The 72,089-nt window shown below is 36.6% G+C and overlaps 1 long non-coding RNA gene across 1 annotated transcript; it reads right to left on the reverse strand.

Moving 5' to 3' along the window:
* Nucleotides 1-9,965: 9,965 nt before the first annotated feature.
* On the reverse strand, nt 9,966-27,584 carry LOC129033937 (uncharacterized). The gene is made up of 5 exons (XR_008501707.1): nt 27,524-27,584; nt 27,111-27,222; nt 22,786-22,929; nt 18,751-18,837; nt 9,966-10,040 (listed from the first exon to the last, which is right to left on the reverse strand). It is a non-coding gene; the product is annotated as an uncharacterized LOC129033937 (long non-coding RNA).
* Nucleotides 27,585-72,089: the final 44,505 nt, after the last annotated feature.

Consider the following 72,089-nt stretch of genomic DNA (forward strand, 5'->3'; position numbering starts at 1 on the left):
TTTTGGGGTTTATCTAAACAATTTCTTGATCCACATTATACTGTAACAGATTTGGCTTTTGTGGCTTTTGGTTTTGTCTTGAAAATTTTTCTTTCATAGGCTCAAATGCTTTGTTTACAATTGTTTAAAATTCAGCTTTATTGTGACAGTTGTGGAAGAGAAGCAGGAAAGAAACATGCAGTTCTAAGGAGTAAGAACATTCTCCTCTCCTAATCTATTCAGTTATTATGATCTGATCACACAGGCTAAGGCCTCAGTGTCTCATATAGGGTTTCCTTTGTTTTAAAAGAAAATGGTATGATTGAAAAATACTTCCTACTTTTCATTCTAACCTCATTCACTTTATCAGTCAGAAAGGTGTTGGGATCTTTTTTGTATATATATTTAAAAAAAAAAAACTACAGTCTAAACACGGACTAATACTCTCTTCCTCTCTTCCTCCAAAGCAGAGAATTGAAAATGAAATACAGTTATATTATTTGGCTTTTCCCTTTTTTTCCCTCACTCTCTTTTTAACCCTGTAGCTGAAGGACTGGAATAAAAATAAAGTTGCATGATATCTAATCGCCAGAAGGGTTCCTGGCTTTATCTTTCACACTGAAAATGGGTCTAATGTTTTAGAAGCAAAAAGAATGTGTTATAGTTTCATCTCAATATTCTTGTCCCACTCATTAAACAATAGCATCAGAAATTTGGCTCGAGGTATCAAAAATTTTACTCTTATTGCAGCCTAAAACAAGTAAAGTACAAGACATAAAAGTAAAGCAGCAGAATGTTTTATAATTCTCTGAGTAATCAGGTCTGGAAGAGCCATGGCTATTTGTATTATTTTTTCATATAGATGATGGTAACGTACAAAAACAATTCTGATTGGATTCCATTGCAGCCAATTTGTTGGATAATCACATTTACTAGAATGCATCTGGCTTCCCTTCAAATATAAACACTGCTAGAGTGGGCTATTAGAGATTGAAGAAACTGAACTCTGATGAATCCCGTTCAAAGAGTATCCTAGTTTTTCCATTCATCTCCATTGACTTCACAATCACCTGAATTTCTACCTTGCCCTTGTAATCCCCTAGTCCCTTCATTATTCATCACCCTTTGCCTTACTGTATCTTCAAAGGAAAAAATCAAAGTAATTCTGAACCAACCTGGACATATTTCAGAAATGGCTTCTGCTACATTAAATATCATTCCACAAACGAATAAGTCAACAATAACTATCTAATTTGGAGATTGAATTCTGAGTGGGTATGTACTTGTTTCCACGTCTTCATATTGGACTTTCACTTTATTGAATTTGTCCTTGCTAAATCAAGTCAAGCAGTGTTCAGCTGGACCTTTGCCTCACCATGCAATCCTGATCCACTAAGGGCAGCTTATAACAGATAACAATACTCAAAACAACAACAGTATCTTGCATTTATACCCTTTTTCAAAATATTCAAAACATTTTCTTAAACATAGTGTTTCTCCATTTCCCGACAGGATTTTGAATGCTTATGAGTGTACAGTCACTCTTGCAAACAGTGTAATATTGTGGGGTTTGTTGTTGTTGTTGTTGTTGTTTTGAGACAGAGTCTCGTTCTGTCGCCCAGGCTGGAGTGCAGTGGCGCGATCTCGGCTCACTGCAACCTCTGCCTCCTGGGTTCACTCCATTCTCCTGCCTCAGCCTCCCGAGTAGCTGGGACTGCAGGCGTCCGCCACCACGCCGGGCTAATTTTTTTGTATTTTCAGTAGAGACGGAGTTTCACCACGTTAGCCAGGACGGTCTAGATCTCCTGACCTCGTGATCCGCCCGCCTCAGCCTCCCAAAGGGCTGGGATTACAGGCGTGAGCCACCGCGACCGGCCGCAAGCAGTGTAATATTGTTTAGTGCATTCTTGCTGAAGTAGCACACCTCACTGCACGTGTTTTCCCACACTGAGGAGCAGAGAATCTGATCATGCTTGTTCAACAGGGTAACCTTATGTTAAATTTAGTTAGCATAGCATTTTCCACATGGGAATACTCTTTCTCTGAGTAGTTGGCTGATTTGCCTCGGGTAACATAGCTATTGCAAGACAAAGCTCACCCTTCATCTAAGCTTTCTAAGTGATCTTCCTTTTAGGTCACTAGAATTCCCAGCATGCATTTGAGGAGTGGTTTTTCAAATGGGGCAAATGTTTCCATTTGTTTTGATCTATCTATTCTAGATAGATACAACCATCCTGATTTTTAAAGTAGACTTCAAGAGATAATAAACTGCATTAAGATGGCCAAAGCCTATAAACTGACCTTATCTAGTGACATGTAAATATAAAATTCTTTTTAGTGTGATTTGTCTTTTAATTATCATTTTGTGCTCCAAAAGGGAATTAGGGTCCCATGATGTGTTCCATTCATGAACTGTGCATCTCTAAGTTGGATATATAATCACTCTCAATGCAAATCACTTTATATTACAGTTTATCTAAAGCTGTGAATATGACAATCATCTTCCTGTTTTGGGTGGACTTGGAGAAAAGCCCACCCAATATAGCTCTGAATGCTTAACCTTCTTATTCAGAATCATAAAAATTGAGACATCATGCCCAAATTATAATATGTAGAGGGTTTGGGTATTGTTTTGTTTTTGTTTTTTTCTTGGTCTCTGAGAATGCTGGTTTTTTATTCCCCTTCTAGATGGAGATGGAAATCTCAACATTTTAAAAATATTAAACACTTTTGTTCTAATAAACAAAATAACAACAAAATATGTACATGTAATAGCTATTCTCTTAATTTACACTGAATATCTTTTCATTTAATCTCCTCAATTAGTAAATGAGGGCCTTATTCAATGTTATTTAATAGCACCTGGATGATATTGGATACAATCTCTTCACTTTACAGCTAAGAGATAACATCTTCCATAGGAAAAAATTAACATGTTAAATTAAATTAACTCATAAAAATACATTCCTTAAAATTCATTTTTTTTTTTTTTTAAGATGGAGTTTTGCTCTTGTTGCCCAGGCTGGAGTGCAATGGCGTGATCCCGGCTCACCACAACCTCCACCTCCCAGGGGTTCAAGCAATTCTGCTGCCTCAGCATCCGGAGTAGCTGGGATTAAAGGCATGCACCACCACACCCGGCTAATTTTGTATTTTTAGTAGAGACAGAGTTTCTCCATGTTGGTCAGGCTGGTCTCGAACCAGGCGATCAGCCCACCTTGGCCTCCCAAAGTACTGGGATTACAGGTATGAGCCACTGCACCTGGCACCCTTAAAACTGTTTCTAATTAGATACCCCTAACCACCTCTCTTATCCGTCATCTCTCTCTCTCTTTCCCTGCTTTCAATCTCTTACTCTCTCATTTTCTGTTACACACACACACACACACACACACACATTAGTTTAATATCTTCTTTCTAGAAAAATCATCTTTCATAATAATCTTTCAAAATCTTCCAAAAATAATCTATGGTTTTAAAAGTAGTGATTGTTTTATGACTAGATTTTATAGGCAAGAATTTGGCCAAATCAAGTATTATGACATAAAATGACCTATTTCCCTCTGCAACCCAATGTCAATAAGAAGTTTTCTTTGTAAAATAGTTGCAAGAGAAACTCATCTGTAGCTAATTACCAGTTTTATTTCAGGCTTTGCCATGTAAAAGGAGAAAAACTAAGCTGAATTTTACACCTTCAACACTGCATATTCTCACTCATAGGTGGGAATTGAACAATGAGAACACATGGACATAGGAAGGGGAACATCACACTCTGGGGACTGTTGTGGGGTGAGGAGAGGGGGGAGGGATAGCTTTAGGAGATATACCTAATGCTAAATGACGAGTTAATGGGTGCAGCACACCAGCATGGCACATGTATACATATGTAACTAACCTGCACATTGTGCACATGTACCCTAAAACTTAAAGTATAATAAAAATAATAATAATAATAAAAGAAAAAGCTAAAAAAAAATAACTTGATATCAGATTTCTGAGAAATAAATGGTATTAAAAATCCTTCAAACCTAAAATCTTGAAAGTTGAACTTCTGACAACAATCCACTATGAAGTTCAAAAATTAAGGTGTGCAACCTATTTTTTTTTGAAAAATTACTATTATAGAGAAATATTTAAATTGAGCTTCTTCTCTTACTCTTCCCACATTTTCTTTCCTTTTTCAAACCAGCAACCCATAAGCTAGTTTGTTTATCTGAAATATTTGTATTTTAAAAAGAAGCACTTGATGCTATGCAGATTCTTTTTTCTTCAATTATCTTCTATTACACATTTATCAAGGTTAATTTTCTTTCATAGATATTTGAACATTTTTGATAGCATTCAACATTTCAAAACATGTATCCAGAAACCTGTTTGAATCATGCAATATTAACAGATGAGAAAATGTAAAAGCAGCTATCTAAATATAACAACTTCCAGTTGTATAATGGCAATTCAATCTTAGGTCAAAAATTAATTCAGTATTTCTTTAGAACAAGTCTGATGATCTGTTGCAAACTGAATATTTGCTTTTGGAAACCTCTTTTTTTTCTTTTAAGGAATTCAAAAGTCTTATGGAAATAAATCTAGGAATACTCCAATTCACAGGATAAGAAAGAAAAAATACCATGACATGAATATGCTTACTATTTTTGAAGTAGATGAATGGCCACAATTTATCAGTCTCTGAACTTGAACCTCAAGTTTCTAATTTCAGAGAGGACACTTGCAGACTTCTGAGAATGCATCTTCATTGGAACTTTTAGTTTCTTCTTTTTTTCCTTGGACCTCAGTTTCTCAGTCTTAACACTAATGAAATTCAGAACCAGATAAGTCTTTGACGTAGGGGTTGTCCTGTGCTTTGTAGGATGTTTAGTAGCCTCACTCATTAGCTTCTAGATGCCATCAGCACCTCCCAGTCACACTTGTGACAACTAACAATATCTCCAGACTGCAAATGTTCCATGGCAAAGGAGTCAAATTTGTTGCTGGTAAAACAAAAAACAAACAAACAAAAAAAACCCTGAGCTAGAGGGTTTAAAATTAACAGCTTTTTAAAAAATTAAAAATAGTCCAGGTGCGGTGGCTCACACCTGTAATCCCAGCACTTTGGGAGGCCAAGGCAGGCAAATCATGAGATCAGGAGTTCAAGACCAGCCTGGCCAACATGGAAAAACCTCATCTCTACTAAAAATACAAAAACTTACCTGGGCATGGTGGCGGGAGCCTATAATCCCAGCTACTCGTGAAGCTGAGGCAGGAGAATTGATTGAACCTGAAAGGCAGAGGTTGCAGTGAGTCGAGATCACACTACTGCACTCCAGCCTGGACAACAGTGTGAGACTCCATCTCAAAATAAATAAATAATAAGACAAAACCTAGGCCAGGTACAGTGGCTCACACCTATAGTCCCAACACTACTATGGAGCCTGAAGTGGTAGGATCACTTGAGGCCAGGAGTTTAAGACCAATCTGGGGAACATAACGAGACCCCATCTCTACAAAAATAAAAATGAAAGTAAAAAAATAAAACCAAGTGTATGTGTCCATCTCACACTGCTATAAAGAGACTACTTGAGACTGAATAATTTGTAAAGGAAAGAGGTTTAATTGACTCACAATTCCTCATGGCTGGGGAGGCCTCAGGAAACTCACAATCATGACAGAAGGCAAGGGGAAGCAAGGCATGTTTTAGATGGTGGTAGGAGAGAGAGAGTGAAAGAGCAAGGAAGTGCCATACTTAAAACCATCAGCTCTCATGTGAATTCTCTCACTGTATTGAGAACAGCATGGGGAAAATTGCCCCCATGATCCAATCACCAGGTCCCTCCCTGCACACGTGGGATTACAATTCGTGATGAGATTTGGGTGGGGATACAGAGCCAAACCATATCACCTAGAAATTATGTTTATAAAACATGCTTTAATTTGGCTTCTCCCAGCAAGAGATAACGATTTGAATGCAGATAGTTCATTTTGGAGGTGGACCCAAGAAGCACCAGTAGAGAACAGAGAAAATGAGACAGAGAAGGAAAGAAGCCAGCAGAGGTTAGTTAATGGATGATTGCTAGGGCTTGATCTTGTCAGGAACCTTGTGGGGGCTATGAAGAATGTGCCTTACTTTTGTCTCACCTGAGAGTTGAGGGATATGAGGTAATCATTCACCAAATCCCTTCCCTCATTGCTGGCAATTTCTCTGGATGGATTTATTCCCTGGCATTTTATTTCTAGTTGATGGGGGGGTCATACATGTGACCGGAGAAAACCCTCAAGGAAAGTGAGGGATGTTTGCTATAGGAAGCTTTTGGTGTCTGCAGCAGTGGTTCTTGAAGTACGGTTCCTAGACCAGCAGCATAAGCATCACTTGAAAATTTATTAGAAATGCAATTCTCAAGCAGCACCTTTGACTTATAATGGGGACTTCAGTGCTGAAGCCCAGCAATCTGTGTTTTAACAAGACCTCCAGGTGATTCTGATACACATTTGTGTGTGGATCATTGGCCTAGCATGCTATTCTCCACCAGGGCCAATTTTGTTCTCAGGGAACATTTGGCAATATCTGGAGACCTTGCTGGTTTCTTTAAATGGAGGGTGGGTGGAGGAGGGGTACCCTGCTACTAGTATCTAGTGGGTAGAGACCACGGATGATGCTAAATATCCTGCAATATACAGGACAGTGCCCCCACAACAAATATCTATCCTGCCCAGTATATCAACAGTGCCAAGGCTGAGAAACCCAGGTCTAGTGGAACGGGGCATGATGAAGGGATGTGGACAGGGCGTCAACAGCATCACCCATATTATGACTTTTCTTTTTTCTGTTTTTGTTTAATTTTCTTCCAAGTGCTGTTGTGTTTTTAACATTACAAACATTACTAAACATCCAATTAATCAGTCTAGATTCCATGTACACACTACTCTTACCCTTGCTTCTTTTCATTCTGGATAAAGCATCCATTTTCACTTCTCTTTGACAAGTGTCCTTGGAATGTTCTTTTCTCTTGAGTGAGACTACTGTGCTCTTCCAGAAATACCCTATCTTTCTTTGCTGTATCCAGTTAAAATTGCTGTCACCAATGTCACCAATGTCTTCTGTCACATTTATTCATTCATGTGGAACCCTTTAGAAACGCAGGTTCCCTTAACTGTGAGCAGGAACCTGTCTAATCATCAAGCCCCTGTAAAGCTCAGAAGAGGTGTAAGGATTAACAGCTCTTCTCTGATTTTTGTTCCTCAGTTTCAGGTGAATAAAATTGTCATTGAAATACTCTGATATCACCCCGCTTCATGATAAAACATCTAAAATACGATCCGAGCAATACACCTTGCAATTTCCATCAGAGTATCACATTCATTTAGAATGTACAGACCCACACATCATGGCAGTATTGTCCTCTTTGCTGCTGTAAACAACTAATATTCAGCATTTACTCTGTTGCAAGCAGTGTGTGCTAATTACTTTGCAAATTAAAGTAAACAGAATCTTGGTCCATGACCTTTGCCCCTGGTGTTACCATCATGTATTTGCTAAATATAATGATGGATACTAATTAGTCGACTTTAAAATAGTGATGGCATCCTGGATTATCCAGGTGAGTCCAATATAATCACATGCACTCTAACAAGTACAAATAAAACAAGACATCAGGGACAATCTGTAAAGGGAAGTTGGAAGATTCTAAACACAAGAGGGATTCAACATCATATTACTGGCTTTGAAGATGAACAGGACCGCAAGCCAGGAAATGAAGGTGGCATTTAGGAGCTGAGAATGTCTTCTGGTTGAGAGCCAGCAAGGAAATGAAGACCACAGTCCAAACCCACAGGGAACCAAATTCAAGCGAAAACCTGAATGAGCCTGGAAACATCCTTCAGTGGAGAGAATTATGCACTGGGGAGTTGTGAGCCCCCAGGACTTTTGGTTAGGAACCTAGGTAGACCGACACCCGACATCTTCCATTTCAACAGAGTACCCAGTTGAGCCTATCTGAATTTATGGCCTACAGAACTGTGGAATAATGAAATTGTTGTTGAGTTAAGACACTAAGTTGATGGTAATTTGTTATGCAGCCATTGAAAGCTAATGGACAAACAGTATTTCATTTCCCTTTCGGCTCAAGGCAACACTATAAGGAGAGGTTTTCCTATTTCTGTAATTAAGAAAGCAGAGGCTTAGAAATATTGAATATCTTGATTAAGTTTCCAAAGTTAATAAGTCAGAAGGTTGGGGTCAGCAGAATTTAGATCTGTTTGTCACCAAAGACCACAGCCTTACCAACTATTCAATTGTGCCTTCAAAAGCAAGTGGTCAGAAGTCAAGAGCAGCTTGTTCTTATTTATTAGTTTATGTGGTGGTGTTTCATAATGGATTTGAACAATTGACTCATTCACACTAAATTTAGATAAATTTAGTTAGAAAAAAAATGGTAAATTTATATAGGCCTAAGAATAAATGACTTCTGTTAGGATTTTTGGTAGTAAATGCTACCTAAAAGTGATCTGGATGATATGGTTATAAGATAAACTTTACTATCCAGTTGGAATGAGTATAAACAGAACATTATAGTCCATTTTTTTAAAAAAAGAATTCATTTCACTTAGGACAAGATAAGAAGAGCATCGATGCTGCAGTATACTTCATGGGGATAAGTTCTTCCTTTCATTCTTCCCCTACCCCTTTCAAATCTAACACTAGATTAACTTTTTTGAAAGCAACATACCCATTCAGTACAAAGTCAACATTAAAGACTCCCCCACAAAGACACTTCAAGAAGAGGAGTATTTGCCCTAGCATTATATAATGTTGGAAGATCTTTTTTCCCATTTTCTTATTTAAATCAGCAGTGATGCATAGCAAGTTGCATGAGGCCTTTTGTATAAATACAATTGCACTTAATTCAGTGAGAGAAACTGGAAAGTAAACAGATTAAGCAGCACACATTTTTATTTCATGTATAAAGCTTTGAAAAAAGGAAAGGTTACCAAAAGAGGTTAAAAAAATGAAGACGAATAAATAAAATATGTTCACGACAGGATAACAATCTGGGACCAGCTGCTGCTGAACAAACATTTATTATTACCATCCATCTGAGATTTAATAGAAAATAGAATTTCCAGAAAGACGCCGAACAGGAAATGTATATCTGATCATCAAATATGCAAAGTTCCCGACTCCTAAGGATAATTGTTTTCCAGCAAAAGTCTTCAGCTTGTTTAAGGGACATATAAATAACTCAAAGCTTGTGTGGAGATAAAGGGAACAGAGCTCAAATCTGTACATAAGCAGACCAATGAATAAATTCTATATTATTTTGGCAGCAAAACCTGCCAGTAACTTCAGGTCTCCCTGGTTTGTCCTAAGCCTGAAGCTTTGGAGGTATTTTCCTGGTGAGCTGTATGGTTTTGGGATCTGACCCTTTCTCAGTATCTATACCAAACCCCCTTGATCTGAGTCATCTTTGTCTCCCACCTGGATTACTACAGTAGCCTGCAAGCTGCTTTCCTGCTTCCATCTTTGCCTCTCTATGATCTGGCTGCAATATACCAGCCAAGGCAATCTGCTTAAAATCTAAGTCAAATTTGGGCCATCCCTCCTCTAAAAACCCTCCATTGGATTCCCATTTCACCCAGAGTCAATGTCTAAATCTGTAAGCACCACATGATCTGTCCAATCCCACAGCCTTTGCCTCCCTGACTTTAGTCCACTCTTCTCCAGCCTCTGAGGTCTGGCTCCCCAAACAAGTCAGGCAAGCTTCCACATTAGATTTTTTCACTTGCTGTTCCCACGGCCTACGAACTTATCCTCCATACCTGCATGAGACTATTCAAAAGTTCGAATTTCTTAAAGCAACATGCCATCACTCTTACATTGAAAAATGCCTTCTACCATCCCATCATACCTGATCTCCTTCTCCTGCTCTATTTCTCTGTTTTCCCATACTATTCATCACCTTCTACCTACCACAGAGTTCACTTAGGATGCTTATTGTTGATTGTCTGCTTTCTTCCACCAGAATTTAAGGTCCATAAGCAGAGGGTCTTTGCTGGTGTCTGGAAGAGTGCTGTCCAATAGAAATACAATGAGAGGCACATAAGTGATTTAAAGTTTTCTAGAAGTTTCATTAAAACAGTAAATGGCAAAGGGTAAAACTAATGTAAAAATATATTTATTATATGTAATAAGGTACTATAAATCTCGAAAACATTATCACTTGTATATGTGGCACTGGCCACACTTCAGTGCCCAATAGCTACATGTGGCTAATTGTTCTGGTATTGGTTAGCCCAGCTCTGGAACAATCCTGACACGTAGTAACTTCTGAATATGTTGGCCCAATTTGGTGACATTTAATTTGCTGACAAATGAATAAATGAGATTCCAGGAGTGTCATTCTGAGGTAAGCTGTCTGGTGGAAATTAATCGCCTGTTCTGTCCTCCTCTTGGCCCAAATTCTCAGTCTAACACACTCAGCAGTCTCTCTGTCTCTCTGTACCTCATCACTTGTCGTATTTTGCTTAGTAAGTCACTGAAAGAGGTTTCCCTTCTAAATCCCAAGTGTGAATAAATTGTCTACATTTTTCAAAGACCTGCAATTCATTCTTTCTTGGGGCCTGGAGCGCTTCTGTGAATATGATGAAAGGAATAGACCCTACTCAAAGATAGACACGCACACACACACACACACACACATATTTTACACATAATTTCAAGGGCTTCATGGAGCACTGATTACGAATCTTCATGATAGACTGAGATAGCAGGTAAGGTTTTTGGACTGTTGCAGTTAAAATGACCCTTGAAGTTCAAATTCTTCTAACTTTCCAGGCCCTATAGCCCCAATAATTACAAACTGGTGGAACTCACAGCAACCTTTTGTAATCAATCTTTTCTATTCCTACTTTCCACCTTCCTCCCTGGGATTATGTAAGCGCATATGAATTTCCTTCATTGTTTCCTAATTCTTCCTATTCTCTCAAACTTGACTTTGATTCCATTCTTCACTTTGCACATCCCTGCTTCTGTCTTTCAGATAATGGGACAATCTTTATAAATATGCATTCAAGAGTGTTTGCTCTCTTCACAATAAATGGCTTTTCAAAATATATATAAAGTGGGACAGGTGGCTGTTCATCACAATTCGTCACTTCTTGTAACAATGAGCTCTGTATTTTCTGCATTAATCTTTCTAACAATGTATAAATTGGATTTGCATTTAACAAGAATACATATAGTGCCTGAGATCAGCTGCTGATGACTGGCAAGCAGGAAACTGTATCTTTATATATATATATCTTCAGTGTATGGAAAGCACATGTCCACAAACAGAGGGATATATTATATTTCAAAAATATTTCTGCAAGCAGATGCTATCTGTGCCCCTCCATATTCTCTGACCCTTATCAAGTTAGAGCCTACCCTTTCAACTAAGAGATCTCACATTTCTTGCCTAAGGAACACATTTTCTTGCTAGTGGAACCCATTTTGCCACAAGACTCATAGGCCAAACGTGTTGGAGAATTAAGGCCTACTGGAATCATCCCTCAACCAATAACTCATGAGATGTGGTATACAAATAGATGAGTGTTAGTATATAAATCCCTTGCCTGCCAGGTGGGATAACTTGGAGCCGTGTGTTTTATTCTGTCTCTGAGAGTTTCCACAGAAGCATTAAATTCCATTTACTCACAGTGGTAGCTGACTTGAAACACACCCTTTCTTTGCAGCCTTCCCTTCCCTTTCACACTTCTACAATCCTCTTTCTGCATTTCTTGGGATCGTCTCCCAGGACTCTACTTGCACTTAAATCCTTGTCTCAAATTCTACCCTAGATGAATCCAATCTAAGACATATCATCTGCAAAATAAGTCCCTGAAAGAGTGATACAAATAAAAATTATATCAGTGGCCTGGAAATGAACACTGAAGTCAAGGAATGAACTTCAGTAATGGTATGAAATCTATGATATCTCATAAACCAATCATGTCATCTCAATAATAATAAGTAGTGACAATGGCAAACAATAAAAAAATTATTATAAGGCATTTGTAGAGAGAGAATTTTGAACTTCATTCAGTGAATACATATAACAAACTCATTGTCAATGTTAGATAAAGGAACCAAAAATAGACAACTTGCAATTCAACAGTACCTACTGAGTGTAGATTGTGGACAAATCACAGTAATAGGTGATGAAATATAAAATAGTAAGTGCTATTCAATTTAACTGGCATTATGATCATTGTTAATAATAAGAGCACCTAACTAGTTTAGTGCCTATTATATACAAAGGACTTTATAAGTTTGATCTCATTTTATCTTCTCAATAAACATATAGGTAGAGAATTTCAGCCCCCATTATTAATTGAGGACACAGGTTTAGAAATGTTAACACACCCAGGTTAGAGAACAATAACTGGTAGAGTCAGGAAAAATATCCAGGTATATTTGACCCAGCTGTATTTTGGTCGCTTAGCACACATCCTGGTGTGTGCTCACAGGCATTTGGCCATCCAGCTCCCCTCCATGCACTATCTATTTAATAGATGTGGTACCTTAATGGGTATGTTATAATTGGCTCATAACCAATCAGAATCAGTGAGGTACCGTGGAACATTTGCTAGGACATCTGTGAAAAAAACTCACACTTTCCTGAAGGATTTAAAGCTGAGATGAAATAAATTTTGGAAGTACTAAAGTCATATGCAAACACCACAAAAAAGGGGAAATTGAGAAACTGGGACCTGTAGTGGCGTCACTTGAGACTTTTTCCTAAACTGAATGTGAGGCTATTCCTATCCCACTAGTGTACCAGTTGCATGAGAAAATTAATTCTATTATGACAATCCAGTTTTCATTCAGCTCTTTTGTTTCTAACAACTGAAGGGAAAATGACTAATACAGAGCCAAAAATTCACTTCCAATCACAGGCCTTGGCTTCCAGAACCTCATGACTTCTTTCAAAAATGAAGCAATGGTATAAATTCTGTGACCATTTTGTGAAGATGTTACTACTTTTACTTTTTCTTCTTTCTTTTAACACAACCTACATGATTTTCCCTGTGTGGAAAACTGTAGGTCTATGGTTTTTCATTTGGTACATTTCTAGATCTCTTTGACAGACAATGCAAATTCATTTGCTATTCTACCAGAGTAGTTATTACTGAAAAAGATATATACTCTTCCAATTACTGTAGCTTCCATCCTTACCCTCACTCAGACTATTCTTACCATAGCAGCCAGAGTAATTTTGTTTTGGAAAAATGGCAGCAAAATGATATACCACTTCACACCCAATAGGATGACTATAATAAAAAAAAAAAAAGACAATAATAGGTGCTGGCAAAGATGTGAAGAAACTGATAGTAGGGAAGTAAAATGATACAGCCACTATAGAAAGTGATCTGGTGATTCTTCAAAGAGTTAAGTATAGAATTAATGTATGACCCAGCAATTTCACTCTTAGGTGTGCACACAAAATAATTGAAAACTGGTACTGAAACAACTACTGGTGCACAAATAGTACACATGAATATAACAGTACTATTGTGAACCTCAGTATTACTCACAATAGCTTAAAGGTGAAAACAGCTGGTAAGTGGGTCAATGATGGCTGGATAAAAAATGTGGTAGATACATACCATGGAATGTTATTCACCATAACAGGAATGAAGCACTAATATGTAATACATGCCACAGTGTGAATGAACTTTGAAAACATTATGCCTAGTGAAAGAAGTCAGATTCAAAAGATCCCATGCAGTGTGATTCTATTTATATTAATTAACAGGAATAAATAAATCTATATAGACAAAAAGCAGATCTGTGTTTTCCAGAACCTGCGGGAGGGGAGATAGGAATGACTGCCTAATTGGTACAGAGTATTTTTGAGAGGTGATGAAAATATTTTCGAACTTGATACAAGTGATCATTGTACAGCCTTGTGAATGTACTAAAGGCCACTGAATTGTTCACTTTTTAAAATGGTTAATTTTATATTATGTGGATTGCACCTTCTTTTTTTTCAAAAAGTGGGAAAAAAAATGGCAATTTAATTTGCTCATCTTGTCCAATCCTCCAATGTCTTCCCATTTCACTGAGGGTAAAGGACAAGGTCCTTATCATGCCCCACACAATCTGTCCCTGTGTTACTTCTCTGGGGCCCTTGTGTTCTACTCTCCCCTTTTCTCTTTTCACACTGGTTTCTTAGTTGTTCCCTGGAAACTCAGGTCTGCTCTCTCCTACTCCCCCAGGGCCTGTGAACTGCTGTGTCCTCTTTCTGGAATGCTGTTCCTCCAGATGTTTGCATAACCCATTCATTCCCTTCCTTTGAGACTCTGCTCAGCTGTCACTTTTAAAGTGAGGCTTTCTCTGACCAAAATATTTAGGGTACATACCATTTTCCACGGCATTGCCTACTCATCCCTGCCTTTATTTTCCTGGACAACGTTTCACCATCCAACACCCTGTATTTTTTTTATGTATTTAATTTATTTCCCTTTCCAGAATGGAAACTCCTTGAGGACAGGGGTCTCTGTTCTGTTTCCGGTTGTCTCCCCAGTGCCTACACTGTTGTAGACACGCCAGTCATCCTACAAATGCTTACTGACCTCCTTCTACCTCTATGTTTTATTGATCAGATGCACTATAGGGAGACTCTGATTTAAAAGTGAGTTACGTGGGAAAGAAGGCAAAAGTGTTACTTGTGTGATTCCAACTCAGGCTAGGTGGTTGTGGAGATGGCAGCGGGAGCGACCACTTCTTGGTAAGGGCTCACGCTTAGGCTACCTTGGGGGCCCAATACTGAAATGAGTTTTGAGACTCATTCCTAGAAGTTCAAAATAGTTTGTTTTTGCAGCCTTCCCAATGATTCCATAAGTTGTGTAAGCCCCTTAATGAATCCCCTGGCGCTTAATTAAGACTAAATTCCATCGTCTTCAAATGAGACACTCGAATGATATATGATACAGGTAGAATAACATTATGAAGTTATTCTGCATTAAATTAATAAGTTCCCCTATTTCTCAACCAGAAAAACAACTAATACCTCATGAGTGCTTGCTTCTTAAAAAAAATTACTTGATGCAGGGAATTTCTGCTCTAAGCACCCCTATGTTTTAAATGTATTACTTTAAAAATAAAGTCTGCTAAATTACCCCAAAAGTGAGTAATTTTCTTGCTTGTGTTGGGGTATAGAAGAGTTATCCATGAGCAGTGCTATTTACTTATTCTAAATATTCTCTCTCTGTATTTCTATACCAGTCAAGTATTGTTGCCTAACCTACAACCAGGGAATTTAAGTGGTGACAATGGATGATGATTCTTCACATCTGTGGGTCTGCTGGTTGATGAGTGGCTGATCTAAGGAGAGATCCTCTGAGTGACTTTACAACATCTTGTAGGTCTGGCTGAGCTTGACTCCTTACTCAAGTCTATTCCAAGCAAAGAGGCAACTATTTTTCTGGGAAAGATCTTTGCATTTAATTGCAGAGGAACCAGTGGTCATGTGCAAACCCCCTTAAGTCCTAGATTTGGCCACGGTCACTTCACCACATTCCACTGGCCAAAGTGAGTCTCATGGTGTAGCTAAAGGTCAAGAGGTAGAAAGTACACTCTTTTTGATTTTAGAAGAATTGCAGAGTTTCATGGCAATAAACAAGGATTCCGGACAGGCTAAAAAATTAGGCCCAATAACTCAATCTACTACCCCCATCTCTAGTTTGTTTAATAGGAGATTCAAAGCAATAAAAAAAAAATCAGACCCTAATTTTATCATTAGTTTTATTATTAATTCTAAATAATTGAGAGGATGAGTTTTATAGCTTTTGTTTTTAAATAAATTAACGATTATAATACACATTTAATTTGTATAAGCCCTTTACATCCACAATATAAGGGAATGGATAGAAACTCCTGAACACCCGCCAGGAGTCCATTTCCCTTTTCCTTAATGAATGAATACCTCTCCCTGGCATGTAGGTCTAGTCAAATTGTAAGTCTTTCACTTTCAGGAAGGCACAGAAGGTGACCATAAATTTATAAAATGTGACATTTTAATCAAGCCGCAAGCTGTTGGCTAATTACATTCCACTGCGCTTAAAGGGAAAACAGGAGATATCATGTTGGTATAGAGATGAGCACAGAATTGTCCTTAGTACTTCACTGATCATTATGAATACCTTGGTATCAAATTACTCAGGAAAGAGAAAGCAGTAAATCCTTCTAAAAGTCATATTTCCAATTTTCTTTTCAATTTCATTTTAGAGTAAATTTGGACACAGGTTTATTCAAAAGCTGACATTTTCTTTCCCCACATCTCACCTGTATAAAAATATGTATAATGGATCTACTGGTAGCATTAGAGACCATTAAGCTACAGAAGCATGAAATCAACTAGAAATTATTATTTTAATTCTATGCACTTGTGCATAACAGGATGATTTCTGTGCCAAATAAACCTTCATCAGGGCTCTACCTAATATTCTACATACTAATGGGGCTTGAAGTTTAGAATACAGATGTGTGGGGATGCAGCCAGAGAAAGGCACTCAAAGTCAAAAGATTAGTTGTCTCCAGGGAATTGTCAGCTAGTGAACTAAAAACTGAAACAAAACATACGCCACTCGTCCACTGTTATTTGGCTTTTCTCCTCGGCAGTGTAACTGAGCTAACCTGACCTGGTTTTCTAAGGATATAATATGTGAAATACTCAAGAGGCACTCCTATTCTATCAAGAGATAATTTCTCTCACACAGACACACACACACAAATAACTAGTGATATATGCTATGTCCCTAAAAAAGATAACTGATTAAAGGGACTACTTCCATTATTTCAGCTTAAGGAAATGATAACTGAGTTTTTCAATCACTCTCTTCTACATTTTTTGCAGGAAGTAATCTCACTTTCCAATGAGCTATTTGCTGAAATGGGTAACAATTTACAGTGAGAGGATGGTGAAGGGTAGCAAAGTTATTACCTATTTTGTTACTTTTGCGCCTGGGGAAAGAGGAGGGTAAGTGTGGATAACAAGGAAAATGGATAGGGAAGGAAAATCCTTGTGGCACTTGCTACAAAACACCTATTAAAAGCAGGACATGTTTATCTTTGGTTTCATTTCACATTTGAAAATCAAAAACATTACAGAACTAGAAGGAGCTTCAGAAGATATCACCTCCATTCTTTTATTCTAAAGCAAAACCACAAGGAAACAAGCAGTGGAGTGATTGAAACTCGAACTGCAATTGTGCCATTTTTTCTTCTACAACATGTAAAGTATTTGTTTCAAGAAAAAGTAGCATTTTGTGTCATTTATATATGGAATGATTCAGAAAATCTGCATTTCTGACATTCCTCATTCTATATCTAAAATCTGGTAATGATGAAGATGGATTAAAAATGTAAGATTATGAGATAATTGTTATTTACTGTTTCCTTTTTCTTCTTCCTCTTCCTTTTTTTTTTTTTTTTTCGCTAAGGTAGGGACTCCACTTAACTCCTCCTTGTTAGGGCTATAAGGAAGGAAGGAAGAAAGGAATCTGTTTTCAAATATTGCAATCAATAATTGTGATCATGAAAAATTACTGTCTTTTACCAAGATGTAACTTTTAAGATAGATAATATATGTTTAAAACAAACAAACAAAAAGAAAACAAAAAAAACAAGAATATGTGCTTTTTCCGGTTCAAGGTCCTTAAAATTTATATGAATTTTTGCCAAGGTATCTACCTTGCAAATTTTTTTCTGAATGGATTTATTTAGAGAAATGAAAGACTGTGGGCCAGGCTCAGTGGCTCACGTCTATAATCCCAGCACTTTGGGAGGGTGAGGTGGGAGGATCACAAGGTCAAGAGATTAAGACCATCCTGGCCAACATGGTGAAACCCCATATCTACTAAAAACACAAAAATTAGCTGGGCGTGGTAGCGCGCACCTGTAGTCTCAGCTACTTGGGAGACTGAGACAGGAGAATCGCTTGAACCCAGAAGGCAGTGGTTGCAGTGAGCCGAGATCACTCCACTGCACTCCAGCCTGGCAACAGAGTGAGACTCAGTCTCAAAACAAAACAAAACAAAAAAAAGCAAAGAAAAAAAAAACATCGTGGTGGTATAATATTAGGTTCTCTAGAAAGAATGTTCCCTGAACTTCTGCCTCATTTTTCAGCATTTCAAGTGCCAATCCTCAGCAGAAGCACTAAGTTGAAATTAGAATCCTATAAATTTTGTCAAATAACAACAAAGGGATATATGATCACCCTGTTAATGATAACATGCTCTACTGAGTTACCATCTGAATTGAAGTGAGTCAGGTGGGATGTGTTTCACTGAATCATAATGGTGTTTCTAAAAAAAAACTTTTCCAAAGTTATAATACACAAGAACATGAAAGTAAACTTCCTGAGCTACAATTCAGGAATTAAATCACATAGTTACAGAATATCATTAGAAATCTTATAGCAAAAATAGGTTTTATTAATATCCTTGAATTCACTGATTAAACCTATTTCTTTTCTTCTGCAATTTATGTAAATTTTGTAGGTTTGTTTAAGATGAAATATATCAAGCTGGGATTTGCAAACTTCTTTCAGTTTCATATTTCTGCCCAATTGTTGTTTTTAATGTGCTTATATTTTTCCAACCACTCAAACTTATTTATAATGCCATTCATTACGTGTTAGAAGCTATCTAAATCATGCTTAGGATTTTTGTATGCCTGTCTAAAATGGAAAATGCATTCAGAGACACAAGAGAGATTTATTTATTTATTTATCTTACCAAGCTAAGAAAACCCAACAACCAATACTTTCTGATTCATCCTGGAAACTCAATGTGTCAGATATCAGGGTAGTTTTCTATTTCCATCTGCAAATAAATAATAGGAATCACAGTCACTCCTTGCTGTAATGACTGCATCATCGACTTCATCAGTTATTTAAAAAGCTAGGGAGAAAACCAGCGACAGCTGTAAAAGGGCCTGGAATTGTTTGGAGGAGAACTTACATGCTATAGTTTCAGGATAAAAGTGGAATTATAAATGAACTTGGGAAACTTTGCAAGGTACTAACTGTAAGTCCCATGCTGTGCAGTCTGCCTGTGCAAAGGAAAATCCCCTTTGAAGAGATTAGCGGAGGTGGTTTGTATGTGATCACAGCAGCTGAGATGATGTGTGACTTTTGCCTAGCTTAAAGTGGATTAGCAAGACTTAAAAGATGGAAAATTGTTTTGTGTGAAGCTCACCATGCTTTTGGAAACACAAATGAAATCACAGTCCTATAAACTTAAATATGATTTCTATTAGTTCAATATGGTGAAAATCCCCTTCTAAAAGATTAAACAGAAAAGGATTGTGACTTGCCAATATTCACATCGGCTAATGACTGTTACACATTTGAAAATAATTTCTTAGAATTTATTTTTAACTCATCCACAAAGATGTCACTTTAAGTGTCTGAGCGACAATGTGGTAAAATAGACAGAACACTGGGTAAGAAATAGAAACAATGAAATTTGTTTCCCAAGTCAGCCACTGACTATCTGGGTCACTTCAGATAAAACACTTAACCTTTCTTAGAGTTTGTATTCTCATCTATAAAATGAAAGAATATACACCACACAGCCCTTATAATTTTGCAGAGTATATCCAATTATAGTGTGTATTTAAGGGAGTTTTAAAAGCAATGAAATACTAAGTTTTAGTTATTATTATTCACATCTTTGGTTGTAAATATTGATCCTTTTTCCTAATATCACATAATAAACAAATCAATGTCTGATTTCTCTGAAAACCCTCTTTTTCCATAATAAAAAGAGAAGGAATAAAGATGAGTTATATAAGACAGATCATTGGGGTGACTGAATGTCATTTTATTCCCTGTCTTCCACCAGCAAAATTTATCATACCATCTCACCAAATAATTTAGGTTGCTTTTGTAAGCCACCGGACCTCACTTCATTTTTCACAAATATGTGAAAGTAAAAGCTGTACCACATGTTTAATAGTGATCCGTGGAGTATATATCTCCTCACAAGAAACAAACAGTATTATAAAAAGGCAAGAGAGTCCACAAAGGGATATTTGTCTTGCTTAACTTTTGTATGGGCCACCGGTGTCCAGCATTTAGTGCTTTCTTCTCTGTCAATCTTTACGAAGAGGAAGACACTTTTCAACAAACTATCAATGTCATTAAGATTATAAATACGAGTCAACCATCTGTTTTTATGTCCTCTTTTTCTCCATTGACTTTTGGCAAGTGCTTAGAGAAAGAAATATTTCGGAGCCCTGACATTTCAGTGAAAAACAAAGAGGCCTATTGACCAATTTCTGGGGCACACTGTCTTTGGTAAAAGGTTAATCTTCTCAGCTTTTAGAATTTGGAAGTCCCAATAAACAGCACCTGGTCTGTTCTGCTATCACTTTACCAGCTGCAAAGCTCTAAAATAGGAGAATCTTCAATTTAAAACAAAATTTTAAAAAATGAAATCCATTGCAAAGGAAGTTTAATGAATAAAACAGAATACAGCTAATAATAGAGAAAATGGCACATCACTCAATCACTGACATTCTTCTAAAATTATAAACTTTTTGACCTGATACAGATTTTTACTTGATACATCTATACCAGTTACAAAGTAGAAATTATTATTGATATATTTAAAATGGAGAAATGATTTTCTTGAAGTATGGCATAAAATTTAAGTAGGAAAATAATACCCCCCACATTTCTCCTTTTCATTCACTGTCTCATTTCATCATTTAATCCCAATAAATTTGTGCCCATATTTTCTGACAGAACAAATATTTAGGGAGATTAAGTAACAGGTGAAATTTGACTCCCAGAAGTCTGAATCCAAAGCCTAATCAGAATCTCATAGACTACATTGTGGTGAAACACACATATTGAGCATTTTTAGCAGTCAAGAAATAGCTTCTGATATTCATTAAAATTATAGACATATTTATGACATAGAAAATGCAAAAACATAGGGTCATAATTTTTAAAATCAGAATATTGGGATAAACAAATGGCCCATGGTATTTCTGAAATAGTATAGTACATTTCACTGTTGGTCAAGCCTTTGTTGACTGTTTCTATCTAGTTCTGGACTTAAAGTCAATCTAGAATTATTGGATAACTATTAGAAATCCAACAGCTTCAATGAGGAAAGTCATAATAATCTGAAAGATGAAGCCTTTGTAGTGGGTATTTGAACAAAGTCCAGCAGTTCAAATGATACCTATTACTAGGCAAAACATCCACTGGGCTAATGTGAATCAGACCCAAGACCTTGTCAAGCTGAGGAGAAAGCCACAAGGTCTCCTTTTTAAAAGACTTGCACTTGAGAGTATGGAAGCCTGTTGATTATGACTACATGATTCCAACAATGACTTAGCAGAGTTGAAAAATAAAAAGAAAGAAATGAGATGTGATGGTTAATACTGAGTGTCAACTTGATTGGATTGAAGGATACAAAGTATTGATCCTGGGTGTGTCTGTGAGGGTGCTGCTAAAGGAGATTAATATTTGAGTCAGTGGGCTGGGAAAGGCAGACACCACCTTAATCTTGGGGGGCATAATCTAATCAGCTACCAGCGCAGCTTGAATACAAGCAGGTAGAAAAATGTGAAAAGAGAGACTGGCCTAACTTCCCAGCCTACATCTTCCTCCTGTGCTGGATGCTTCCTGCCCTTGAACATCAGACTCCAAGTTCTTCAGTTTTGGAACCTGAACTGGCTCTCCTTGCTCCTCAGCCTGCAGATGGCCTATTGTGGGACCTTGTGATCCTTGAGTGGATACTTAATAAACTTATATATAGATATATTATATATATATATAATATATATTTTATATATAAAAATATATATATTACATATATATAATTCCATAATTCCATTAGTTCTTTCCCTCTAGAGAACCCTGACTAATACACCAGGTAACAATGATATCCTCATAGCACTTGGTTCCAGCCATGCCTGACAGACCTATTCCTAGGATTTTGTGTTAGATTAGTCAAACAAATTTACTTTCACTTCTGGGATAGCCTTCATTGTGAGAGGATTCTGAAGTTTTTAATCCATGAAGACTAACTAAATTTTAAAATTTCCTGCTAGTAAGAAATTTCAAAAATAGAATAGATAAATGTAATAAATTGCTATTGTAAATGTCATAAAATAAATAAATTTGCTCTGGTGAGCAAATCTAAGATGATTTGCTATCATGTTACATTGTGATATGGTAGGAAAAGCTTAGCACACAATATATTGTCATGAGAACAGAAGGAAAAGAATATACAAAAATACTGTTTAAAAGAAAACCAATGGGTGACAGGAAGAAATAGATTAGCAGTGATTACGCTGATATTTTCCACATTGTAAGAATAAACACCTCTTCATCTTTGTAGTTTAAGAGAATAGAACACCGAAAAATACAAGAAGTAAATAATAGCTGCCAGAATATTAAAATGTCCAATCAAAATCATTTGTGCCAACTTAACATTATGCTAAAATATTCTAATATAATCAACCTTTAGGCTAGCTCCAGATGGAGAGAACAGAATTGATAACACTGTAGGATGCTTTCTGCTGTGCTTTCAAGTATCTCACTCAGTAGCTATGAGATCTTAGAATAACATCATTGAGGACAGAGGCTGCTGGCCAGCAGATTTTAGAGTAAGATTATTGGATACAGGTTATATCCCAAGCCACTGTGGTCAGGATACATTGCAGACTAAATCTGACTCGGGTGAAAAAAGGAGTTTTTCATAAATAGTAATAATAATGTTCCTAAGTTAGAATTTCCTAAATATACTCACCCCAAATAGTACTCATCTCATATTGCTGCATTCATCCACAGCATGCATTTTGGAATTTTACATTTGTCTTCTAGGTCTTATCCTGTCATTTGATATTCTATTGATGTACCATGGCAAACCTCAAAAACCCCAAACTCTTGAGAGCTGTATGCCAGAAGAAAATAACAATTATCCTTTGTTCTTCCCACTCAGTTAAAACCATTATTTAACAACTAAAATTCAGACCGAATTTCTGAAATGACATTCAGTAAACACCAATAATTGAATTCAGTTAGTTGGAGAAAAAGAGAAATAATTAAAAACAAACAAACAAAAAAAGTCTTATCCAAATGGACATCCAAAGCCATCCTACCTTAAGAGAAAGGGTGTTTGCACTCTCAGAAATAACTTCTAATTATCAGCAATACCATATAATAATAAAAATAGCTTTTTATTGGGCTTGGATTACTACCGGGCACCATTTTTAACACTTTTGCATATCGTAACTTATTAAATCCTCACAATAACTCTTTAAGTACCAATATTACTCCCAGTTTAGAAAAGAGGAAAACAATTTAAAGACAGATTACGTAACTTGTCAATGGTCACGCAGCTATACCCAGGGTTCGATAGCTATACAACTTGACCATTACCCCAAAGTACTGAGAAATACTCATACAGTGGCTATTTTGGAAACTGCTAATTGAATCCATGTAGTTAATTCTGCTCATTCCCTGTAGTACACAGCTTAACAAAACTGACTATCCTATTTGGACTTATAACTGTTTCTAAAAAAAAAAAAAAACCTAACCAAAATAACCAAAATAAAACTTAGAAGCTAATGTGCCATACCATATATTGAATGCTGTAAAGTTAATTAAAATCAATATGTGAAACATCATTTATAAGCAAAGATTTTTGTTTATGTTTTTTTTTCTCATTAGCGCTAGCCCTATTGAGCTTCTGCATACATCTCATTGTTTTTGAGAATTGCAGCCCATATCTATTTATGCAATCATTTTATCTGTTGAAATAAAAAGATACATTCTCCAAAAGAGTTCATATTCAAAGTAGATTGAATATGATGGTTATGCATTATAAAGCCCTATGCTGTTTGAGATGACCATAATTCTCCTGGTTAAATCCTACCATAATATCTATTGATCTATCTATCTATTTATCATCTATATAATTTACATTATAGTCATGTATCCCATAACAACATTTCATTCAAGAGCAAACTGAAGACATAATGGTAGTCCCATAAGAAAAGATGGAGCTGAACAATTCCTATCCCCTGGTGACATCTTAGCCATCCTAACATCATAGTGCAGCGCATTATTCATGTGTTTTTAGTGACACAGACATATGCAAACCTACTGCATTGCCAATGATATGAAAGTATGGCACATACAATTATGTATAGTACATAATACTTGATAATGATGGTAAATGATGATGTTAGTGTTTACACATTTACTATACTGTACTTTTTATTGTTATTGAGAGTACATTCTTTCTGCTTATTAAAAAAAAAAAGTTAACTGTAAAACAGTCTCAGGCAGGTCCTTCAAGGGGTATTCCAGAAGAAGGCATTGTCATAGGAGATGACAGCCCCATGCATGCTTTTGCCCCTGAGGACCTTCCAGTGGGACAAGAAGTGGAGGTGGAAGATGATAATATTGATGATTCTGACCCTGTGCAGGCCTAGGCTAATGTATGTGTTTGTGGCTTTGTTTTTGACAAAAAAATTAAAAATTACACACAGAAAAAGGCTTATCAAATAAGGTTAAAGAAAATACTTTCATATAGCTGTACGATATTTGTGTTTTAAGCTAAGCGTTATCACAAGAGTAAAGTTAAAAATATTTAAAAGTTTATAAAGTGAAAAAGTTACAGTAACCTAAGGTTAATTTATTATTGAAGAAAGAATTTTTTAATAAATTTGGTGTAGCTTAAATATACTGTCTTTATGAAGTCTATAGTAGTCTTCAGTAATGTCTTAGCTCTTCGTGTTCACTCACCATTCACTCACTGCCTCACCCAGAGTATCTTCCAGTCCTGAAAACTCCATTCATAGTAAATGCCCTATGCAGGTGTGCTATTTTTCATATTTTATACTTTATATTTACTGTACATTTTCTATGTTCAGATACACAAATACCTACCATTGTGTTACAATTGCCTACAGTATTCAGTACAGTAACATCCTATCTAGGGTTGTATCATAGAAGTAATAGGCTATACCATATAGCCTAGGTGTGCAGTAGGCTATACCATGTAGGTTTGTGTAAGGACACACTATGATCACAAAATGACAAAATCACCTAAAGATGCATTTCTCAGAACATATCCCCATTGTTAAGCAAAATATTACTGTACATATACATCTATTTTTAATGTATGCAAAGGAAAATTGAGTTCCAAACAAAAGGTTCACTTTTTGAATGATGCATAAGAGAAAACTGATAAATGATTCATAAACATCACTTTCAGTGTATTATGATTGAAACTGGTCCTTCTCTTTTGTAGGCATTGCATCATTCCCTACTTGCATATTTAACTAGCAGGTATAATAATTTTGTCCCAGGAATTTATGCCTTTGTGTGAAAAATGTTTTCCCTCTTTCATTCAACCAGCATTCAAGCACCTCGTGAGCATCTGGTCCTCACCTAGAGGCCGGTAAATACAACTATGAACATGACATGCACAGACAATCAAAAAATAGGAGATTAATCCTCACAAACAAAGATTGTGGTAAATATTATGAAGGTATTATAGGTTGAAGAATGTCCGCCCAAAAATTTGTGTCCACCCAGAAAATTAGTTTCTTTGCATCTAATCAAGTTGCACTTAATTCAAACATCCTGAATTAGGGTGGGTCCCAAATCCAACGTGCGTCTTGGCCTTATAAGAAAGGGGACATTCCAGCACAGAGACGCTTAACACACAGTAAAGAATGTCGAGTAAAAACGGTACAGATCTGAGTGATGTGTCTACCAGCCAATGAAAGTCAGGGATTGCTGACAACCACTGACCACCAGGAGCTAGGAAGAGATAAAGAAGGCTTCTCCCCTGAAGCTCTGAGAACATAACCTTGCCAACATCTTGATTTCAGACTGCTGGGCTACAGAACTGTGAAAAAATGAATTTCTGTTGCATAAGCCACCTATGTGTGTATTATTATGGCAGCCCTGGGACACTAATACAGATGAAGTACAAGAGAAGAGAATTTAGCAGGGCAGTTAGCACAGTGTGGGCAGTCAGAGAAAGCACATCTGAGAGGTGACTTAAGGGTAGACCTCGAGTGTGAATCAGCATTGTGAGGAACACAGAGGGGAAAAGGTTCAAGGTATGGGAAATGGCAAAACAAAAGTCCAGAGTCAAAAAAGAGCTCACACTTAAAGGAGAGAACTGAGGTCTGGAGGAGAGAGAGAGAAAGAGAAAGACCAAGAGATAGAGATGCATAGGAAGAAGTAGGAGAGGCAGATAAGGGACTAAGGATATCAACTCTACCCGAGCCTTGAGGGACATCCACCCCAGTGAGGAACAAAACCACATTATTAATAGCTACAATTTATGGAATGTACAGAGTTCAAAGAGAGGAAGCAACGATTTGCTTCTGTGCAATCAGTGAAAGATTTGCTGACAAAGTACCATTTGTACTGGATTTTAAACATACAAATAAAATTTGGATGTTGTCTTAGGTCAGAGTCCCTAAAAGCAAAGCCTGAGATGAGGACTCTCGAACAAGAAATTCGTTGAGGGAGAAAGGGAAAGACTAAGTCGGGATATGGTTTCAAGTGATGTCTAGCCTGTTTGATCCAAAAGGAAAGAGAGAATGCAAATTGCACAGTGAACTCTCTTGCCTTTGAGGCAAAGTAGCTGGGCTTTTGTATCCTCTGTACCAGTTAATCACTGGCTGGGTGAATTGTGCAGGGGTTTGATGATGGAGGAACCTCACTCCCCCAGGAAGCAGTTTCTATTGCTCAAGGATAACTCTATGAATGAGAATGCAAACAGGAGCCTTTGGCAGGCACACCATGATGAGTGATCCCAGAGGGCTGGATAGGTCAAAAGGGCATCAGTTACAAATACAAAGATATGAGCTGGTCATAGGGATTAGAACTATTTCAGAACAAAAGGATCATAAGGGCCAAGCCTCTTCTATTCAAATCCACTCCAGCTGACTAATCTTATAAAATGAATAAGGAAGGACAGGCTAGACCCTGACTGGGGTCTCTGGAAGTAGTCTCCACTAACTTTCCTCATCTCTGCCTCATGTCTATTACATTCAGCTTCTACTAAACGACAACAGGAGGAAGAAAAGAGCTTGTATAGCTTACCTCCTTACTGTAAGGTCTCAAAATAAGGTAAGTTGATGACAAGAATTTGTGTTATAATATTGAGAATAGACATTGGTTCAAACAGCATGGTGATTATTTCCAGGCAAAATACCTACAACAAGAAAAAGGCAATTTAATGTGCAGTCTTGTGCTAGGAACAGCAGAAGCGTTTCATCTCATGTGCCAGCTTTGTTCAAATGTCCAAGTCACTGTGTTAAGAAAGAGTCTGAGGTCCTAGAGGACCCACAGACCCTCTGAAGGAAGTCCACAGACTCCTGCAGGACCCAGGCCCCCCCCCCAAAATTGTGAGTACCCCAACTGCAGAAGTGGGAACGGGAGACCGTCCTCTCCTGAACACACACCCCCACTGGAGAAGCTGAAGTTCTGTTTCTGGGAGATGTTTCTGACTTTACCTGGAGCTGAGTCAATTTGGAGAGCTGAGCAATATCCAGGGGTAGAGGCGTAGCAGGACGAGCCGCAGACAAAACCTCTCAGGCACCGAGTTGTAAAAGGAAGGGCTTTATTCAGCTGGGAGCATCGGCAAGCTACTGCCTTAAAATCTGAGCTCCCTGAATGCATAATTTCTGTCCCTTTTAAGGGCTCACAACACTAAAGATTTCACATGAAAGGGTCGTGATTGATTTCAGCAAGCAGGCAGTACATGACAGGGGCTGCATGCACCGGTGGTCAGAGAGAAACAGAACCGGACAGGGAGTTTCACAATGTTCTTCCATACAATGTCTGGAATCTATGAATAACATCAGTTTCTAAGTTATGAGTTGATTTTTAACTACTGGGTTTAGGCCAGGCAGGCCCAGACCTGGTTTCAGGCCTGGCGCCGGGCTGCCTGTCTTTGGTTTTACTTCCCTGTTGTTTTTTCTTAAAACAGGTACTGAGTATAAAACAATATGAGAGGGTCTCTCTCTTCCCTCATTCCCCCTTTTTGAGACTCTCACTTTTTATTAGTGGGAGTTTTCAGTCTTATGTTTGTTACTTATGTCTTTTTGTGCAATAGATTAATAGTGATTCATATAGTACACTTGTGCTGAAGCATTTTGGTGAACTAAGGTAGCGATGAAGCTTTTTATCATTTGAAGAAGTACAGGTAGTAAACAAGGGAGCAGTAAGCAGGTTTTTATTATTATTATAACTCCTATTATAAGAGTTTTAAATCTTCCTAGTGCTGGGAACCACCTTCTAAAGAGGGCTTCAGGGTTGAATCTGTGCTACACTTGCACGGGTACATGTGCCAGTTTTGTTATATCTTTAACTATGTCTTCAACTACTTGTCCTTGATCATCTATGTGTAGACAACAATTAGTAAGGTTAAATTTTCCACAAACTCCTCCTTCAGCTGCTAACAAGTAGTCAAGAGCTAGTCTATTTTGATAGATAGCATTTCTCATCAGAGTTTCTTGCCGGGCAAGAACAGTCAAGGCTTGACCGGTTTTATCAGTAATAATTTTTAAAACAGCTTGTAACCGTATGATTTGGTTGACCGTGTAGATGGGGGTTCGATATCCCCATGAGCCATCTTGTGCCCAAGTGGCGGGTCCATAGTATTGTACGATTCTTTCAGGGGGCCATTTATTATTTTTCCAATCACCTATGGCTATGCTTCGTTTTTCGCGCAAAGCTTGGACTTGGAAGCCTAGAAGTTTACCTGTTTTTATGGGCAGTAAGAAGAAAGATGGCTTAATGGTGGCAATTACACAGCTACCTGTCCACTGATCAGGCAGCTTAGCATAAGCTCTGTGCCCATATATCCAGTATAACCCGGTGGGGGCCGTCCAGTCCCGGTGGAATTCTGGGTGGGCCTAAACAGTCTGCAACTTTGGAAATTTACTGAATGGATTTCTTTCTGTGTAATCGGAACTTCACCATGTAACTGTTTTTGTGGTACCATTATACAGCTTTTTCCCAAGCCAATTAAGCCACCCTATAGGATGAGTGAATCTTCCTTCTTTAGCCATGCAATACTGCCCAATAGTTGAGACTTTTAGAACCTAAACATTGTCAGGGTGGTTCTTTTTCTGGGAATTTGTCAGGAACTGGGTCTGCAGGAACTAATTCTCGGGCTTCTTATGACCATTGATCTCTTATTACAGTTTTTCCACAAACATAACATGGAGTGGCATTCAGAGACTGGGCTACATGCTCGGCTAACTGCAAAAACAAATTTCTGGTTTTTCCTGGAGTCTCTGGTACTGGCACATTTAGTTCATCATAGAAAGTCTGAAGTACTGGTTTTGGAGAGCATTTTTGAACTTCTCCTTTTATTAGGATGCTTACACTAGGATCTAGTCCTTTTCCGTTAATGCCTAATGTTACATTTTTTTTTTTATTTTACTTTGGGTCTGAGGGGTTTGTGATTATTAATTCCAAAGGGTTGCAGCTCCCACTCATGCAGGAGGGGCTGACTTTTCTTTTTTTGGAGTCAGACAGGATTTTTTTTATCTTCTTTCCAAGTAGCCTAAATGACACAAGACCAGTATTGACACATCTCACATAAATATGATTTTTGACAGATGTACTTATTTTCTGCTGTGTAACTTTTTTCTTAATCTAGAGAACAGCATCTTATCCTATGCTGTTTGCTATTAATAGTGGCACAAGCATCAAATTTTAAGGTTACATTTTTGGGGACCCCTCTTTCTTCTCTTCTAGCTATTACCTTTCTTGTGTCACTTAGAAAAGGACCAGTCCTTAATTTTATTTTAAAAACTGTGACCATGGGAGGCTTAAAATGGGTCATAACACGCATCAGGTTGGCTATTTCCTGGGCTACATACCTTGGATAGAATAGCATTATACAAACAAGTTTCTTTTAGAGTCCTGGTACACTTATAATAACCATAAAATAATAGGACTGTAGCAATCTTTTGTCTTACCTCAGTGACTTGATGTATATACTGGAAACAGTTCTCAGTCTGAAGAAGGTCAGTTGAAGTCCTTACTGTTCAAGTCTAAATTTTAAGGAAAATGAGTCCTGCAATGAGTTTCCTCATGCTTCGGCCGTGCATGGACCAGTCAGCTTCTGGGTGTGACTGGAGCAGGGCTTGTCGTCTTCTTCAGAGTCACTTTGCAGGGGTTGGTGAAGCTGCTCCTATCCACGTACAGCTCTCAGTCTACTGATGTTTAAGGGTGGTCTCGGAGGTTGGGCCTAATAGAATAAACTGAGTCCAGCACCTCTAAACAGTTATGTTTAACTGGGTTCTCTGATACCAGGAGTAAGGTGGAGGGGTTAGGGTGTTGCAAACTTCAGTGGTTATGCAGGGATTTTCACAGAGCAAGCTTTGGTATCCAGTTAGTCTAGCATTTATTAGCTAATGATGTCCTTTGGTATTTAGTAAAATCACCACAGCATGGAGAGACTTTATGTGCAGGTTTTGCCTAAGAGTTAACTTATTTGCTTCTTGTGCTAACAGGGCAGTTGCTGCCAGGGCCCTTGGACATGGGGGCCAGCCTTTGAAAACCCTGTCTAGTTGTTTTGAAAGATAGGCCACTGGCCTTGGCCAGGGCCCTACAGTCTGGGTTAAAACTCCAACTGCTATTTTTTCTCTTTCTGACATATAGAGTGCAAAGAGTTTTGTCAGGTCAGGTAGCCTCAGGGCTGGGGCCAACATGAGTTTTTCTCTTTAACTCATGAAAAGCTCATTGCTGTGGTTGTAATAGACATAGTTTATCTAATCTACATTTTTTATTGACTGTCGTCTACTAAAATATTGACTTAAATCTTGTAAGTATTTTATTTCAAGCTTTAAATTGATCTGGTATTCCTTGCGGGGCTCCAATTGCATCTAAATAGACGTGAGAGTTGAAAGACCTATAAGGGACTTCTCTCGCTTCATGATGTCTTATTATATATATATATATATATATATATATATACACACACACATATTTTGTTTGTTTGTTTTAACCTCTGGTTGATGAAATGCCAGGGTGAAAGGGATAGCCAAATGGACTAAAGCATAATTGCCACTCTAGTTATTCAGCAGAGTGCCCAGTAAAAGTCCACCACAATACTACCACACATCTGCTCGGGGATGAACAAGAGCTGACTGATTGATAAGCTCTTGAAAATTCTTAAGCTCACTGCATCCTTTCAGGTCTCCAAGGAATGCTAAGTGTCCTCTCTGCCGTGAGAGACACAAAGTGAACTTAGTGTTGGGAGACGGAAACTGGATGGCCCTTGGGGGCTGACCCACAGGGACTTCAGGATATAGCAGAGAGAGCTTGCCATGACTTATTACTCCAGGCTGTAGAATCCTAGAAAAGAGCTACCATGAAGCCCACGCCTGGTCGACTAGAGGACCACCTTAGTGGAAAGGCAACAATCAGGGCCTCTGGCTTGCCATGTGCACAAGCACAACAATTGCTTTTGTTTAACCTGCAGATGGAATATTTGATCCACTTCAACCAGGCATTTGCATCTTGGTATGCTGTCTTAATTGCCAAAGTTGGTTTTAAGTCTTTAACTTCTATGATCCTCTAGTAAAATGAATGTTTCCTTTAGCACCAATTTTTATTAGTTTTTAGACCAAAGAAAGCTAAACACCATTTTATATTTAATAATGCTTCTTGTATGATTTTTATAGCAGACAAGCTAAATTTTACCTTTATATTAGTGTGTTGTTAATGTTAAACTTAATTTTAATAAAACCTTGTATACATATTTATCCAATTTTTCATGTTTGACCATAAGGTAAGATTTTATAGACTCTTTTTAACCTTTTATAATTTTTGTTAAAGAGCAGGTTGATGCTTTAAGAAAAAAACCTGTTGCATTTTTACTTTAATGTCCAGTTCACAGAAAAGCTGGATGATACCTTTTTAACTTTAGCTAATATGTTTATACACAGAATTTCCTTTACAATTAACATTTTAAAACTTGTTGAAACTTTCAAAATGATAATTTTTTTAACCTTTTAATGTAGGTAAAAATTCACATTCTTATGCCTCCTTATAATCTTTTTACCAAAGGTATATTTTACTTTTTTTTAATACACATTGCACATAAACCCTATCTTCAACAGTACTCAGGAGGCCTTATTACTTTTAAATTATACAACATTTTTTGCATAAAATTTTTTTATAACATTTTTTCTTTCCCGACTTTCACAGACAATGTTTTTTAACATGTCTCAATTTTTGACTTATACACTTTTTTTTCTTTAAACAACCAGTTAATTTATTTCAGGACAAGAATTTACCACATAATTTTTTTTATATATAAATTCTGCCTCCCCCCACCTTTTTTTTTTTTTTTAAGCGAACATTCTTTATGTCTTTGGACTAGACTGTCTAAGGCCACAAGATTAGAAGTTATCATAATACATGTTACACTGTTAACCTTTACCAAATTTCACATTTGTTGGAAACCTTGTAAGTTTGGGATTTCAATTATCCTTTGCTATTAATAAGACCTTGTTTAGTCTAAATTAACTTAGAATTGGTATAGATGGCCTTTTATTTTCTTCTCTGCTGGTCTTTCCTTGCCTCTGCCAGCCACTTATGCTGCTGTTCTCTTAACTACCGTTGGGGGAAAAGGAGTCTAAAACCAGCTGTAACTGTCTATGTACGGAAACTGGTCTGGGTGCCTTGGCTTACAGGTTACCTTTTGCCATAGCTTAGAAACTAAAGACCTATCTAGGCTTCCTTCTGATGGCTAACCTACCTCTAATGCTGGCCGGTCTATTTCACACAAAGTTCTAAGTTTTCCTGGAGTCATAGTGACTCCATAGTCTCCATTAAATCCTTTCTTGAAATTCTTTAACATAGTTCCCAGTGGGGTGGGCTTACTTTGTGCCTGACCTATGTTTTCTTGAGACAAAACAACACGCTTACACCACACGCACACCACAAAATGAAGAACAGGTAAAAGGGCACACACACACTTTTGCAGTTTACACCAAACCAAAATCAGAGTATCCAGAAATTCAAGCCAAGTCAAAAACCGAAACCAAAGTATCCAGCAACTCAAGTCAAGTCAAAACCAGAACAAAGGTGCCAATACAGGCACACCATGGGTGATCAGGCCATGCTTCCACTCAGCTGGACTGGAGCAAGTTCCAAAGACTAGTCTTACCAAGTCAAGCCAAGTCAAAACCAGAACAAAGGTGCACCGTGGGTGATCAGGCCACGCCTCCACTCAGATGGAGTGGGGGCAAGTTCCAAAAACTAGTCTTACCAAGTTTCAGATGTCCGGACTCCAAGTGCCAGTTCATTCCCAGTGTTCAGCCACTGTGTTAATCCTCCATGGGGGCCTGCTATGCACTGCTCTGGTGAGGCGTTCCACAGGGGCAATTTCCTACCTGGGAGCGCTCTTTGGACCACATCACTCAGGCTGGCCAGAGTCCCCCTCAGGGATGCTCCACAGGGCAGGCTTAAGCTGCCTAAGGGATTGCCTCAGCTGTCCATCAGTCATCTCACTTCCCGGTCAGGGAACCAAGAAATGTAGCAGGATGAGCCACAGACAAAATCTCTCAGGCACCGAGTTGTAGAAGGAAGGGCTTTATTCAGCTGGGAGCATCGGCAAGCTACTGCCTTAAAATCCAAGCTCCCTGAATGCACAATTTCTGTCCCTTTTAAGGGCTCACAACACTAAAGATTTCACGTGAAAGGGTCATGATTGATTTCAGCAAGCATGCGGTACATGACAGGGGCTGCATGTACCGGTGGTCAGAGAGAAACAGAACCGGACAGGGAGTTTCACAATGGTCTTCTATACAGTGTCTGGAATCTATGAATAACATCAGTTTCCAAGTTATGAGTTGATTTTTAACTACTGGGTTTACGCCAGGCAGGCCCAGGCCTGGTTTCAGGCCTGGTGCCAGGCTGCCTGTCTTTGGTTTTACTTCCTTGTTGTTTTTTCTTAAAACAGGTACTGAGTACAAAACAATATAAAACAATATGCGAGGGTCTCTCTCTTCCCTCAGAGGAAGTAGCAGAAAGGCTCTGGGGGCTCGCTGGGTCCCCTAACAGCCCATTCCTGCCTGGCACCACAGGGATCCAACGGGAGAGGAGCAGGGGTAAAACTACACAAGGACAAGGAAATCTCTAGCTGAACTTTGAAACAATTTGAACAGGGTGAGAAACCTCCTGGCCAGAACTTGGGGCAGGGTACAAATCCTGTGTGCAAACTCCACAGGTGGGAGAAGAACCAGGGCCTTTTCATTCTCAGTGGGGAGGCAGATAGCCAGGGGCAGGTTTTCAAGCCCATATTGCTCTCCGCCTGGAAATGGTCTGGGGGCTCTGACAGGGTACACAGTGGGATTGAGACCGGCAGGTCAGTTTGTGTGGGAGCTGGGTGAGGTCTGTGACTGCCAGCTTTCTCCCACTTTCCAGGCAACCTGCATGACTCATCAGAGGCAGGCAAAATCCTCCTAGGTACATAACTCCAGTGACCTGGGAATCTCACCCCCATCCCCCACAGCAGCCACAGCAAGACCTGCCCAAGGAGAGTCTGAGCTCAGACACACCTAACCCTGCCCCCACCTGATAATCCTTCCCTACCCACCCTGGTTCCTGAAGACAAAGGCCATATAATCTTGGGAGTTCTAGGGCCCCACCCACCACCAGTTCCTCCCCATAATACCATAGCTGATGCTCTCTGGAAATCACTACCTCCTGGCAGGAGGCCGAGCAGCACAAAATAGAGCATTAAACCACCAAAGCTAAGAGCACTCACAGAGTGCATGCATTGCACCCCTGCCACCCCCACCAGAACAAGCACTGGTATCCACAGCTGAGAGACCCATAGACGGTTCACATCACAGGACTCTGTGCAGACAACCCCCAGTAACAGCCAGAAGCTGGATAGACTCACTAGGTGGGTGTCTAGACCCAGAGGAGAGACAACAATCACTGCAGTTTGGCTCACAGGAAGCCACATCCACAGGAAAAGGGTGAGTAATACATCAAGGGAACACCTCATGTGACAAAAGAATCTGAACAAGGGCCTTCAGCCCCAGACCTTCCCTTTGACAGGGGCTACTCAAATGAGAAGGAACTAGAAAACCAACCCACATGATATGACAAAACAAGGCTCTTCAACACCACCAAAAAATCACACTAGTTCACCATGAATGGATCCTAACCAAGAAGAAATCCCAAAAAGAATTCAGAAGGTTAGTTATTAAGATAATCAGGGAGCAAGAAGAGAAAGGCAAAACCCAATGCAAGGAAATCCAAAATATGATACAAGTAGTGAAGGGAGAAATATTCAAGGAAATAGATAGCTTAAAGAAAAAAAATCAAAAAATCAGGAAACTTTGAACACACTTTTAGAAATAAGGAATTAGAAGTAAGAGATTCAGAGCTCGAAGACAAGGTCTTCAAATTAACCCAATCCAAGAAAAACAAATAAAAAATTTAAGAAAATATAAACAAAGGCTCCAAGAAGTCTGGGATTATGTTAAATGACCAAACCTAAGAATAATCAGTGTTCCTGAGGAAGAAGAGAGTTCTAAAAGCTTGGAAAATATAATTGGGGAAATAAGCGAGGAAAACTTCACCACCCTTGCTAGAGACCTAGACATCCAAATATGAGAAGCACAGAGAACTCCCGGGAAATTAGATCATTTGCAGTCAGGAGCTCAAGACCAGCCTGGCCAACATGGTAAAACCCCGTCTTTACTAAAAATACAAAAATTAGCTGGGCACGGTGGTACATGCCTGTAACTCCAGCTACTTGGGAGGCTGAGGCAGGAGAATTGCTTGAACCCGGGAGGTAGAGGTTGCAGTGAGCCAAGATTCCACCACTGCACTCCAACCTAAGCAACAGAGCAAGACGCCATCTCAAAAAAAAAAAAGAAAATCTTCACCTAGGCACATTGTCATCAGGTTATCCAAAGTTAAGACAAAGGAAAGAATCTTAAGAGCTGTGAGACAGAAGCACTGGGTAACCTATAAAGGAAAACCTATCAGATTAACAGCAGATTTCTCAGCAGAAACCCTACAAGCTAGAAGGGATTGGGGCCCTATCTTTAGCCTCCTCAAACAAAACTATTATCAGCCAAGAATTTCATATCCAGTGAAACTAGGCATCATACATGAAGAAAAGATACAGTCTTTTTCAGACAAACAAATGCTGAGAGAATTTGCCATTACCAAGCCACGACTACAAGAACTGTAAAAGGAGCTGTAAATCTTGAAACAAATCCTTGAAACACATCAAAACAGAACCTCTTTAAAGCATAAATCACATGGGACCTATAAAACAAAAATCAAGTTAAAAAGCAAAAAGAAAAAAAAAACCAAGTACACAGGCAACAAAGATCACAATGAATGCAACTGTACCTCACATTTCAATACTAACATTGAATGTAAATGACCTAAATGCTCCACTTAAAAGATAGAGAACCACAGAATGGATAAGAACTCACCAACCAACTCACCAATTGCTGCCTTCAGGAGACTCGCCTAGCAAACAAAGACTCACATAAAATTAAAGTAACAGGGTGGAAAAAGGCATTTCATGCAAATGGAGACCAAAAATGAGCAGGGTTAGCTATTCTTATATCAGACAAAGCAAACTTTAAAGCAACAGCAGTTAAATGAAACAAAGAGGGATATTATGTAATGATAAAAGGCCTTGTCCAACAATAAAATATCACAGTTCTAAACAAATATGCACCTATAACTGGAGCTCTCAAATTTATAAAACAATTACGAATAGATCTAAGAAATGAGATAGACAGAAACACAATAATAGTGGGGGACTTCAATACTCCACTGACAGCACTAGACAGATCATCAAGACAGAAAGTCTACAAAGAAACAATGGATTTAAACTATACCTTGGAACAAATGGACTTAACAGATATATACAGAACGTTTCATCCAACAACCACAGAATACACATTCTATACAACAGCGCATGGAACATTCTCCAAGACAGAGCACATGATAGGCCATAAAGGGAGCCTCAATAAATTTAAGAAAATTTAAATTATATCAAGCACTCTCTCAGACCACAGTCGAATAAAACTGGAAATCAACTCCAAAAGGAACCTTAAGAAGCATGCAAATACATGGAAATTAAATAACCTGCTCCTGAATGAGCAATGGGTCAAAAATAAAATCAAGATGGAAATTTTAAATGTTTCTAACTGAATGATAATAATGACACAACCTATCAAAACCTCTGTGATACAGCAAAGGCAGTGCTAAGAGGAAAGTTCATAACCCTAAATGCCTACATCAAGAAGACTGAAAGAGCACAGACTGATACTCTAAGGTCACACCTCAAGGGACTAGAGAAAGGAGAACAAACCAAACCCAAACCCAGCAGAAGAAAGGAAATAACCAAGATCAAAGCAAAATTAAATGAATTTGAAAAAAAAATACAAAAGATAAATGAAACAGAAAGCTGATTCTTCAAAAAGATAAATAAAATTAATAGACCATTGGCAAGATTAACCAAGAAAAGAAGAGAAAATCCAAATAAACTCACTAAGAAATGAAACAGGATATATTACAACTGCCACCACAGAAATCCTAAAGATCATTCAAGGCTACTATGAACAACCTTATGCACATAAACTAGAAAACCTAGAAGAGATGGATAAATTCAACCAAATTCAACCATCCTAGCTAAAATCAGGAAGAATGAGATACCCAGAACAAACCAATAACAAGCAGCAAGATTGAAGGGGTAATTTAAAAATTACCAACAAAAAAAGTCCAGGACCAGACAGATTCACAGCAGAATTCTACCAGATATTCAAAGAAGAATTGGTACCAATCCTTTTGACACTGTTCCACAAGATAAAGAAAGAACGAACCCTCCCTAATTCATTCTATGAAACCAGCATCACCCTAACACCAAAACCAGGAAAGGACATAACCAAAAACAAAACTACAGATTGATATCCTTGAAGAACATAGGTGCTAAAATCCTTAACAAAATACTTGCTAACCAAATCCAACAACATATGAAAAAGATAATCCACCATGATCAAGTGGGTTTCATACCAAAAATGAAGGGATTGTTTAACATATGCAAGTCAATAAATGTGATATACCACATAAACAGAATTAAAAACAAAAGTTACATGATCATCTCAACAGATGCAGAAAAAGGATTCAACAAAATCCAGCTTCCTTTTATGATGAAAACTCAGCAAAATCAGCATAAAAGAGACATACCTTAATGTAATAAAAGCCATCTATGACAAACCCACAGCCAACATAATACAGAATGGGGAAAGTTGAAAGCATTCCCTCTGAGAACTGGAATAAGACAAGGATGGTCACTCTCACCACTCCTCTTCAACATAGTACTGGAAGGAAGTCCTAGCCAGAGCAATCAGACAAGAGAAAGAAATAAAGGGCATCCAAATCAGTAAAGAGGAAGTCAAACTGTCACTGTTTGCTGAAGATATGAGTGTTTACCTCAAAAACCCTACGGACTCCTCCAGAAAGCTCCTAGAACTGATAAAATAACTCAGCAATGTTTCCGGATACAAAGTTCATGTACGCAAATCAGAAGCTATTCTATACACCAACAGCAACCAAGTGCAGAATCAAATCAAGAACTCAACCCCTTTTACAATAGCTGTGAAAAAATAGAAATAAAATACTTAGGAATATACCTAACCAAGGAGTCAAAAGATATCTACAAGGAAAACTACAAAACACTGCCGAAAGAAATCACAGATGACATGAACAAATGGAAAAACATCCCATGCTCATGGATGGGTAGAATCAACATTGTGAAAATGACCATACTGGCAAAAGCAATCTACAAATTCAATGCAATCCCCATCAAAATACCACCATTATTCTTCACAGAATTATAAAAATCAATTCTAAAATTCATATGGAACCAAAAAAGGGCCTGCATAGCCAAAGCAAGTCTAAGCAAAAATAACAAATCTGGAGGCATCACACTACGTGATTTCAAACTATACTGTAAGGCCATAGTCACCGAAACAACATGGTACTGGTACAAAAATATGCACATAGACCAATGGAGCAGAATAGAGAACCCAGAAATAAACCCAAATACTTACAGCCAACAGATCTTCCACAAAGCAAACAAAAACATAAAGTGGAGAAAGGACACTCTATTTAACAAACGGTGCTGGGATAATTGTTTAGCCACATGTAGGAGAATGAAACTGGATCCTCATCTCTCACTTTATACAAAAATCAACTCAAGATGGATTAAAAACTTAAACCTAAGACCTGAAACTATAAAAATTCTAGAAGATAACATTGGAACAACACTTCCAGACATTGGCTTAGGCAAGGATTTCATGACCAAGAACCAAAAAGCAAATGCAATAAAAACAATGATAAATAGCTGGTACCTAATTAAACTAAAGAGCTTTGGCACAGCAAAAGGAATAGTAAGCAGAGTAAACAGACAACCCTCAGAGTGGGAGAAAATCTTCACAATCTATACATCTGACAAAGGATTAATATCCAGAATCTATAATTAACTCAAATCAGTAAGAAAAAAAAAAAAAACAATCCCATCAAAAAGTGGACTAAGGACATGAATAGACAATTCTCAAAGGAAGATATACAAATGGACAACAAACATATGAAGAAATGCACAACATCACTAACAATCAGGGAAATGCAAATCAAAAACACAATGCTATACCACCTCACTCCTGCAAGAATGGCCAAAATAAAAAAATAAAAAAACAGTAGAGGCTGGCATGGATGTGGTGATCAGGGAACACTTCTACACTGCTGGCGGGAATGTAAATTAGCACAGCCACTATGGGAGACAGTGTGGAGATTCCTTAAAGAACTAAAAGTAGAACTACAATTTGATCCAGTCCTATTACCGGGTATGTACCCAGAGGAAAAGAAGTCATTATTTGAAAAAGATACTTGCACACTCATGGTTATAGCAGCACAATCCACAACTGTGAAATTGTGGAATCAACCCAAATGCCCATCAATCAACGAGTGGATAGAGAATATGTATACACATACACACACACACGCACACACACACGCACACACACACAATGGAATACTATGCAGCCATGAGAAGGAATGAATTAACAGATGAGATTGGAGAATTTTACTGTAAGTGAAGTAACTCAGGAATGGAAAACCAAACATCATATATTCTCACTGATACGTGGGAACTAAGCTATAAGAACACAAAGGCATAAGAATGATGCAATGGACTTTGGGGACTCTGGGGGAAGAGTGGGAGGGGGGTGAGGGATAGAAGACTACAAATATGATGCAGTGTATACTGCTCCAGTGATGGGTGCACCAAAATCTTACAAATCATCCCTAAAGAACTTACTCATGTAACCAAATACCCCCTGTACCCCAATAACTTATGGAAAAATAAAAAAGAAACAAAGTAAAAAATAAATAAATAAAAAATGACTGCCGCTTAAAAAAAAAAAAAAGAACGAAAGAAAAAGGCAAGGCAGGGCACGCTGTTCCCTTGTTTTATGTCTGTCTTGAGACACAGATGATTGATTAGTCATCCAATCCTTAGGAACTGCAATACTTGTCCCACTTTTCTATCAACAAATCTTTGTAGCGTACTTTGTTCACTTAGCTCAGGGTCATTGGCATTTATTTACCATCTAACAGACATCATCAATTGCAGGGTAAGTGAGCTGCAAAAAGCTAAACTTAATTTTACTGAAATATTTTGCCAAGGTGAGAATCTGAGTGAGTAACATTATTCCTGATATCCAACTGAGTCTGAAATATAATGGAATAAAAATAAAGCTATTGTGTTTAAAGTTTTTATCTTCTAGATTTACCAGTGTAATCAAGGAAATATTAAAATAGTTTTAGGAGAATATAAATCATATATTATAATTTCATATATATATATACAGAGAGAGAGAGAGGTTTCTTTAAAATAATACCAGAGGGCCGGAGTGCAGTGGCTCACACCTGTAATCCCAGAGCTTTGGGAGGCTGAGGCCGGTGAATCACTTGAGGTTAAGAGTTTGAGACAGGCTGGTCAACATGGTGAAACTCCGTTTCTAATAAAAAATACTAAAATCAACCAGGCATGGTGGTGTGCGTCTGTAATCCCAGCTATTTGGCAGGCTAAGACACAAGAATTGCTTGAACCCGGGGAGGCGGAGGTTGCAGTGAGCTGAGATCGCACCACTGCACTCCAGTCTGGGCAACAGAGCAAGACCCTGTCTCAATAATAATAATAATAACACCAGAAAACCTGGGACCCAGGGAAATATATACAGGAAAGAATGATAGGGCTAGTTCTTAGAGGTAATGACAGAAACATGTTGATTCTTAGCATGATTACTGGTTGTTCATTAAACCCAAGGGGACTTCTGGGTTTAGATCAACAGAAAACTGGAGGAAATCAGAATCGGGAGATTAGTTTCTAAAAGCCATATTAATTGTTATTGCCTTCAATGACTCTAGGGCATTTTCTGTAACTACTTCAGCTCATGTGATTTTTGTTCTTTTTTCCATTTACTGGGAGGAAACTTTCAGCGCAATAGCCAACTATTATTTTTGCATTAATATCAGCAGTGATCATTGTGCTGCAACTGTTAGCAGTTTTCAACTTCTAATAAATAATTTATATATTTCTTAATACAAGCAGTTACAAAGTACTTTTACAGTTAAAATCTTACCAAATTATTTTTGTTTATTTTAGGATGTTCTCCAGGATAAGAAGTATGATTGATTATGTTAGTGGTAACACATTTTTTTGCTATTGCTAACTCATCAAGTTTTATCAGCACCATGTCTTCTTATACTTGTACCCTGACATTTCAAAATCACTTGTGGATTACATGAATATATTAAGATAATTTAAATTTTAAGATAGTTTGCTTTCATTGTAAAAAGTATTGAAGATTAATAATTTTATGTATTTTATATATTTCAAACATTTCATTATAAAAGCTATTCGATTGGAGTGCACCAAAATTTATATGAGAACATTTGTAAACATAAAGTACTTGCTATGAAAACTTGGCTATTAATTTTATAACAGGCTATACAAATATGGAAATTTGGTAAATTACATTCACTCACTCTTCAAATACATAGCTGTAAATTATTTTCTCATTTTGTTTATAAAATGTAGTGGCATTAGCTAGATAAATACTATTTTTCATTTTGAGAGAAATAGTGAGGTTATTTTATTGCTTTGCCCATATTCTTAAAGAACTTTTCAACCCCTAGCTATTGTATTTTCACTGAATTTACTTGAACTGACTGTACTAAGAAATTACATTAGTTTAATTCCCTAAAATTCATGTGTAGTCTAATTACATAAGCACTTGTAATGTAAAGGCCTATCACTCAGGCAATATTGGAAAGCCTGTAATAAGTATCATTATTCAAACTTTTTCATTTAAATTCTTATATATAAATTAACATAGAAATATTAAAGAGTTTATTTGGCATCTTTACAGAGAGGCAGAATAACAGTTAAGATATGCGGGCTAGAGCTTTCAATTTCAGTTCAGATCCTTGCTCCATCATTTATTAATTCTGTTACCTTCCTCACATTATTGAAGTTCTCTGCTTTAGTACCTTCATTTACAAGAGGATGAAAATAATAGTACCTTGTATACATGGTTGTCATGGAGATTAAATGAGATATTGCATGGAAGGCATTTGTTCCGGTATCTGTCACATAATGAATGCTCACTTAATGTTAGCTATTATTACAGAATTTAGCCAATGTCTAGCTATAGGACAAGAAAAGTATATCTCATTAGCTAACAGTGAGTAGAATGTACGTAACTCAATACATTCAAAATATAAATGATTATTTTCTAATAAAAGCATTATAACAAATTGAAATCATTCAAAATTTAAATAATCTACTCTATCAGAAACAATAACTTTTTACTTCGAATATCACAGACATACAGAAAAATGGATAAATTCATGGGTGTTCAGTTCATTTTTTTTTAACAGAGCAAATATCCCCATGTAGCCACAAAATAGACCCAGAAATAGAATTTTACCAATACCTATTGTTGGTAAAATTACCCCTCTCATCATAGCCCCCTAAAATTAATCACTATTCTAACTCCTACTGTCATCAATCAGTTCTCCATACTTTTCAAATTTACATAACTGGAAGCACACAGTATGCATTTTTTTTTTGTTTCTGGCTTCTCTTGCTCAACATTATGTTTGTGACATCCATCTACTTTGTTGTAATGTAGCAACACTTCATCCATTTTCATTGTAGGTGGTACTTCATTGCATGAATACATCATGATTTATTTATTCATTGTGTTATTGATGCATATGGATTGCTTTCTGAATTTATCTATTGTGATAATGCTTGCTAGAACATTCTTAAACATATCTTCTGTAGGACATACATATGTACTTCTGTTGGGTTTTAACCTAGGAGTGGAATTCCTGAGTCAGAAAGTCTTAGGGAATTTCTTAGTCAAACTGGATATGCTGTATTTAGCTTGAATAGATACTTCCACAAGGAATATATTCTCATAGAAGTGAGACTTAGCTGTTCTCCATTTCACAGATGGAAAAACAAAGGTTTGTGCGGTAATGGATTTAGGAAGTACCAGCCATAAATGTGGAGTGAAAGCAGAGTGAAAACTCACTACATGCCAGCTGCTGTGCTAGGCCTTGGGGATAAAATGGCAAGAGGAAAGAGTCGTGACCTTGGCTTTCAGAGAGCACAAAATCTAGTACAGGAAACAAATATAAAATAAAAATCCAGCTGATGAGTTCATAATTATACAAGAGTTGAGTGCTCTGAGAAAAAGAAACATGAACCAAGACAGCTCCAACAATATCATGTATTTCAAACTAGGAATGCAAAGAAGTCTTCCTTTAGGAAGTAAGTTGAAGCTGATATTCAAGGAATGAATAATAGTTAAGCAGAAAAAAGCAGGGCAGAGGGCCTTCCAAATATAAGAAAGAGCATGTGCACAGAAGCATGATGGCGACAAGAAGAATGGCTCCTATGGCAGGACCTGGAGGCGGGCAGTGGACCATGAGCCTGCAAAGATAGGCAGCAATAAGGCCACATGTGGTCTTTAGTCATTCATTGTTAACAATTTGGGATTGTTTCCGAAGATTGTAAAGTCATAGAAATATTTTGATTTGGTGATCGGAAAAGGTACATAAAAGATCATGCTGGCTGCTAGGTAGGGAATAAATTCGATAAAGGCCAGTGTGAATGCAGGGTACATAATACCAGAAGTTCTGAAAAGAGATGATACTGTTTTGAACAAAGGTGGTAACAGTAGGAATGATGTGAAGCTGAGTGATTACAGTGTTATGTAGTGAGTAAAATCAGCACTTGTAATGGATTGGATGAGGGTTATGTTAATAAAGAATGCATCAAAGATGACCCTAGGTTTCTGATTGGCTCAACTAGATAGTAAGTAACTGGTTAATTCTGGGAATAAAATTATTCTAGCTTCATGTAGCTAAATCTAATGCAGTGCTTTTTTAAAACTACACTTAAATCCTGGAATTAAATCCAAGAGAAAATTAAACTGTTTTTTGTCACCTTTGGAAATGCTGATTCTCCTCCTGACACGGCCCCAGATGCTGCCAACTTTCTCTTATCCCTGGCATCCAACTCAAGTCTTCAGTCTTTTTAAGACTATATTCATTGTGTATTTCAGCATAAAACACATTTTTTGGAGGTGTTTAAAGAAAACATCTGTTGTATGTGCATACAAAATAGATCAATGGTAATCATCCACTCACTATCTACTGATCAATTTGAATGCGATTGAGATATCATTATGAATTTCTTCTCATTTCATTTCCTATCATTACAGATACACTCTTTATGAATGTATTCTGGGTTTAGTTTGTTATCATAAACCTAATGAAAACATTTCATCCATGGAGCTGTCACAGAGATGTTGATGTGTGTTTTGATTCGATATAACAGTAGGTAAGAGATGCTTAACTGAATAAATCTTCATAAGCAAAAATGTCTCTAAATTATACATATACAATTTAGGATTCATTTAGTACACAACTTGTCATATTTAATCTGTGAGTGACTCATACTTTATATTGCTCTAGTCAGAAACTAGATTTCAGATGACTAAAGAAAGTGTGTTTTTAAAAACTAGAATTTCTTGAGAAATGAAATGCTAAACATGTATCTTTATTTCCTTCTATTTAACTCCATTTTTCCTTTTTAAACTAATTCTGCATATCACTACCAGGTTAATTTTCTTAAATTACACTTTGCATCACATCATTGAATTACTTAAAGGAAAACAATCCCTCCCTGTTACACATCGCATGAAACTGCTCCACATTTAAGGCCTTCCATGAACTCATCTCACCCTAAAAACACCACTTCATTGCTTTCTACTTCCCAGGAGACTGGCTCAACCAAATCTCCTAAGTCCCCTTTCTTTCACAATGCCTGAAGTTTTGTGCATGCTCCTTTTCACTCCCACCAGCTCCTGAAAAAGCCATCATCTCTCCAAATACCATGACTCAAAGCCAAGATTAAATCTTAACTCCTCCATTAAATCTCCCAACAATGATGGTTCATTTCTTGTTACCTTGACTATATATAAAATTACTGTTAGCTGGCTTAAGTAATTAACTGGTTTTCAGGGTAACATTTTTATCACTAATAGACATTCTATTATCTACTGAAAGAGATCCTTCTGTATATATTTATATGTCTATATCACAACGCTGTTTATAGAGGCTGTCAATAAAGAGATGGTCAATTGATTAACTGACTGATTGATTAGAACACTCTGAGATGCTTATTAAACCTGATTCAGTAATTTGACTACATCATTGTTTTCAAAGCTATAAGTACTCTAGGGAATAGAAAATATTTATGTTGTCTAATCTTTCCTTGTAATTTTGTCATGTAATTTTGCAGCAATTGGAGAGAAAGCCAAAAATGAAACCTAAAATGGAAGCCACTGAACCATTTGGAAATTCGAAGTCATTGAAAGAAAAGCTGTGACTAATCTCCAATGTACTGCAACTCCGAGGCAGTATATGGCTGAATGCTTTCTCATGAAGTCTGCTCATTGAACTCGGTAACTGAATATAAGCACCACAAATGCACATCAAGATGTCATCCAATAATTATCACTAACAATTTTGGGACCATGTTGAACTGTAACTTTTCAGAACTGAATATGAATTCAAAATGTGTATATGTGGATATATGTTATATGCATCTTAAAGAGCATTTATATATAATTCATGTTAAGATATTCATGAGATAGCTATCTATATAAATATATTCATTTATTAGTTCAATAATTATCTATTGAGCACCTGCTACATGAAAGGAACTGTGCCAGTTGCTGGAGGTTCAACAGTGAACAAGAAAGACATGAACCCTGGTATGATAGAGCTTACAGTTTAGATGTGCTGAAAGACTAATAGTAAAGGAATAAATACAAAAAGAATAAATAGGGATTATTTCATTTATGGGAAATAAACAAGTGTCATTATAGAAAATGACAGGCAGAATCTGCTGAGAGTCATCTCTGAGGAAATGAAGTTTAACCTGATCCCTGAGGGATAAGAAGGAAGCTGGCCATGCAAAGAGACCAATTCATTATTCTCTTTATTAAATATGTTAGTAGTAGTTATGGCGAGACATGAAACAAATATTTTATTTTCTGAGATCATAACCTGCTCTTGAGGTTCCAAATCAAAGCTTCCTCAGCCAGACGATTCTGTGTGGTAAGCAGCCGATGATTATTTGTTGTTCATCATAGTAATTAAGTAAATATTAAGAAGGAATATTGTGGAAGATTATAAAAACAAGATATAAATCATTATACTTCATAATTCTTTTTCTACTCAAACCTCTGGTTCTTCTCCAGTCCTTTTCAATTCTATATGACATGCACCTTCTTTTTCTCCAAACGGCCTAGTGATTAATCATATAAGCATAATTAATTAATCATATAATCATATTAATCATATAAGCATAGGCATATAAGCATATGTCAGTGCAACACAAGCTATCAAATATAACTGGGCTAGAAGTGAAGGTGTTTGGATGCTGGATCCATCTTCATAATTCAATATCTGTCTCAAAACCTTACTTCTTCAAGTTAACTTAATTCTCCTCCTGATACAACGATGGTCAAGATCCTCAGGCATTTTCCATCCATGCTTCTGAAGACCCTAGGATTTCACAGAATGCCTCAAGGACCATCCAGCAGGGAAAGAGGAGAGGGGATGAGAGCAACCTTAGAGCAGGAGGAGCATTATGCCTTCTTCTTCTACTTCAATAAAGTAAATTCTGACAATATGTATTTTATATTTTGGGCTGTGGAGTGAGGTTTAATTAAAAGCATGGATCTCAGATCTAAAAAGCCTCTATAAACCCTGAGACGAGTTGATTTGATGAATCTATTCTCTTGCAGCCATTTAAGAATCCAGGTTCTTTAGAACTGTGATCAAAGTTATGGTCATTTTCTTAAGATGAAATAAATGAATGGGAAAAAATAACATCCAGATGTTCTAATATTATTGGGTTAACCTTTTTAATAAATTAGACCCCTTTATCTGGAAAAGATAGGAACCTGAACACAAGCAAGATTCAGTGCACAAATGAGTGCATATGCAAATCAAGTTATGCTTCCCACCGTATATTTTTGTACCACATACCAGCTACCCCCATGAAGTGATTCTGTTTTCATCCTAGCTACCCTGGATGTCCCACAGATAAGCACTACCTTCAGTCACATTCTCACAGCACAGTATTCACCTGGTTGAACCTAAACAAAGATGGAGTTTCATGTAGCCATTTCTATTCTTAAATTTTAAAGACTCACTGAAATTAAACATATGATGATTTGCATGGCACTAAAGGCAGACAGAAATTCTGATTCATATTTAAAACATTATGTTAGCTCATCGGTCCTTCCCAAAATATGTATGGTGTCTTATTCCTACAATGAATGGAAACTGATAATCAAATGATGCACAGATTCCATGAAACTTCACTTTGTATATGGTGCATAGTAGCAGAAAAGAGATCATTGTAACTACTTCTGGTGACTAAATTTCTGTATAAAACAGTAGCAACAATTTGGAAAGAGTCTATTCCATGTAAGTGATTCACTTCAAGTAATGTTAAAAATATATACATAGTTTCAATAAAATCTTTGCAAAACAAGATATAATCAAGCTTTTGAAATAAAGCCAGTTTTATACAAGATATCTGCTATGAAGAGTGTCTCATAACATCGAAAAAGAACAAGATAGAAAAGAAAATAAAAACTGTTTATCTTTAAAAGTTAAATTACTGAAAACATTTTGCATCAATTTATTCCTTGAAAAATATAGAGAAAATATATTTTTCTCTCTACCTCAAATGATAAAATGTTCATCTGATAAAACAGAAATGTTTTCATATTCCATATGAGCCCTTAAGAAACATCCTTTCTTCAAATAACAATTTTCCCAGTTGGCTTTATTTAAGTTTAGAATAGTGTACCTGGATACTAAAAAAAAATGTAAATCAAATTACTGTCTACACCAACAAGTTCTAATATTTCCCCTTATATCTGTATCCTGCTTTCAATGTTTTCATGGAGAGTTTCACCTTAAATCAAATTTCTAATAATCAATCACACTTTAAATGCAGCAGAAGAATTTGTTGTTTAAAGGATTCTCCCAGAGTGATCTGCAGAACTAATCATCCTTGGAGGTAATGTACCATAATCTTTAACTGCTTTCACTATTATATATATCTGTCTTTATACTTAACAAATCTGCTTACAATAGGGAATACTTGGACAAAGCAAATGTTCAATTGTCTTTCAAGTGTTTTTCAATGTTACCTAGGAAGATTTTGTCGGTTAAAATTGTAAGAGGGTTAATCATCCCTACAGGTGCCATCACTCCACAAAACTGTCCAAAGGTATCTGTTGCCAGTGACTCCCAGCCAAAGCCTACCAGGAGCTCTAACCACTTAGCCATAATGTCACAAGTCACTTTAATTCACAAATTAACACAAATTTGTTTTCAAAGTCTTTCTTGCTTCAAGCGTCCACCCTTTCATTCACCTTTAAATAACGTGATTGCCAGGTGCCCAATACCATGTTATTTGTTGATTGCTGTTTATTGAGTGCTATGTGCCATGCACTGTGCCAGGCACTTTCCATAAAATAGCTGATCTAGCCTTTGAGCAGTCCTATCACTCCAATATCAGAGATAAACCTTGTGGTTTAGAAACATTGCCTATTGCCCCAATTCACAGAACAGACGTGAGAGTGACAGCTTTAAACACAGATAGTGTAATTCCTGAACTCACACCCTTAAACACTACTTAAGATTAGAATCCTGGGCAAAATGAAAAATTAAAATATCTCACCTCTTAATTCCATTATCTTAAATATCCATGTGCAAAGTTGTAAATAACAGACACTATAAAATATAGACTTCAAAGACAAGAGGAAACAAATCTGAAACAGGTTACTTAAGGATCTTCCTAACAGTAAATAATTGGGATGGATTTTGATGGTATGTTTAATTTTGACTTGGAAAGATGGTGGGAGCAATATTTGAGTTAACAAATGAGATGTAATGGAGGAAGAATAATCTCTTTTGGGAAACCCAGCTGGAATACCTTCACTGGAGTCAGTAGAGAAAACTGTAGTGGAAAAAATGGTTAAAAGATGAAGTAGAGTTTTTCGTAGAAGACATTGCATAGAAAGCATTTAAAGATTTCCCTGTGAGAGTACAATGCTGTTTTAATCAGAAGTCAAATACGATGAAAGCAGTAGATTAAGTAGATTAACCTCATTTTTCTACAGATCAAATTTTATTTTGCCTAACTCATGTGTACATATAGTTGGTGTTAACTTTCAAATATTTTACATAGAGCAAACATCTTTAGAAGAGTCTGCTCTGGATGACAGTGGTAGCCAAGAGGTCAAATAGCCTAAGGAAGAAAATAAATGAAATAGGTCCCTTCTTGGAGTCAAGTCAAAAAAACACAACCTTAATGCAATATTATTCACAAGTTGTTCTCTGTGTAATCCCTGAACCAGCAGCAATGACATCACCTGCAGACTTGTTAGAAATGCAAACTAGTGGGTCCTATCCCAGACTTGCAGAATCAGAAACTCTTGAGTTGAAGTCTAGTGACACCTGTTTTAACCAGCCCTCTGGGTGATTTAAGAACACATTAGGTTTTGAGAATGTCTGTTTCACACATTGCTACTCCAACTGTGATCAACAGCAGCACAAGTATCAGCTTGCAGCATAGTACGAATGCAGAATCTCAAGTCCCACCCCATGTGAACTGTATCAGAATCTGCCTGTGAACCAGTCCCCCAGGAGATGCATGGTGATATGGTTTGGCTGTGTCCTCATCCAAATCTCATTTTGAATTGTAGTTCCTATAATCCCCATGTGTCCTGGGAGGGACCTGGTGGGAAGTAATTGAATCATGGAGGTGAGTTTTTTCCTGTGCTGCTCTCCTGACAGTGAATAAGTCTCATGAGATCTGATGGTTTTACAAAGGGGAGTTCTTCCACACACACTTTCTTGCTGCCGCCACGTAAGATGTGCCTTTGCTCCTCCTTTGCCTTCCTCCATGATTGTAAGGCCTCCCCAGCCGTGGGAAACTATAAGTCCATTAAACCTCTTTTCTTTATAAATTTCCCAGTCTCAGGTATGTCCTTATAGCAGCATGAGAATGGGCTAATACACATGGGTACATTAAACTTGGAGAAGCATCAACCCAGAACATGAGCTAGGATGTACATTTTCTAGTTTCTTCTCTGACTGCTTTGTGTGAGAGGTTCTTTCTGTGTAGCTCAAAGTAGCTAATATAAGTCCAGTTTGTTTCCATCATGGACTGTCTAGACCACTGCATACTCTCCCATTCCTATCACTTCCCAACACTCAAAGCCCAGTCTGACACTGCACTAACATGTTCCATGTGTCAAGTTCAGGAAAGAAGTATCAGGCCTACATTTCTCTGCTGAATATGAGCATCTCAAAATACTACGTTTTGTGTCTTACTACTTAATCACTGTGTGTTTAAATAATTCTTATTCCTTGTTTTAAGTCCATGTCATTGTTAGTACTATTTTTAAAATTTTGATCAACCCCTTCTCCCTGCCACACAGATACAACCTGAATTGGAATCTTTGGCAGTTGATTCAGCAGTATGTATTATTAGAGACCAGGGTGGGGAATCTTTACTACTTTAATTTCTTACAAAATGCATTTTGGTCTCAGAACTCAATAGTAGTATAGTCTCAAAGTAATTCAGTTTTGTTGCCAAATACAGTGTTTTGTGTTTTTGTTTATTTGTTTGTTTTGCTTAGACCTTCTCTGGCATACTATAATGTATCAAATTAGGGACCACCATCCACATTTGGTTTAAAAGTCATTACACTTGGGTAATTGACCCATCATTGGCTTAAATCATCATTGGCTAGCTTTTTTATATTTGTCTTATAGCCGTATGTATTTTTAAAGCTTATTTTCATTCCTTCCATAGTCATCTAGATGACATTTGAAAGTAGATTATTTTTCAAAATTAATTCCTGCCTCCTGTTTGACATTTTGAAAGATGTCCACAAATCCTTCCCTTGATAATTATTTATTCTAACCTTTCTACCACCTTCTTGAGAAGTAAATTATTTTTATGTGTATCTCCTTCTTAGAATAATGTCTAAGTAGGCGATCTCTACATCACTTGCCCCAACTTAATTTTACTAATTTCCTAATTCATTAATTTTCCTAATTCTTTGCTTTTTCCTCCATCTTAAAGCCAACCAATAAGAAAGACATTTAGATTGATAAGTTCTATTTTTAAAACTTTTTAAATATCCAAGAACTTTATAAACAGTCACTCATATTTTTATGAAAACATAAAGACACACTTTTCTTAACTCTTATCAGATAGTCAAAGATATGGAGAATTTACATGTCTTCATAGAAATAGAAAACTTCCGTGACTCCTTTTAAGAATGTCTTGTTTGGTTTCCATTACCTGTACCATTCAAAGTTGGTGTTTGTCCATTCTAGCACCTTGCTAAAGACTTTTCACAAGACTTTTCATATGTGGATCCAGCTAGACTTAGTCATGTAATTAATTCCAAATCAGTCACCTGTATTAATTCAATCCAGCCATGTAGTGCATATAAAAGTAAGGACCCTTGTCTTAGTCTATTCATGCTGCTATAACAAAATACCTGAGATTGAATGATTTATAAAGAACCGAAATGTATTTCTCACAGTTCTGGAGGCTGGGACGTCCAAAATCAGGCACCAGCAGGTTTAGTGTCTGCTGAGGGCTGCTCTTTGCTTCCAAAATGTGTCTTAAACACTGTATCTTCCAGAGGGGATGAACCTGTGTCCTCACATAGTAAAGGGAGTAGCAGGGCAACAAGGGCCCAGCTAATTTCCTGGGGCACTTTTATAAGGCACTCATCCATTCTTGAGAACGAAGCCCATATAGTCTAATCACCTCCTAAAGATCCCATTTCTTAATACTGTTGTATTGGGGATGAATTTTCACATGAATTTTGGAGGGGCACAAATATTTAAACCATAGCAGACTCCCACCTTTTCCCCCCTTACACAAGCAGGTCATTGAAACACTGGAGAATTATATTAGAAAACGTAAAATAGAACGAGCAGAATGAATTTGTAGTGTTTTACTTTGGGAGAGAAAAGAGGCAATGAGTGGCCGCTGTGGTGTCTCCAAGCAATTGCAGTTGTGTCTTCATTTCTCTTGCTCCAAAGGGCAGAACTAGGTGACAATATGTCAATTATGCAATGGGTATAATTTTTTTCTTTGGAAATTGGATTGATAATTTCAAAGTTCCGTCTATCTTAAAACCTTGGGATATGGCCGGACGCAGTGGCTCACGCCTGTAATCCCAGCACTTTGGGGGGCCGAGGCGGGCGGATCACGAGGTCAGGAGATGGAGACCATCCTGGCTAACACGGTGAAACCCTGTCTCTACTAAAAAATACAAAAAATTAACCGGGCGTGGTGGCGGACGCCTGTAATCCAGCTACTCGGGAGGCTGAGGCGGGAGAATGGCATGAAACCGGGAGGTGGAGCTTGCAGAGAGCCCAGATGGAGCCACTGCACTCCAGCCTGGGCGACAGAGCGAGACTCAGTCTCAAAAAAATAAGTTAATAAATAAAAATAAATAAATAAATCTTGGGATATGGCCTGAAAACACAGACAGCATTTACTTTATGATCCTAAGACATTTATGCACTTCTTCAAACCAATACTCACCAGGTACCAGCCGTACTTTAGAGAATGGGAGAGACAAAGTCTGTTTTTATGAAATGTATTTTATAGTAGACAGGAAATGTAACCTATAGAGATAAACAGGTAAAGCAACACAATACATACAGATTGGAAGTAAAGCCATGAAAGAAAGAAATTGGTTGCTAGTTAGTAAATGGGGAGAATTAAGCCCACATTAAAAATATTTAAGCTTTAACTTAGATGGTTAAATTATGAGATTAATGAAGCAAAAAAGTAAGTTTTCCTTTTTCTGTTCTGTGTGTGTGTTTGTTTTTTTTTTTTTCACGTATCTTTTCACCTTTAACTTTGATTCCCAAATATCACCAGTTACCATTAGGATGATTGAGTAGGAGAATACAGAAATACCAATAAAATCAAATTGTCTTTAGTGTTTAAGTCCAATTTTTGAAACATAGAAAAATATTTTGAATATTTGTTTGATTAAGAGCATCAACAACATCTCATTCAGGACAAGTATGGTTCTCAAAGAACCATGAAATTGCCAGCTCAGCACTTGGAATATTTTATTTCTTATTTGACAAAATTTTCCTATTTCTTAGCAGAGAATTTATACTGATAATTACTGTATTTATTTCAGGTCTTGAAGGAAAATTCATGCTATGGAACACCAAGCAAATGCCTTAACACATCTTAATATGATCTTAAATATGATATTTGCATCCAAAGTATAAAAGCAACTAAGCAAATTCTATATCACAAAGTAGCATAGGTAATTTAGCAGGATAAAGCAGAAGCAAATGGATAAATCCTTCTTTAATAAGGTTCACAAATCCTTCACTTAAACAGGAAAGAAAAATGAAAATGGGAGAAAAAGACACGTTTCTCACCAACAAACAAAAGCTACTACAAAATTGATTAAATGGGGGATTTAGACCTACAAAACAAAATTCAACAACAAAATCCAACAGGATTCAGCCAGAAAATCTCTTGTGTTGCTTTAAATAAAAGGAGATGAGATTGTCCCTTGAGTCAATCTAAGCCAACAGCTTATGTTTAAACACCGACTATGAAAAATTATCGTGCGATTGGAAGAATTCTGCCTTTTAAAATGGAGCATGCTACTGAAATATTTTTAAACTCCACAAACTAATTTGTGCTAGCAATTTACGTGTTGTTTTGGTGGTGGTATCATATTGTTCTTCTTTTGCTCTGTTTTTAATTTCATGACCAGATTGAGCCTTTGGAGAATAAGTGGTATTAAAAGAAACTGTTCACTTAAGTCCTCATTATTCAAGCATCTAAAGCATTATCATTTATTTACCTCCCTCAACAGATCTAGATGACAGGAGTGGAATTCAGGCAAATCCATATACCTTGCCTATATAAGTGAAACACTGTTACCTCAAATTATTTTATTTCTAAATATTGTCATCTACAAAATGCATATAAATTAGGGTCAAAATTTTTATCTAATACAGTGTGTCCTTCTAGGTAGGCATGGTGGTGCACTCCCGTAGTCCCAGCTACTCAGGAGACTAAGGCAGGAGAATCACTTAAACCCAGGTGTTCAAGACCAGCCTGGACAACATTGCAAGATTCACCTCTTTAAAAAAAAAAAAGAAACACAAAAATATGTCTTTCCAGTTGCAATATTTATATCTATGCCCAAATTAATACACTTTTTATTTATGTAGGCTTCTTTCTCTTCATCCTAAGAGCATATTGTAATTGTCATATAAAGCTACTTATTTTTTATAGAGCTTTTCTTACTTTATTCCAATTTATCAATCTCTATACAATTATTGTTGACTTTGTATTGTTGTGTATAATTTTGCATCAGAGAATAATTTATATGACACTGAAATTGGTCAGTGGTATTTATTTGAAAAATGTTACATGAAGATATTTTTAATTGCCTTGAAACAACCAAAACTTTTTCCTAAAAAGTAATTGCAACCAAGTCTGTCTTGCTTACATTCATTACAAATAGGGTGAATTTATAGCAAGTATTTGTATTATTAAAATGGTTATCTTTCCAAATGAAATATAGAAATACTAATTTAATATTCCTATATTAAATTAATAAAATATGAAAAAATGTTATGCCTACCTTCCTAATTTTTAATAAATAATAATGTTTAATTCATATCCAAAGAGCACATGCTTCAACAATTCAACAGATATAAGAGAATCTGAATTTTATGATAGTAGCTAAGAGATGAAATGATGTCTCTAATCACGAAATGGGAGATCTCTAAGCCAAAAGGTTCAAAATCTTTACACTTTTAACTTCCACAGTAAGTAAAGTTTTACTTGTCTTGTCACAAAGAAGGAAGGAAGGAAGGAAGGAAGGCCTTAAGATAGACAAAACCTGCAAAGAAATATATTTAATGCAGTGTTTCTCAGATGTGTGGTACATATGATTTAGTCTGAACATATACATTTTTATTTTAATATCTATTTATTATAATGCACATTAGGAAATAGAACCAGAAAATCAAACTAATGACTAAATGGCTATTGCTGCTTAGGGTTAATCTAGAATTATTTAAGTAAAAAGATGAGTCATGCTTAGGGAATTATTGAATAAGGGACCATTTAGTTGATGTGGAGAAACTATGAAGGTAGCCCTCAAATGGCGAAGATTTAGAAACTAGTCTACTATAAATCCGTCCTTCAGAACTTGAGATTAGTAAACTGGAAATGTTGTCAAGGAGGAAATAATTGCAACCTTTAAATATTTTCATGTTGCCAAGGAGGAAATAATAGCAATCTTTAAATATTTTCATGACTGATTCCATAGAATAGGATTCAGATCAATGGGAAGAAATTACAGAGAGCCTACTTCTACTCAATAGTAGGAAAGAATTTTTATAAGTAAATACCTGCTAGAAGGTTAAAATGTGCTGATTCCATTCCTTGTCATCAGTGGAATTTAAGAACAGTCCTGGCAAACAATTAACAGAAATGTGTAGAGGGTGTTCAACAACTGGAAAGTTATTGGATTCAGAAGATCTTTTTCCAACCCAGAAACTTTGTGAGAAAAATCCATATATGCCATTAACTAATTTTTCCACATTTACCAGGGATAATAAAAGCAAAAGTAATTTAAATACGCAGAACTTTATTGGCCAGTAAATTCAACTTCCATAAAAACAGAGTGGGAAAATAGATTTCAGTTTTACTTCATTGTACTATTCATGTTCTCTCAGCTGGGAAAACCTTAAAGATCAGCACAACCCTTGGCCACTTAAGTCCAGTCTCCCATAATGGTTTTTCTGACTCCAAAAGGTACTAATTTATTGAATTAGATTGTCTATACACAATAACCCATCATCATTTCTGGTGATCTAATCACATGACTTCTTGCATTTTATTAAACTATACCATGTATGTAGGCTCATTGGTTAAGAATTTTTTTGGCAGCAAATAACAACAACAACAAAACAACTAACAGTTGATAAAACCAGAATTACAGTTATTTTACTTGATAACAAGTCTAGAAATGTGAAGTCAACGGCTAGAAGTAGGAAATCAAAGGTTAGTTCAAAAGTGTAACCAAGTCATCAATTACAGACTCTGTCCCTTTACTGATGCTTCTTGATACATTGGCCTTTTTGTTTTGCTTTTGTTTTGTTTGTCTTAGGCTTATCGCCTCATAGCTGTAAACTCCAGATATCACAATTATATTGAAACTTAGAAAGTAGGAAGGGGAAGTGCTTTCTTTTTTTAACTTTTATTATAAATTCAGGAGTACACGTATAGGTTTGTGATGTAGGTAAACTTGTGTCATGGGGGTTGGTTGTACACATCATTTCATCACCCAGGTACTGAGCCTGGTTCCCATTAGTTATTTTTCCTGATCCTCTCCCTCCTCCCACCCTGCATCCTCTGAAAGGCCCCAGTGTGTGTTGTTCCCCTCTAGGGTCCACGTGTTCTCATTATTTAGCTCTCACTTATAAGTGAGAACATGCGGTATTTGGTTTTCTGTTCCTGTGTTAGTTTGTTAAGGATAGTGGCCTCCAGCTCCATCGATGTGCCTGCGAAGGACATAATCTTATTCTGTTTTACGGCTGCATAGTGTTCCATAGGGTATATGTACCCCACTTTCTTTATCCAGTCTATTATTATTGATGGGCATGTAGGTTGATTCCATGTCTTTGCTATTGCGAATAGTGCTGCAATGAACATACATGTGCATATGTTTTTATAATAGAATGATTTTATTCCTTTGGGTTTATACCAACTAATGGGATTGCTGAGTCTTTCTTTTCACGAGTCTATGTCTTCTTATGAAGAAATAAAACCTTTGCTTGAAGACTCTCAAAAATGTATCCTTACATCTTATGGGCCAGAAAATGTTCACATGGCTGTAAGTAGCACTGGAAAAGTTATTATCTGGCAAACAAGAAAGACAGAGGCAGGAGTTAGCCTAGATCCATCATGATTTACCCCCTGAGGCTAAACATATTGTTGCTCTACAAAAAAAGCTGTAGTTCTGATAGCAGGAAAGAAGGGGAGAGGAGATGTGGGATAAGCCATTAAAGAGATCTCATAAATCATATTCCTTCAAAGAGATCTAAATTCCCTGAAGACAAGAAGAGCATCTTCCTTTTTTACTAATCTACTCAATGCCAAGGGAAAAACCAATCATTTAGTAAGGACTGAAAAAAATGTTGAATTTAGCTAAGATACTAATAAAATAAATTGATTTAAATGAAAGAATAATGAGTATCAAAAAATAGATGATCTATTTTCCATTGGTCATTCCACCCATTCACCTATGAATCTATATTTACATTTGGAGAAAGGGGCATATTTATTTTGGGGTAGGAAGGCCATTTCAGTAGAAAAGAAAATAGCTGAAAGAATGAACTAAAACTTTGCAATAAGATTGACCTGATGATACGCTAGAAGAAGGTGTCAAGAAAGCCCTTTCTACTAGATTTCATGTCTAGGTGACTGGAAGAAGGGTGACAACATAGAAAGAAGGGAAATTAGAGGAAACACCTCAAATTCTAAAAGGAAGTTAAGTTTTATTTACAGTCATGCACCATATAATGATGTTTTGGTTAACAACAGAACACATCTATGACAGTGGACTTATAAGTGTGACAACGCAAACTAGTCTTTTTGCAGCTGTAGAGATGAATTAGAATCTCTTTTCTTCACATGAGTCTCCACATTGCCAGCTGGTGGTTAAACGTGGATCGTACCTAGTTTACTTTTTTCATTTCAAGGACTCTAATTCTTTCTATTTCTTTCTGCTTCTGGTGTCTAATGCCTTCAGACAATGGTTTTTCAGATATTTGTCCAAAGTCCATAATTATTTCATCGGGAGGGTAGGCCTGATACTACCCTCATTTACCAGAAATAAAACCCCAATTTGTTTTTAGATATAATAATTATGTTGTGATTATTTTAAAAGAAGAATAACATTCCTTCATTTAACCAATATACACTTTATAGAGGAAGCATATATGATTGGGATTCACTTCAAAGTGTTACAAAAGTGGTAAGAGTTGATGAGTGAATCCATAGGAACAAATTAGCCGTCGTTTGCTGATTCTCAGTTTGGGGTGATGAATATATAAGGATTAACTATTCTATTCTGCTATTCATGGATAGCACCAAAATTCTTCCTAAAAATTAAAATAGTTTAAAAGCCCTACCTATCATATGAAGCCCATAGTAGTCAAGGGACGACTTATGAAAAATAACTTGGAACAAATATAGAGCAGGAACACATATTCACTCACACTTATACACACTCACATAAAGCAACAACATACATTTGTATGCAAAAATGTATTTCTTCTGTTTTTCTGTATGTATAAATATTATTCCAATATTTTAAAACTTACATAAGTGGTTTATATAACTCTTAGACATTTATAAATATTTGTATGATTGCATAAAATAGTTCTCATGAGGCTATAAAAGACAGGAAAGATACATATAAATCTATATGTGTTAGGTTGAGTAATTTTGGATGACAGAATTTTTTATATGAAAAAGTATCAGAAAATTGTATTGATTATTCTTTATTATTTTAAACAATTTGAAATAATTCTACTTTCGACACTTTAAACACTGTGGTGAAACCTACATTGTATTTTGGTATTTCATTATATTTTTTCCTTTTCAAGACTTGGACATTGACAGAATTAATTAAAAAGAATTAAAACATGATAATGAATTAACAGATCAAGAATTGATAGGCTTTATTAATTAGCATTCTTTGATTGGAAACAGTAGAATAGTGTTTATCATAGAAGACATTTTGAAGAAGAATATGGTATAACTTATAAGTTTGAAGGAAAGTTAGCAAAGGGCTTAGGAAGTTCAGAAACCACATCAGGATCTAAAGAACAGGATCCAATGGACTGTCTCAGAGCAAGCTAGCATACCTAGGTTGGCAGTCTCACAAAGGCTTCACGAAATGAGGAGGAAACTGTTTCTAAAGAATTGAGATGCAGCAACTGGAAAAAATGAAATGGATGCAAGTAGGAAAAGCTAATATGTACCAACATCAGTATTTCAAGACAGCTAGAGAATATTGCTAAGATTGCTATTAAAAATAAAAGATAATACAGCAATTTTGATTTAAAAATACCAGCAGCATTTAAAGCAAAATATCCACTAGTATACTAATAAAACAGATAACTTTTTAATGTCAGTCAATAGAAATCGATGTTCTCTTCTGATGCAACTGTAGCAACTGTTTAAATGACTCAGTGTGGTAATATGAAGCTGGCAGTGTGTAGACTCATATGAAGAAACAAGATTCTATTCATCGCTACAACTGCAAGAAGACTAGTTTGAGTTGTCACACTTCTGAGCTACAAATTGAGATGATGCTTCCTCTAAAATCTTAGAACCATTTTTTTTTGATGTTCATTTATAGCATCCAAAACTAAAGATCAAAATCTTTATTTTATTTTTGGTCAGGTAATTTGGTCATGAAAGAAACAAACCTCATAGATGTGTTAATTCATTCTTTAATTAAATATATCAGAAATCAACTTGCGCTAGCATATGGAAATATAATGGTCATTTACTATGAAGATCCAAAGTATTTTTCATTGTCCAAAAGTTAGGATGTAGCAAGGCTACAAAAAGTAATGAGAACAAGGAATGGAAAGGTATGTGGAACATAAAAATACTTTGTTTCTATTTTATTTGTTTTTTACACCAGTACTCATTCTTCTTTCTGCCTCTGAATTATAAGTAAGGGCTGCATCATAGCACCTTTGGAAAAAGAATATGATTGGCACAGCTTGGGTGAATCATCCTCTCTCCTGCACACAAGCACATGTATCCAAAAGAGTAGAGCCTCTTATTTCAAAACTAACTGTAACATACCATGCCTAAGATAAGAAGTATTGATGAATGGATTATAATGAGCCATAAAGACATTCCCCGCCCCCCCCCCCCAGATTCATATGTTGAAATATTAGCCTGTAAGGTGGTGGTATTATAAGGACAGCCATTGGTTGGTGATTAGGTCATGAAGAGGGAGTTCTCATGAATAAGATTAGTTCCTTTATAATATAGACCCCAGAGAGCTGCCTTGCCCTTCCCACCACGAGAAGACATAGCAAGAAGTTACCACCTGTGAACCAGAAAACAGGTCCCTACCAGACACCAAATCTGCTGGTGCCTTGGTCTCCAACTTCCCAGCCTCCAGAACTGTGAGAAATCCATTTCTGTTGTTCATAAGCTATCCAGTATTTTGTTACATAGCCTAAATGAACTAAAACAAAGACATTGCAAAAGTTATCTTGTTCAATGGAGTTGTGAAAACTTAAGTTAGCTTCTGTGTGTGTGTGTGTCTTTTTCATTTTTTAAAAACAGAAATTGTCTTGAGTTTAGAAAGATGTAAATAGAAAAACATTATGGAGAACTTTGTGATTTGGATTACAAGTTGAAAATGGTGAGGTAAGACATTGAGCTAGGGGGGTGTCCCCAAAATGACTCACTCACCATTAAGAACAGTATGGCCAGAGTGGCCTTGTATCCAAGAATGATAAGGTTGACCATGAGGATGAGGCTCAGTGGCAGTCACCAGCAAACTTCAGGATGGTTCTTTAACAGCAACAATTACTGAAGTGGGACTCAGTAATCAATACTGAGCTAAAAGATCAGACCACAAGGTCACCAGCCATAGACTACAGCAGCAGAAATAACTGACTGTCTATGAATAAAAATAACTGCAACTCAGCGGACACTACCAGTGAACACACAAATACCAGATCAGCCACTTTTGAGAAGAGTTCAACACCAGGTAGAACCCCAGACAGCTCTCCCCCATGAAACACAATGAAGATCTTTCATTCACATCCAGATACCATCTTGGGGAAGGATGAGGGAGAAAATAAAAGCAGCCCTGATAGGAACTTGGCTTCAAATCTGACTGAATATTTAACAAAGAGCTTCTATTTAGAACCAAAACATACTATTAAAACTGGAAAACGCTGAGATATTGCTGATCAGCAACATGTTTGTTCTCCATTGCCCACAGGAAGAGAGCCTGTGAAAAAGTTTAGATAAGTTACATAAAATAATTAAGCTATAATTTTCCTGCACATTTAAGTCTATGTGCATTTTGTCAACCCAGTTACATTGTTAAAAGCCCAGCAACTTGGATCTAAACTATAAACACTAAACATAATTTAAAAGAGGAAGAATTAAATAATAGGAATGGGAAAAGATTATGAAAATGTCATAGCAAACATAAATAACTGTAATGGCAGACACAGGAGTGCCATGATAGAGACAGAGCTGAGTCACATCTTACACGTCATTTCTAACTTAGTATGTGAGAAGAAGAACAAGTATAGTCAAATTTACTCCTAAAAATCTTTGAGATGGCACTATCTCTGTACCATCTCTCAAAAAGGATACCCAAGGCTGTCTTACAAAGCCGTGAGCACTCTAGCTTCTGGAATCCCCAACTAACATATTATCAAACACATTTTAAAGCACTCAATTTCCATAATTTTGTGAATATTTTTAAATGCAAGAATTTGCATTACTTTCATGTGAAATAATGTAGCTGCAAGTAAGTAACTAAATTTAAATTTTTCTTTGGTTCCTGGATCCTACATATTCAGAAATTATTATAAACAGAGAAAAATGCATTATACATATTATTTTCAATTGTGAAAATTCTTTACAAATACTAATTTTACCACCAATCAAGAAAAGTTGATTTTGTGCTTTTATAGACATTTCATTAGATATTGACTCATTTCAATTTTTCAATTTTCTGGATTTGGGGGTTAATATACTTTGTTTCAAATGTTTTCAAAGAGGGCTTTGAAGAACTTCAAAGTCTGATGGCAGCTTGCTTACAAAATAAAGTGTCATTGAGTCCAGTGCAGCATGGGGAACCAAAACAATACAATACCCATGTATATATGGTTAACTGCAAGCCAAAAATATTTAATGAGAAATTCCAGAAATAAACAAATTGTAAGTTTTAAATTTTGCGCCATTCTGAGCAGTGTGATGAAATCTAATGCCATCCTGCTCCCTCCTACCTGGATGTGAGTCATCCCCATGGTATAAATAGATTCATCCTATAGACGCCAGCGCTTATGAGTCACTTGGTAGCCACCTCACTTCTCAGATCAACTGTCAAGCCAACTTCGTGCTTTTATCACAGTTCTTGTGTTCAAGGTCAATAGTAGTGTAATACTAAGTCACAATGTCCACATCATTCACCTCACTTCATCTAATCAAGTAGGCATTTTACTATCTTACATTATCACATGAAGGGTGAGTACCATAAAAAATATATTTTGAGGGAGAGAGAGGGACCACATTTGCATAGCTGTTATTATAGTATATTGTTATAATTGTTTTATCATTAGTTATTATTGTTAATCTCTTTCTGTGCCTAATTTATAAATTATGCTTTATAATAGGTATGTATTTGGCCAGGTGTGGTGGCTTATGCCTGTAATCCCAGCACTTTGGGAGGCCGAGGTGGGTGGATCACCTGAGGTCAGGAGTTCAAGACCAGCCTGGCCAACATCTCTACCAAGCCCCATTTCTACTAAAAATACTAAAATTAGTTGGGCGTGATGGTGAGTGACATCAGGGTGGAAATCAGAGTGCCAGGTAGTGTGGAAATGAAATTAGAAAGCACCCAGCTGGTGTTCACTGCAGAATTGCTTGCTTCTTCCTAGTGGAAAGAATTGCCACACATTTGGCCACAGAAGGCTGTGTTCATTGTTGTGGGTTGAGAGCAGAAACATTTGATTTGATCTTTCTTTTGATTTTTCTTCACAGAATCATATAGCTAGTAAATTTTAGAACAGGTACTCAAACTCATCATTTATAATCCCTGTACAATTATTTTGAAAATATTTCATTCATATAAATACCGGTTGACGTATTTATTTTCAATAGTTCATACTGATGGCCCTGTAGTTTTGTGGAAGCTGTTGGTACAATTTGTGGTATACGAGATACCCTGAGTAACCAACGCATATTGTGCTTTATGCACATTTCGAAGGACTAATAACAGATTTTAATTCAATTTCCCTTCATCTTAGAGCACTATGGGCTTTTGACCTGCCTATCTGATAGGTTGATAAGTTAGGCTCTGACTTACTCCACGCTACTCCATATTAGTTGATTAGAACTCAAAGTCCAGTCATAACATTAGTTCTAGGAGAAATTGTGATCTGTTCCACATTCATGCCTACAGAGCATATCACAGTGAAAAATAGAGAATGTATATATAGCTATGGCATATGGCATCTGGAACTATAGATTTACTTAATTAGGACCAAAATTACACTTTGGTTAAATTATCTAAGTATATTTAGTAAATACATGTTGTGTAGATTGAAGTGTGGCAGTAGAATAAAAATAATAGAACCCAGCTGTCCAAGATGAAGGCTCAGTTTCTCCATTATTCTCAGAATGCCCATTGCCTCAATTTGTGTGGGGTTAATTATTATATCTGTCTCATATATCAAGTTATTACCAAATCCTGAGATAATCCATTACACAGGAAGCATTTTTTTAAATCTGTTTTTCATCTTAATTTTTAAGTGCGGATAATGAATTCACCTTAACTTTACAATTTTGCTAATAAAATGCCATCTCAATATGTGGTTAGTCACAAATATGCCAGCTAATTCAGCTGAGATACCTCTATTATGTCGTTCAACGGAGTCCTTTCCTTCAAAAGACTGCCAAAGAAAACAGTGTTTAAAAACTCAGTGCTTGCTAATTCTTTTCAGAGAACTTCATTGTATTTTACGTAAATGTCTTTGCAGGAGGATAAACATATTTTCTTCCAGTGCTTCATGATCTAAATGGTGATTCACTGAAGTATTGTAGCATGTATAATTTTTTTAGAAAACACAACCCTCCTTGACACTTACCCCAATAGGTATGCATTTAAGTTCCAAGGAACTTATCACATTTCTTCTTTTTAACTGTCATTTGATTTTGTTATGGTAGACATCTGCTACACAGCTCTTTTAACTTTCCATCAAGGCAAATTACTGGAAACGTGGGTTACTATGGCAATAAGGAGTAGCCCCTATGGTTTTTTCATGTCAGTCATCTCAGCAGTGTTAGTCTGGTAGAGAGTGCTAACCAGTAGGGGAGTTAAGTCTAGCATACCTTTGCAAAGCTTTAGATTGTGAATACTGGGATGGAACCACTCAGATGGAAAGGCTTGTTTCCATGGCAACAGGAGCAGCTCCCATTGTTTCAATTTGTCACTCATCACAGCAATGTTTGCCTTGGGAGACTGCATTAAGCATTTCTAGCTACATTTTGTTGTGGATTCAAGAGATTGGATGGCAATGCTGCTATGGTTACCAGGGTTTTTTTCTTAGGGGAGATCCTAGAACAAAGTAATCTCTCTCATTCCAGTAGAAATTTTAAATAACTAGCAGTGGAATACAAAGAAAAGAAGTTGTGATAACTCCCTTCTGGGACAAGGGCAACAAAGTCTGACTTTTTTTTTATTGTTATAGTTTTTGCTTGTGATGGTGGGGTGGTTTGAAATGAGAGGTGAGAAAAGTTAGGGCTGACTAAAACAAGAAATAAGGAGAACATAAAGTGATCATTCACTATTTATTTTAAAAGTACAAGAAAAGTGAATGCCTTAAAGATAAATGTACAGTAAATATTCATATATTCAAGGTATTTCTTTTATCAATCTATATATTATTTAATTTAAATGATTTCTCCAACCCTTATTGCTATGGTCTGAATGTGTCCCCATAAAATTCATAAATTGCAACATGATCACGGATATAAAGTATTAAGAGGTGGGGCTTTTAGGAGGTCATAAGGGCAGAGTCCTCATAAATGAGATTAACAATCATATAAAAGAGGCTTGAGGGAGCTATTCATGCCTTTAGCCTTTCTTCCCTTTCATCATGTGAGGACACAGCATCAGGGTGCCATCTTGAAAGCAGAGAGTGGTCTTCACTGAACACTAAATCTGCCAGTGTCTTGATCTTGGAATTCTCAGCCTGCAGAACTATAAGAAATAAATTGTTTGTTGTTTATAAATTACCTAGTCAATGGTATTTTGTTACATCAGTAGGAATGGACTAAGACACTTATAAAAATAATTCATTCTGTCAGCCAGATCATGACCCTTTCCCTAGTGTTGATCATTTAGGGGTATGAAAGGACATACGTACAGAAAGCAGAAAACTTTCTAGGTAATAAAATTGTACATTTTATATACTTTTAATTTCCACTTTTCACTGGTCTCAAGATTGATGCAAATTATGAAACAACCATTGAGAATTATGGAAGAGGCCACAACCAATATTTTCACCTTTTCTGCAATTATATGGTTACTATTACAACTCCAAAGTATTGGGCCATTGCAAACTAGACAAACATTAGCACAAATTTATTTTATAGAAAATTATTAAAAACCCAAGAAAATTATAATCCAAACATTCAAACATAAACACTATTTTTATTCTGATTTTATGATTTCAGATTAGAATATTATATCAAGCACTACAATGTGATAAGTATTGAACCACATGCATCACTTGCATTATTTAACTTAAATTTTACTAAAAATTTTTGAGAAAGTTATTATTATCCCTACAACTAGTTGTTTGGAACTACAACTGGTTGTCAAAATTATTCGAAATTAGACACTGAGTTTTACTACTAAATTCTGTAATAAACCATTCTCATTTTATAAACCATTCTATAATAAACCAATTCTATAATAAACCATTCTATAATAAACCCTTCTATAATAAACCAATCTCCCTAAATCAGAATCACATTATCTTACTACTTTATTATTTCCTGTGCCTGATTGAGTTGTGAATTATCAAGAAGTTTGTTAATGGCTAGACTTCCTTTTTAAATGACTATAGATGGTAATCATTTCCCACTTCATTTGTGCACTTTGACAAATATTTCATGTTTACATGGTTACAATGCATTATTTTAGTCTTAGCAAAATTTAATGAGCAACTAATTATTCTGTGTATATCTCAATAACAGGTTATGAATATATAGGATATATATGGTTTTCTCAGGTTATTCTTTGGAGAATATAGCATAAGATACTTAAGCTATATTTAATCTTTTTTGCCTAGAAATGGAATAGACGCAGCCAGGGTTGATGGGGCACAAAATGCCAAGGAGACATCTAGAGAAGAAACTGTGGTTCTGCCCATATGGCAGAGACAGATTGTTCAACCCACCAGTACGTCAAGTCTGCTCTAACTCTCTACAGGCCGGTGCAGCAGTGTGTGTTCTCTATAAGTTGTATCTCTTAATTCCAACACTGAGATTAAGCAGAATGGACCTGCAAGAAAATCATATTTTGCTCTTTTCTCTTATCCTGGATTTTGGTCACATTGCAGTAAAAAATGTTTTTTAAATGCTATTTTCCCCTTAAACTTTATTCCCAACATAAGTATGTTCAGATCTTTAAAAAAAAAACATAGCTTGAAATACAAGGCTGTTTTGCAAGATGCACTCAAGGAATGTACAAGACAGGAGGTATGATAATAGTAGGTGCTGGGAAAACAAGTTCATCCTGAATAGGTAGCCTTTTAGTTAAAGAAACTAAGTGCACGTATATATGTGCCTCTGTGTGTGTGAGTAATATATACACAGCCAATGCCAAGGTTACAGAATTTAATCAGAAGGATAATTGTGATTGTATCAGTACTTTTTGTGTATGTAGCATTCTGCAGCTGTTTTTTGAATGATTAAATGAATGAGCACTGTGGGAAAAAAGATGAATATCACTTGGCTACCTTAGGAAGGTTGTTATAACTCTTAAATCAGAGTTTAGAATGTTCATCCTTAATTTTCATTATTTCATTTCTTATTTGGTTAATATTTCTAGTTACTTTTACATTTCATAATTTAAAGGAAATTATTTTGTTATGAACAAGTAGCACTCATAATCTATGTCGTGCCTTGTATAAATATATTCTTGAAGTTTGGCAAATCGTTTAATCTTTGCCTCCAAACAGGTGCTGACTTCTTGCAACATTCATAGGTTTATTTAATTCAATAAATATTTATGGAGGTCTTCTTTTTATACTATGCTAGTTATCAACGGGCTGGGGGAAAGATGAACTGGTGGGTCAAGCTGAACATATACACACTCTGTGAAGGTTTATCTGGTATACTGGGATTAAAAGTTAGTATTTTTAATTATCTTAGTTGAAGAATATATTAAGATGATCAATTAAAAGTAAATATCTGCTTTTAAAAATTAATCTAACTCATAACTTCAAAAAATAAACTCAAGTGTCATTGGATCACACACAAACATTTACTGAGTTATGACGGTTAATTTTTTTTCTTCTTCTTTTTTTAAGTGAGATGACGGTCTCATATGTTGCCCAGGCTGGAATCAAACTTCTGGGCTCAAGAAATCCTGTGCCTCAGCCTCCCTGATTAGCTGGGGCTATAGGCATGTGACACCACACCTGGCTATGATGGTTAACTTTGTGTGTATATTTGGCTAGGCTAAGAGATGCCCAGAGAGTTGTGAAAATATTACTGGGTGTGTCTGTGAGTGTGTTTCCAGAAGAAATTTACATTTTAATCAGTAGACTGAGTAAAGAAGATGGCTCTCACCAATGTTGATGGGCATCCTCCAGTCCTTTGAGGGCCCAAATAGAACAAAAAGATAGAAGACGGATAAATTTCCTCTCCCTGTTTGAGCTGGGACATCTGTGTCCTTCTGCCCTTAGACATAGGAGCTCCTGGTTCTCAGGTTTTTGGACTTAACTGAATTATACCACTGGCATTTCTGGCCCTTCAGCTTTCAAATGGGACTTCTCAGCCTCGATAATTACATGAGCCAATTCCCACAATAACTCTCTCTCTCTCTCTCTCTCTCTCTCTCTCTCTGTAGTGTATCCTATTGGTTCTGTTTCTCTGAAGTACTTGAACATCAATTATGTGACTTAAGCTCTACTGTGGAGAATACAGACATGAATTGTTCCATGACCTGACTAGTGCCCCAGACACTCCTGACTTTTGACATTTCATCAACTTAGCAGAACCTTCTTCTCCTTGTTCCTCTGTGTAATGTTTGTTCTATCTTCAGGATCCAAATCGAAAACCACCTTCCCCTTAATGCCTTCTCTGGTATTTTGACCTCCAAGAATAGGTATAGTGTCCTTTCTTTACATTCCCATAGCAGTCCAACGATAATTATATCATAGAAATCAACCAGACTGATATATTTTAACTAAACATTTTAATTTTGGAAAGTTGTAGATACATATACAGTTGTAAGAAATAACAGATAGATCCTGTGTACTTTTATTCAATTTCTCCTGAATGATATCTTGCTATAATATCACAACCAGGATATTGACATTGATACAGTCAAGACATAAAACAATATTATCAACAAAAGGATCCCAAATATAGCCCTTTTATAATCAAATCTACTTTCCTCCCACATCTCTACTCCCCACTCCATTATCCTTAAACACTGGCAACCACTAATCTGGTCTTCATTTCTATAATTTTGTCATTTCAATAATGCTATAAAATGGGTCATAAAATATGTGATCTTCTGAGATTGCTTTTTCGCTAAGCATAATTCCCTGGAAATTATTGCACAATAGTCAGGTTTCTGTGTATATCAATAATATGGATGTACCACAGTTTGTTTAACCATTCACCTGTGGAAGAACATAAGGGTTCTTTCTAGTGTTTTACTATTAGAAATAAAACTGTTATAAACATTCATGTACTAGTTTTGCATGAACATAAATGTTCATTTCTCTGGAATAAATGCCCAAGTGTACAATTGCTAGGCCATATGGAAATTAGATGTTTGGATATTTAGGAAACTGTCAAGCTGTATTCCAGAATGGCTGTACCATTTTACAACCCCACTAGTAATGCATGAATGATTCAGCTTCTCTGTATTCTCATCAACATCTGAGACTGGCATTATTTTTAGTTTTTATTTTAGTCATTCTGACTTTAAAAATGTAAACACTCACCATAAAATACAAGAAATGCTGATATAGAAGCTAACTAAGATAAGATACAAGGAGGAATACAACCCTTCTAGAAGAAAAGGTAAAATAAAAATCTGCCCGGAAGAATTCATAAGTGCCAAGCCCAGAGATAAGAGAAAACACCAGACAATTTGGGAAAATGCAAATAGCTTGGGACAGCCAGCAGGCAATGACAGAGTTGACGACAAGATGGGAAGGTGGGCAGATATCAAATAACAATGAGCCTCCCATGCCTTGCTGAGACTTGGACTTCATGCAGAAGGTAAGGGCTTGAGAGTGGAAATGAAGGTATCATTTTGAAACACATCTACTTATTCTCCCCAATGGTAATTTCTCTTTTTCTATTTTTTTTTTGTTTTTTAAATTTTAGTAGCTTTAGTGGTACAAGTGGTTTTTGGTTACATAGATGAATTGTATAGTGGTGAAATCTGGGATTTCAGTGCACTTGTCACCCAAGTAGTGTACATTGTACTGAATATGTAGTTTTTTATCCCTTACCCTCCTCCAACCCTCCCAGCTTCTGAGTCTTCAATGTCTTTTATACAACTCTGTATGCCGTTGTGTACCCATTGCTCAACTCCCACTTATGATTGAGAACATGTGATATTTGGTTTTCCATTCGTGAGCTACTTCACTTAGAATAATGGCCTCTGAGTCCATCCAAGTTGTTGCAAAAGACATTCTTTTATTCTTTTTTATGACTAAGCAGTATTTCATGGCACATATATATATATATATATACACACACACACATATATTTTATATATATATATATATATACCATATTTTCTTTGTCCCTTTGTTGGTTGATGGACACTTAGGTTGATTCCCTGTCTTTGCAATTGTTAATTGTGCTGCCATAAACATACACATGCAGATGTCTTTTTAATATAGTAACTTTTCTTCCTTTGGATAGATACCTAGAAGTAGGATTCCTGGATCAAATGGTAGATCTACTTTTAGTTCTTTTAGAAATCTCCACATCGTTTTCCATAGAGGTTGTACTAGTTTACACTCCCACCAGCAGTATGTAAGTATTCCCTTTGTACCACATCAATGCCAAAATCTACTGTTTTTTGACTTTTTAATAATGGCCATTGTGGTGGGGTAAGGTGGTATCTCACTGTGGTTTAATTAGTAATTCCCTACTGATTTGTGATGTTGAGTATGTTTTCATATGTTTGTTGGCTGTTTGTAAATCTTCTTTTGAGAAATGTCTATTCATGTCATTTGCCTACTTTTTAATGGTATTATTTGAGTTTTTTTTCTTGCTGGTTTGCTTCAGTTCCTTGTAGATTCTGGATATTAGTCCTTTGTCAGATGCATACTTTGAAAATATTTTCTTCCCCAATGGTGTTTTTTTAATTTGGACAATTAATACACAGGCAGGGAGGAAAGCCAGAAAAAAAAGGAGGAGTGATCAAAGACATAGGAGATAAAATACTTGTCTCCAGAAAGCTAAACGATACCAAATAAAATGGGAAGGCAGTGAGGGTTTGAAAGGAGGGGTCATCAAACTACTCCCATGGGCCAAATCTGGCCAACTCTCTGCTTTTGTAAATTAGGTATTATTGGAACACAGCCATGTACATTCATTTAAATATTGTTTATGATTGTTTTTGTATTGTGATAGCAGAGTTGAGTAAATAAGCCAGAGACTATCTATCCCACAAAATCAAGTGTTTACTATCTAGCTCTTTATACAAAATATTTGCTAATCCTTTGTTTAAAAACAAAGGAACAGTGGATCAAGAAAAAATGTGCCAAGTGTTTTGTGGATTTATCAGTAAGTAGGTTATTGGTGACTCTGAGAGAGGAGTTTTTAGTGAAATCATTGCTGTTGGGATAAAGGGAAGTGTAGAGAGTAAGTATATGCAACTTTCAAGATGTGTTCATCCTCCCATAGCCAGTACACTACCACTTTCCCCAGTCTTCATCAATAAAATGCATTATCTCCATTCACAGAAGAGGAAACAGAGATTCAGGGAGTTTAAGCAACTTGGTCAAACTTTCACAGAAGTAAGTTGGAGTCGAAACTGGAATCCAGTTCTATTTATTCAAAGCCCATATTCTTTCTGCTATGCAATATTTTTCCTAGAATTTACACTTGAGAGCCCAGAATTAAATGAAAGCCTTATGAAATTTTTTAGATTTCAAGATTGTGGACCTCACCAAAGTATTCTTACATGGAAATGACATCTTAAACCTTATCTGTTGTCCCTGCCAACAGGTATACTAAAGGAATGAGATCATCTAATA

This window comes from Pongo pygmaeus, chromosome 2, assembly GCF_028885625.2.
Source record: "Pongo pygmaeus isolate AG05252 chromosome 2, NHGRI_mPonPyg2-v2.0_pri, whole genome shotgun sequence".
NCBI lineage: Eukaryota > Metazoa > Chordata > Mammalia > Primates > Hominidae > Pongo > Pongo pygmaeus.